Consider the following 72089-nt stretch of genomic DNA (forward strand, 5'->3'; position numbering starts at 1 on the left):
CGTACAGGCATATGTTATTTGAGAAGATTGATAGAATTTGTTTTTCACAGTAGTACAGTAAGATTTGATTTGGGATGAACTTTAAGATTAACCTAATACTCATCGAGCTAGGAAGCTTTGAGGAAATAGTCAGAACGAACTGACTTTCAAGGATGAAAGTGGAATTTGTTTATAATGAGGGAAAATTTATTAGTATACCTCGCAAGAATGGTGAAACTATTATGGGAAGAGATGTAGCCCGAGAACTGAACCTTATTAGTTACATGACAACAACTCGAAATCTCACAATAGAAATGGGAAGGAATTCATCGCTAAAATACCAAAGGCGGTAAGATGGTTAGGACATCATCTGGGTTATTATTGACCGTCTCACCAAAACTGCTTACTTTCTAGCCATGAAAGAAATCGATACAATGGACAAACTTGCACAACAATACTTAAGGAAGATAGTATTCTGTCACTTCAGCAATTCAAAGCTATATTGAAAATCTCCCAAGAATCTCATTTTGATACTCATTCTTACGCAACTCTAAGTCCTATCTTATTACGAGAAATCTTTATTCGGTGATAACCACAACATCATCCTTCTTACCTCGATATCCATCATACCAGTTCGAAATTTTCCTAAAATCAATGAGTGGTTAACTCTCATCCTCATACTCCCCCATTTGTAACTCACTTATAAGCAACAACTTCACACTTAATCATTTTTAGTCAAAGGACTTATGCCCTACTAATAGTCGTCAATCATACATAAATTCAATGGTTTTTATTACCTCAAATATCACTCCAAATTTTCAAAAGTCTTTTACTCGGTTCTCATCAATCTCTTCCAACATGTATCCCCCGAAATATAAAAATTTTGTTTACCAAATTTTACACAAATTATTTTACTGTGCTATCCTCTCAAAGCTTTATAAGAAAAATAAACTTATTTTGTTCGTCATTCATACAAATTTTTGAAATCATACCAATTATATAAAAAAAAAATTATAAAGTAAATGATTACCTATTTTTGACAAGTACATACGAAACTTCACTTTCACTGTTACAAATCAAATCCTTTATTCAAAAGATATGATACTTTGAACGGTACGTGTTGTACATAACCCTAATCTACTAAGAACTTCATTCTTCTCTTACATTGTCACCATAAACAATTTCTATAAAATTTTCGTTGCTTATTATATAAAACTTTTCGTGTTATTCGTATCCAGGTCATCATAAAGGCTTTATAACCGTCGAAATCGAGAGATTCATGTATATGTGATAAAGTCACTGACTACCACGTCATGCAAGGCCTTCGGACATCCACATAAACCATTCAAAACTATTGCGTCACCCCATGGATTTATTTCACCACACCGGTTAGAACAATGCTCTTCCTTACATAACTCTAAGTCCTAACTCATTCCAAGAAACTCTCATTTAGTAACATTAACACCATCGGTATTCTGACTTCATTATTAGACGCGGCCTGTTTGGCCTTTTGCAAATTCAAGAAGCGATTAACTTCTCATCCTCGTGCTCTATCCTTCGTACCTCACTTTTTAGCAACGGCTTCGCACGAAAATATTTTTGGCCTAAAGACTTGTATCCTGATAATTACCAAAACTGCATTTATATCATTAGTTTTCATTACCTAGTAACTGGTCACCCAAGGATTTCAAGCTTTTTTCACTCAAATCTTTTCAACTCGTAACCTTTGAAATGCGAAAAACTATGTTTATATAAAAAAAAAATTTACACGTTGTTTATTTGTACTGTCCTCACAAGATTTACAGACAATGAAGGTACTAAAAACTTTTCGGTCACTTAAACGATTTATAAAATCATATATGTATAAATTTATACTTACTTATTTTGATACTAAGTTATATCTTCAAATTATTAAAAAAAAAAAAAACGCTCCTTTACCGAGCTATTCAACTTAAGTCAAATAGTTTTGAGCAAAATGGTACACGTTGTACCTACTTCTAAATTTACTAGGAACTTCGTCCGTTTATGTGGTCACAACAAACGTTTAAAGGTTTTGCTTTTCAAAACTCCCTCGGTGGATTTTATTAAAGGCTTCGTATTAGACTACACCATGTAAGGATCACACTTTCTCTCGCCCTCCGTTAGGAATGAAACCTACTATTAAGGTCTCTGTTAAAATTCTCGTGCCACTTTGGATGGCGGTTTTATAAAATTTGTTAGAAAATCTTTGCACCCACAAAAATGTTCCTTTAAAGTTAGACATGATAAAAACGCGAGCCGATAAATCAGTTTTCTGAGGTACACTCATTGGTCACCCTATCGTAGGAAAGGTACTAGGTGGATTACTGTTCTCAATACTTCACGGCGAATCACAACACCCTCATAAACTTCATCTCTATGAATAAGTATGTTGAGACACAAGAATCATTTTTGGAGGTTCTTTTCACACGGAGTAAGCCATTCGTTAGGACCAAGGGTTCACGTATCTCCTTATTCGCGCATCCCCTTAAGTACTCGGATAAATTCAAAACGAACCACTCGAAGAGTTCACTCTCGTTCAAGACCACGCCTTTCGTGCAACTTTCTTTTGGAAATGTAACATAAGAAACTTTGAGAGCCTATGAATCTTGCTACCCCTTGGGAGGGGACTGCTTAAGACATTTACGACACTCATGTGGATACTCTATATATTTCTTCCTTCATTGGTTGCAACTGTATGTTGCTCTAGTTAACGTTAACCCTAACTTCAACATGTAACTGAAAGGATGAGGTTACATTGCGGAACCGTGTTTTCATTTCATCCAAGGATAGGTTCACCTGTAGTATGGTAAACTAGGTAATGTCCCTCCTTGTTCGTTCAGACCGTCCTGAAGACACTATGAATAATTATGGCTTGCAAGTTCGGTTGGTCACTTTCAGCTAAAATTTCGATTCACTTACTCAAATGAGACGTTCTTAAATATTGAGTTCCTATGCCTATGGCCTTCTTTCGAAACCAAGGGATTGGTAAAATCCGTAGCTAGCGCTATCCATACATCAAATCGCATGGTTGTAATCACTATGTTTCCCATTCTACCTGTCAGCTTATATTACGACATACACGGTCAATGTTTTAGATGAGCTTAGGAACATTCATGATGCATTTCACGCATCCAGCTTACTGAAGATGCCTGTAAGGATAAACACACCACCTTTCCTTTTTGTGGATATACATTCAGATCACATACTCCTGTTAATCAGAAATAAAATCAATTTGTTGACCTCTTAGGACAAGAGGCTTAAGTAACGGCATATACCTATTCTCACTTTCATATGCCGAAGTACCTTTCAAGGTAGATAACTTACTCCTGAGCCTACGGGTCTCACATAACTATGATACGCTCCTTCTTGTGCGAATACGGTACCATTGTTGGTCACTCCTTAAAATTTCAGGACGAAATTTTCTTTAACAGGTGGGTAATGTAACGACCATGGATTTTCCAACATTTACTTATTAATAATTATTATTATTAATACGTGTGATTAAACGAATGTATGATATTACATTTACATGTTGCCATGATTGCCCGTACTTGACTTTCAAGTGCCCGAAACATCTTTGTGACACACGAAACTTCACGAATAATATTTATAGATATTATTTGCATTCATGATTAAGATTTATTAATCATTTTAATTAACTAAGGCTTTTAGTTAGTTACTTGGGCTTAATTGGTTTAACTTGTTATTATTGAAACTTGGGCTTGTTTAAAGCTAATGGACACTTGACTTTGGGCTTATGAGCCCACCCTACATTATTAATGGACCTTTTAGCCCATATCTTGAAAGTGTAAGTATCAAATTAAGATGGAACTAGTTAGTTGTTGCATTTGGAATATAGTTTACTCTTAATCCCCATGTAACCACCCCTTTTATCCACCTTTTCAAACTTTAACAAGCATGTAACCACTAAACACTCCCATTCTCCCTCCCATGGCTGCTGGCCGTCGGCCTTTAGGCCCTTAGATGGGTTCTTGGTTTTCATTTTTCATTACTTCTCATTTGTATTCACTTCACAAATCAAACACACACTTACCTCTCATATTCTTTCAACTTTTTTTTCTCTCTTCTTCTCTACTTTCTTGTAAGTATTATGAACAACCTTTTCTTCTTCTTTTCCTCTTGCAAAAACCGAATTCCAACATCATTTAATCATCATCATCTTTTGTTGTTTGTTACTTGATCTTGTTGTAGCTTACTTACTTATAGATACTTGTTACTTACTTTCATGATTACAAGAATAAACTTACTAGTTTGATTCTTCATCTTTATCTTGTTATAACAAGAACAACAAGAACATAATCTATCTAGTTATGTTATACTTTATTGTTTCAAAGGTTGTAAGTTCATAGTTGTTAAATTCATACTTGTAGTTCTTGAAGTAAACTTAAAGGTTACTTTACTTAAAGATCAAACCTTGGTTGAATCTTTAAAAGTATGAACAAACCATGAACCTTTTACTTGTTTATTTAGTGTTACTTGCACTTTAATTGTATGATTTTGGTTGTTGTTGGTCAAGTACTACAAGTTAGTCTTGATCTCATATCTCTTGGAACTAAAAGATAACTTAAAGGTTCAAGAACATGTAAATAAGTTTTCTTTAAAAATAACTTTGTATACTTATGCTTGATCTAGACTTTTGGGTCTTGGATCTTCAAGATCTAACTAGGAACTATGTTCTACATCTTAAGATCTTGATTAGTTAGTTTATTTTCAAGTTTAGAGTTCAATATTTCTATTATAGTTCATGTAAGTGTCAAACCTAAGACTTTGATGTAACTTTGGTTCATCAAACTACATGCAACTCTTAAGTGAGTTGTGCTTCATGTCTTAGACTTGCACTAGGGTTATGATGGTCATGACTCGGTTAAGATGATGTAGATACATCAATGAGTTGTACACTTGAAGCTATATGCATCAAGGATGAGAACCATGATGAACATCAAGCACCAAGACCACCGGAACTCACTTAAACTTACTGTTTCTGTCCAAAACCTACTGACCTGCTATTTCAGTAACAGACCAGTAGACCTGGGCTGTTCTAACCATGATTTTCAAATATATCATTTCGAGTAGATAACTTTTCATATAGGACTCGTCTTAATCCGAGTTACAGTTTAGGATTTATGGCCCTCCGATCGTCACTATGTCCTATAACGTTGTGCAGAAATTTCTGACCTACTCGCACTTAGACCGTCGCCACGGTCAAACCAAGACAAGTTTGCTTCTGTAAATTTTACCACACTTAAGGGACTCATAGACGGAGCCATGGCCACTGGTCTCACCTTAATTCAGTAAGGGTAGAGGCCGTGGTGACTGACTGAAGTCAGCCTTTGTTGTAAACTACTTTCATAAACGAAACTTACTTTACGCCTTTTGTTTGATGATGAATGATGATGACCCTTAAGAACTTATTTACATACTTTTAAACTTATTAAGACGATTTACTGACTTAGTACTATTTGCCTTAGGTTGAGGACCTTCGGACCGATTACTTGCACACCTTTCCGAACCGACTTTACGACTACATTATCATTGTGAGTTATAGCATTCCCTTTTTACTTTAACTTATTTTGGGAACTGAGAATACATGCGGATTTTATGTTTTACATACTAGGCACGAGTACTTAAACTTATATATGTGTGGGTTATATAACGGCAGAAACATTCCCTTTAGCTCGGTAACGTTTAATCATTGGTTTTTGAACCGTGAACGCGAATCTTAGATATGGATCCATAGGGTTTGACATCCCCACTCGGGCTAGTAGCGCTAGCATTTAACGAGTGTTTAATACTTCATAAACATACGCACTCGCCAAGTGTACTTTCAGGGGGTATTTTAAACGTTAAGTTAGTTACCAAGTGCCCACGGTTAAGCATATACTTTTACATACTTTTGAACGCTCATTGTAGCACTGAAATCTCGTGGCCTACTTACATTACTGTTATACTTAAACTATAGCTCACCAACCTTTGTGTTGACGTTTTTAAGCATGTATTTCTCAGGTGCTTAAGGTTGCTTCCGCTGTGTACTAGTCGTGCTGTAGAACCCGCTGCTTAGAGTTGTTATCGCATGACTACTTATCTTGCATTCAAACTTATTTTTCTTTTGAAACTATGTTATGTAACGAACTTTGGGGTCACGTACACTTATTTATTACTTCTACTTAGCGAAGCATGCTTTTGGATTGTAAAACATTTGACGTTAGTTATGACGTCACCTTTTATTAATGAATGCAAACTCTGTTTTGAAAACGCATATAGTACTTAACCTTGTAATGATCCTGTTGTTGATGGTCCGTACATGATGATTTAGTACGGGGCGTCACAATTTTTGGATATAGTTTCATGTTCATATGAAAAATCATTTTCCCAGAAGAACAACATTTAAATCAAAGTTTATCATAGATTTTAATTATCCAAACCAAAACAGCCCCAGGTTTCACTACGACGGCGTATATCCGATTTTATGGTGTTCATCGTGTTTCCAGGTTTTAAATCATTAAGTTAGCATATCATATAGATATAGAACATGTGTTTAGTTGATTTTAAAAGTCAAGTTAGAAGGATTAACTTTTGTTTGCGAACAAGTTTAGAATTAACTAAACTATGTTCTAGTGATTACAAGTTTAAACCTTCGAATAAGATAGCTTTATATGTATGAATCGAATGATGTTATGAACATCATTACTACCTCAAGTTTTCTGGATAAAACTACTAGAAATGAGAAAAATGGATCTAGCTTCAAAGGATCCTTGGATGGCTTGAAAGTTCTTGAAGCAGAATCATGACACGAAAACAAGTTCAAGTAAGATTATCACTCGAATTAAGATAGTTATAGTTATAGGAATTGAATCAAAGTTTGTATATGAGTATTACCTTGATTTAGAATGATATCTTACTATAAACAACAAGGATTTCTTGAGGTTGGATGATCACTTTACAAGATTGGAAGTGAGCTAGTAAACTTGAAAGTATTCTTGATTTTATGAAACTAGAACTTGTAGAATTTATGAAGAACACTTAGAACTTGAAGATGGAACTTGAGAGAGATCAATTAGATGAAGAAAATTGAAGAATGAAAGTGTTTGTAGGTGTTTTTGGTCGTTGGTATATGGATTAGATATAAAGGATATGTAATTTTGTTTTCATGTAAATAAGTCATGAATGATTACTCATATTTTTGTAATTTTATGAGATATTTCATGCTAGTTGCCAAATGATGGTTCTCACATGTGTTAGGTGACTCACATGGGCTGCTAAGAGCTAATCATTAGAGTGTATATACCAATAGTACATACATCTAAAAGCTGTGTATTGTACGAGTACGAATACGGGTGCATACGAGTAGAATTGTTGATGAAACTGAACGAGGATGTAATTGTAAGCATTTTTGTTAAGTAGAAGTATTTTGATAAGTGTCTTGAAGTCTTTCAAAAGTGTATGAATACATATTAAAAAACTACATGTATATACATTTTAACTGAGTCGTTAAGTCATCGTTAGTCGTTACATGTAAATGTTGTTTTGAAACCTTTAGGTTAACGATCTTGTTAAATGTTGTTAACCCATTGTTTATTATATCAAATTAGATGTTAAATTGTTACATTATCATGATATTATTATGTATAATATATCTTAGTATGATATATATACAGTTAAATGTCGTTACAACGATAATCGTTACATATATGTCTCGTTTCAAAATCATTAAGTTAGTAGTCTTATTTTTACATATGTAGTTCATTGTTAATACACTTAATGATATATTTACTTATCATTTAACATAATTAACCAAGTGTATCAATATCTTAATATGATTCATATGTACCTAGTAAGACGTTGTTATAACGATAATCATTATATATATCGTTTTCGAGTTTCTTAATTTAATAGTCTCATTTTTATGTATATAACTCATTGTTAAAATACCTAATGTGATACTTACTTATAATAAAATCATGTTAACTATATATATAACCATATATATGTCATCGTATAGTTTTTACAAGTTTTAACGTTCGTGAATCACCGGTCAACTTGGGTGGTCAATTGTCTATATGAAACCTATTTCAATTAATCAAGTCTTAACAAGTTTGATTGCTTAACATGTTGGAAACATTTAGTCATGTAAATATCAATCTCAATTAATATATATAAACATGAAAAAGTTCGGGTCACTACAATGAGGAAGTAATGGGGGATGGATTTGGCCGATTTTTGGGAGGGGTATATTAGGCATTTCACTTATTATTTTTTTTTAATTTTCGGCTAGGTTAACAAGGAGGGAGTTTTTGGGATTTTTCACTTTAAACCTTATACTTTAGATTAGCTTAATAAATCTCTAAATTTGTTTAATACTTAATTAAGTTATATACATTAAACTTTAATTTATTACCTTTTGTTCACGAAAGTTATTTAGCTTATCATTTCAGTATTTTATTAACTTGTTGTTTATTACACAAAGTTAATTATTACGTTTTAAAATTTTTAATACTTAACAATTATTAATTAAAGTTAAGTCGTTAAGTTTTAATTATATTGTTTGGGCATTTAATAATGAAAAAATATGGAATGGAAAAATGAGGGTCGTTATATTTAAAATGATTCAACATCTAAAAGTGTCAAACCACGGCCGATCATAAAATTGCAAAAGCACATTTTGATCAGAGCCTATGCGGTCGATCCACGGTCGACCGTAGGTTCGACCGCCTACAGGTTTGACATTATGTTGAGTTTTATCAAGTGTATTTTCGAAAAACTTGTGATAGGTTCACTCAAGGTGTCTTTCATTTGGTATCTTTAAAAAAATCACTTTTACTATATCACTACTTTTTGTCATTTTCTTGTTCAAAATAGTCATAAGCTAGTGATTCTAGTTTCAAATTATTATTACCCCTAAGTAACCTTTTGTTTGATTATATGGGTTTCGAGAATGCTTATTAAGATACTTAGAGTCTAATCTTAGATATTATGTCTATCACTTAAGGCTCTAAGATGTGTGACAACCTACATATTCTAGCATGTAAGATTAATTAATCCAGCATACATCAAGTAATCACCCATGTCATTTTTCATGCAAGGATTCAAGGCACAAGTAATTTCAATTATCACATATATTGCATTGACCTAAGTTTCATGGCAAGTTTCAATGTGCTTCTATTGTGTACACTATAGTTGTGATTTTGAACCAACCCCACATTTTTCTTTACATACTTTATTTTTCAAAAAATTAACTTAGTTTAAAAAAAATGTTTCTTTGTTCAAGCTTTTCTTTTCAATCATAGTTTTGTTAATTATCACAACATTTAGAATACACAATTATTAAATAGACTAGAAATAAGCGAACTTACCTCACCATGTGAATGGTGGTATTTTTCCTCAAAGTAATGGATGTAAGTTTGAGCGTTCGGGTTCGATCCTTGACTCCACATCACGCAAGTGTCTTGAAGTTGCTCCTCATATGTAAATTTTCATCGTGATTCAAGACTAACTCATGCAATATCTCTTTTGTGTTCTCCAAACAAGTAGAGTTTAGTTTCAAGATCTTTGACTCTGGTTTTTGCACAAAATGATTTTTTGGCTCAAGCAAAAATGTTTTTAGAGCAAAGATTAGAGCAACCGCTCTGATACCAATTGTAAGTAACTAGAAGGGGGGGTGAATAGTTACTTAGTGATTTCTTAAAACTTTTTCAAAATCTTTAACAATCAAAACATAAGTTTTAAGTGTGGAAGCGTTTGTGTTTGTTAATGTAAGTATGTAAAGAATGTAAGTGCATAAACACAAGGATTTATAGTGGTTCGAGTGGATGTTAACTAATCCACCTTAATCCACTCCCCAATTCTACGAATTGAGAGTTTTCTTCACTATGATACCCCAAACCCGGTGGAGTGTTCGGATACAACACTAGCTCCTCGATAAGCCGCTACTTATGAACCCTTACGTCCCTTTGAAGAATTCACAAACACCAAATGCTCTTACCACAAGATCCTAATGCTCTAACCTAGTGAAATCACAACTACCTTCTAGATCCCTTTAAGAATATAGCTCACAAGTAAACTTATAGCTAAGCTTACAATCACTCATAGTTCTTCAATAGGTCACACCAACTTAATTCCCAATGGAATTGATCAACTTTCTAGATCCCATTAAGGAAGTTGAATCATTAAGCAAGATGGTGTTTCCTATCATAAGAACTATCTAACTTCCTTGACCCCCTAAGGAAGTGTCTTACAAAGTAAACTTAAAGATACAAATGATAAGTACAAAGTTTACAATTCAATTCTACTTAGTATAAGTAGAATCTCTCTTTCTCTCTTATAATCTCTCCATTGATATGTGCTTGAGGCTTGGGAGATCAGTTGATATGACTTTGAAAGAATGTTGGAAAGAGGTGGTCTTCTAGTTTGGCAAAGAGGTGTATTTATATTCTAAGAAAAACTTGACAGACAAAACTGCGGTCGAAGCACAGTGGACCGTGCAGGTGACCGTACAACTTCTGTCAGCATTTCAACATATCCGTTGGAGCTCCTTTTTCTTTGAATTTTTGGCTTCTTTACCCAATATAGATCCTTCAAAATATGCTTAATACACCTAGAAGTTAACTCCATTACCCCTTTGATCTTGGACATATGCATGGAGGTTGACATGTGCTAGCTAAAGAGGAAAGTCCAATGCCCTTGACCATTGTCATTGATTTCCTAAAAAGGTAAATGTTGAAATCTTGTCCCTTGACAACCCACAAAGCTCCAAACATAATAACCCATGAATCTTACACTTTGTCAATACTTGGATGGAAGTATCATACTTTATTGGTTGCTTGCAACAAGTTAATTTTGACTAGTTTGATTATAATGAAGAATCCTTTAACTAGTTGCTTAATCATCCTTTGACAAACCACAAGCCTCCAAAACTTCACTAACCCATTTTAATAGCTTGTCATCTTCTTAATGGAAGTGTCTTGCTCTTTAGAACATACTTGCATCTTGATTGAACTAGTTTGATTCTAGTTGGAGCTTAAATGAACCTTGTTACAACCTTGACTAGCTTGAATTTAATTAAAACTTACATACATACAAATAGTACTTAAAAGCAATGGGAGAGCACCTCTTTATTTGGGACTTTGATGACCATTATTAGTATGTATTTAAATGACATTTTGTAACACTTGAAAAGTAAAACACTTTTGTGTTTAATCTTATTTGAGCTTTAAAATGTCATTAAGATGTCGTTAGGTGTGATTAGTAAAAATTAACATCTTTTGGTTCAAAACTCTTTTGAAATCAAAGAAGGCAACTATTATAAGTATGTTTAAAAAGGTTTTGTAAATTATAGATGCCTCAAAGTGGTCTAACTTAAAGTGGATGATTTTGGTAACAGAGAAAACTGCGGTCGAGCTGCGGTCGATCGTGAAGTCAGCCGTAGATTTACAGTTTTAGACAAAGGTGCAATCGTTGGTACAGGGCATCCACGGACAGACTTACGGTCGACCGTGGTGCAGCCTGATAAGGCTAAAAAGGAACATATATTTCATAGCAAAATCCCCCAAGAAAGACAAGATTTTAGTTGCAATTGTTCCATTTTCAAGTAATATTCGTTTATTTTAAATAAGTGCGAAGACAAAAGGCGAAAACGACGAATTGAAGACACAAAGGTCCAAAAAGCTCAAAAGTACAAGATACAATCAAAAAGGTTCAAATTATTGATGAAGAACGTCTAAAAATGACAAGAGTACAAGTTACAAAACGCAAAGTACAAGATATTAAATAGTACGCAAGGACGTTCGAAAATCCGGAACCGGGACATGAACCAACTTTCAGCGCTCGACGCAACGGTGTAAAAATTACGAGTCAACTATGCACAAGAATAAAATATAATATTTAAATAATTCATAATAAGAATAATATTAAATAATAAAAAGTTGTTAATTGAGCATAGTTCAGGGGTCGTAAATGAAAATTCAATTTCTAATTTCGCTATAAAAGGATGATTTACGATCAAAATTAGAAAGACTTTTTTTTTCGATCATTATCTTTTTCTTACTTTTCTATATCAAATATCAATATCTATATTTATAATTCTCTATCATAATGTTAATGTAATCAGATATAACAATAATCTTAATTTTAATTTTAAATTATGATAATAATAAGATTTATGATAGAGATCTTTTGAGTATGTAAGTCGAAATTCTGTCCGTGTAACGCTACGCTATTTTTAATCATTGTAAGTTATGTTCAACCTTTTTATATTAATGTCTCGTAGCTAAGTTATTATTATGCTTATTTAAAACGAAGTAATCATGATGTTGGGCTAATTACTAAAATTGGGTAATTGGGCTTTGTACCATAATTAAAGTTTGGGCAAAAGACCGACACTTGTGGAAATTGGACTATTGACTATTAATAGATGGGGGGTATTGTCTAATTGAGTGACAACTCATTGGAGTCTGTCGAACCTATCTTCAAATTAATTAACCTAATAATTAATAATGATTATGGTTGTCCTATTTAGTGATGTTCATATGGAATCTGTTATAATCATTTAATTAATCAATTGGGTTGGGTAATTGATTATTCATTCTGATCAAGTGGATGAATTAATATTCATAAACTAATTAAAACAGGGGTGAATTACATACAGTGATAACTGGTGTAATTGTTGACAGAAGTGATAACTGCGTCACAGTTTAAATCCTTAATCAGTTGGAATATTTGACTTCGGGTATAAGGGTAATTTGACGAGGATACTCGCACTTTATATTTATGACCGATGGACTATTATGGACAAAAACCAGATAGACGTATCAAATAAACCAGGACAAAGGACAATTAACCCATGGTAATAAATTAAAATCAACACGTCAAACATCATGATTACGGAAGTTTAAATAAGCATAATTCTTTTATTATATTTCTCATCGTATCTTTATTTACTGTCATTTTATTACTCGCAATTTTATTTACTGTCATTTTATTTATTGTCATTATTTTACGCACTTTAATTATCGTCATTTATCTTTACGCTTAAAATATAGAATCGACAAACCGGTCATTAAACGGTAAAACCCCCCTTTTATAATAATATTACTACTTATATAATTATATATATTTTGTATAAATATAGTTGTTAAAAATATAGTAAGTATCACCAGCTCCCTGTGGAACGAACCGGACTTACTAAAAACTACACTACTCTACGATTAGGTACACTGCCTATAGTGTTGTAGCAAGATTTAGGTATATCCCACTCTATAAATAATTAAAACTTGTGTCATATTTTGTAGTATTTTGTATTAAAAATAATACTATTTCGTACCCTCACGCTACATCATCACAGCCGCATAGCAATTTTATCAAGTTAATTATTTATGTATTGATCTTTTGCTAGAGATAGTGTAGGCTTATGAACTCATGTCGTCTTACGTATGATTAAGCACTTATCTCTTTTGTGTCATCATCAAAAAAATTGATTAACTTTTGAATATTATAATTGGATTCTCAACCAACAGATTGCATCTAATGTTTATAAATTAATCTCTGATTTTATATTTGAAATTTCAAAGATGATGTTTTTTAATTAATAGGCTGAAGCAAATAAAGCCTTCTTTCCAACTACAAACCTACAGCCATGTGATGGATACTTTGTAATCTTCGGTTTAGTACATTTTCAGATATTTAAGTTACTAACTCGTGTTTATTTGTGTTGTCATGGTTGAAGATTGTCTTCAAATATTATCATTCAATATAACCCGCGAAATCGCGGGTCTTTAACTAGTAATCAATTATTATTGGTACAAAACGTTTGATAGTAATCGTTATGACCGTCTAATGTGAGTATATTTAAATGATCTAATTTTAACAAAATTCATAAAATTTAACATATTATACAATATTATATGTTGCATTGATAAATAAATAGAGTATATGATTATATATTTATATGTATTTGTTTCCAACATAAAAAAAAATATTTTCATAACTTATATATACATTTGTACTTATTTTCTCATAATTTATTGTTCAGTATTACTTTTGAAATTTCTTAAATTAATTGTCTAATTTAAATAAAATTAAGAAGTTAAAGTTTATTTATACATTTCTTGATGTCGAATGTATGTAAGACAAAAAAAGCATGTACGATAAAATAAACTCAATAAGATTGAAATTAAAAATATGTATATGTACTAGTGAAATGACCCGTGAAACCACGAGTTTGTTTAAATGAAACAGTATAATGATATATTATAGATATTAAGTGAATGTAAATGCTAAAGTCATTTAGTTTAATGACCCGTGGGACCACAGATTTCGACTAAGAAACTTGTCGTTATTAACTTGGTAGAATAAATGAACTACATTCATTCTCCCACCACATTCCTCTAATTTTCATTACAACTACTATATTCCTTATCATAAATGATACTTATTTAACATTAAAAGAGGGATTGAAAATACCTGGTTCAACCTCGCAAAAATCATGATTATTTTTGAATTCTTCTATCATACTATATACTTACATTTTAAATAGTGTAACAACCCGACTTTTTCCGTTTACTATCGTTACTTGACCGTTAAGTATTTAACGACGTTTACTTAGACTTTGCGTATTTAACAGAATTAAATGCATATTTGATCCTAGTGGATTACTTGAATTAATATGTTATATTAATTTATGAACTTATTTCGGATAGCGAAATAACTAGAAAACGTTACGATTAAGTTAATCGCCTAGAAAGTTTTTCAGTTTACGGGACTCTGAAGAACGAGAAAATAATTATTTTTAATAATTATTACCTTTAAAAAAACATATTTAATTTATTATATATTTAATGAATTAAACTTGGTGGGATGCGTTTTAACGATCAGTTAACGTTCCGGGAACCCGTTACGGTTAACGGCAACTAGAAACGAACCACACTTAGCGTACTAGCAAGCCAAAGCATAATGTAATTTAATTTTAATAATTGTATTATATAATTATTATGTTTTAAACATATTTTCAATTTATTAGAATTTATATAGATTAAAAACGCGAGAAATTAACGTTTATCGATCCGGTTTGAATTTTCGATTAACGACACTTAGTGGGTACAATTAGGGAATTTATCTAGCAACATTGGTGAGCCCAATAACTCCCTTTTTACAGCCCTTGGTCAAAATTTACAAGGGGAGGGCCTCCTTTGATTTATTTTGGGCTAGTTGTTATTTGAGTCCTTGTAAATTAGGCCCTAACTTATCCCTAAACCTAATTTAATTACACAAAAGGCTTCTATTCTTCCCTCTTCCCAAAACCACGACCAAGATCAGCTCACAACACCCTCTACATGTCAACATCTTCATCCTCATCAATTACCTTCAAAAATTGCTTGTTTGCTTGAACCTTCAACACGAAAGTGCTTCCTTTGATCGTCCTCTACACGCTAGTACCAATTGATTTGTGTTGTAAGGTATAAACGCTAACCCTAATTTTATTAGATCAGTTTTTATGTCTAGTGCTCAATTACATGTGATTAGAGTTGTCGTTAGTCGTTAAATTGCTCGATTGTTGTCGTTGCAATGAATCACGAATTTGTCTATAAAAGGATCTGATCAAATTAGTTTATGTACTGACTTTGTATTATATCTAGATGGATAGATCTTAAAAATTAATAAGTTTGGACTTTGATTTCGCATGATTTCGTTACCGTATGCTCAAGATATGATTAATCGAAGTTTTCGTTAGGGTTTCGCATGATGTACGAATTTTCTGACTTATGTGCTTTGTGATTTGGCTAATGAAATGTGTACTACTGTAATCCTTGTGAAAAATCATGCATGTTGGACTTAAGATTTGCATCAAAAGCTTTTGTAATGCTTTCGTTATGTCAAAACGAAGATTCGTGTTGTTAAGTGAGCTAAATCTGTTTTCAAAGTTAAATAAAATTATGTAGAGTGAACTAGAAATTGATTGAAGCTTTGATCTTCTGGAATATGTTAGTTTATATGTTATTTGATGTATTTAATTTGTATGCTAACTTCTAAAAACGTGTTTTGCCATGAGATATAGGTTTGGTCAAATGACATGTCTGTTTGTTGATTGAAACTGAAGAGTCTGTAAAGATTTGATAATCTTTACAAATTGGCTAAATAGATGTATTTGATTATTTTATCACTAAAACTTTGGAGTGTTTTGTGTCATCTCCAATTAGCCATTTATAAAAAGCTATTTTCAATATTAAATGAGAAATTTTCTAAAACCGATGCGCATGCTGAAACTGATTTGGTAAACGGTAATTAGACCTCTTCTGATATCCTAGTTGTAGACATCGTATGAGGGCCGGGTTAGACTTTTTGGAATCAATTTTGAGTCTAGTTGTGATCTGTAGTTTCCCATATTTTCATGAATTATGTGCTAAGAGTTATACTCGTTGCTTTCTGTGATGCGCGTATTCTAAGGACATGCGATAAACTGCGAATGTGCAAATTGTGAACTATGAGCAGTAACATGTTATTTGACTTAGGTTTGACATGTTGACCATGATTGAATGACCTACTGAGATGTTTGACTTTAGTTGACCACTTTGATCCTGTTGACTTTTGAGTTGACTTTGGTTGACTTGCTTGGACTAGTTGACTTTTACATGCATATTGAGTCAGTCTGAGCACTAGGACTATGCGTACACTATGGGTTGACATAATGTGACCTATATGTATACTTAAGATGACCTATTTGACTAGGTTACGTTGTTCGGTCGTGATTGTTCGACTACTGTACGGTTTTACTAAGAGATTTCAGTGCTTTTGCTAAGGTGAGTCTACAGTCCATTTTTCAGCAACATTTTTGGGATGAGGTACATGCTACTTTTGAAATTATTTCTTAAACTGTTTTTACAACTGTTTTACATATTAGGCACGAGTAACTAAACGAATATACATATGAGTTCAGATCAAAAATCCCTTAGCTTGATTATATTAGTTACTTTATGTAAGTTCGACTTTTTAAAAAATATTTTTTTTAAGATTTTGTCTATAAAAAAAATGCTTTTTTTAGTTTTATTACCTTTAGATTTTTAGACTATATTCGCAACTTTTAGTATTAAGTTTAGTTTTGCCATAGTTATTTTTACTTCTAGAATTTTTAGGCTTTGCCGTAAAATCCCTTAAGTGTTTATTCCTTAGACTAAGTTTTAGGTGCTTTAGAATTTTACGACGCCGTATTTCGCACTACTTTCTTATTTTTATTTTTCGACGCCTATTTTTCGACCTTTTTATTTTTCAACATTTTTCGACGCGCAATCTATTTCTTCCTTATTTCTCGATACTCTAGTTTTTAGGACTTAGAATTTTCTATACTTCTTATCTAAATCTTAAAACGGAAAGAAAAATTATTTAAGCGGTTAAATTAATAGACGTTGACATTTTTCTGGTTCGTAGTAATAGTTGGATTTGTTAGTGGCTAGTTGTGGGCTTCCGATTTAAAGGGTCCTGGCTACCTGCTGCATCTTTTGGCTATTCGAAACGTGGGCAAAATCAGAAAAGTCTATTAATTGGACAACTTATATAAGTTTTTCTTATTATTTTTTTATAACTAATAGGATAATTCTGTGAATGCACCGAGCAAAACGTTCACCACCTTTCATACGTTCACCACCTGTAACTCGATCAAGACATCTAGCAAATATTGTCGCCGTTGATTTTTCTTTAGAATCGTCATCTAGTCGAACAAGAACTCCAACTCAAATTTCCGATAATCCATCTTTTGAACCCGACTTCACAATTAAGAACCCGGAGCATATTCAAGGACAATTCCAAGATCCTGAACCACTAATTATTCCTCCTGAGCCACAAACCATTAAATCAGAATCCTCTAGTGATTCGTATTCAACAAATTCAATTATGGAAGTAACGGAACCTCTAAGTATGGAAGATCGAATGAGAGCTACACGCACGGGCCAAGGTCACGCCATTATTAAACCAGAAGTTAATGCTCCAGATTATGAAATTAAAGGACAAATCCTACACATGGTAACTAACCAATGCCAATTCAGTGGTGCACCGAATGAAGATCCTAACGAACACCTTCGTACGTTTAAAAGAATTTGTACACTATTCAAAATCCGAGAAGTGGAAGATGAGCAGATCTATCTCATGTTGTTTCCCTGGACTTTAAAGGGAGAAGCCAAAGATTGGTTAGAATCGTTACCTGAAGGGGCGATTGATACATGGGATGTTTTAGTTGAGAAATTTCTTAAAAGATTCTTTCCGGCATCTAAAGCCGTGAGACTTCAAGGAGAAATTGTTACGTTCGCGCAAAAGTCAAATGAAACATTATATGAGGCGTGGACAAGATTCGGAAGGATGTTGAGAGGATGTCCTCAACACGGTTTAGACACTTATCAAATAGTACAAATATTCTACCAAGGTGTCAACGTTGCTACATGAAAAGACATCGACATAACAGCTGGTGGTTCCATTATGAAGAAAACCGCAACTGAAGCTTACAAAATTATTGATAACACAGCCTCCCACTCTCATGAGTGGCACCAAGAGAAAGATATATATCGTTCATCTAAAGCGGCTAGAGCCGATTCTAGCCATAACTTTGATTCCGTTTCCGCAAAAATAGATGCTTTCGAGAGACGAATGGAAAAGATGAATAATGATATTCACGCAATACGAATCAGTTGTGAGCAATGCGGTGGACCACACTTAATGAAAGACTGTCACATTGAACAAACGATGGAACAACGTGAGAATGTTGTCTACATGAACCAAAGGCTGGAAAATAGTTATCAGAATAATTATCAACCGCCAAGGCCAAACTTCAATCGAAATCAAAACATTCTTTACAATCCAAAAGGACCCGAAAATAACTGGTATAACCAACAAGGTCCGAATAACCAACCAACTCAAAACAACACTTTCAATCAACAAAGACCTAGCTTGTATAAACCACCACAACAAACCGAAGAGAAAAAGCCAAATCTAGAAGAAATGATGGTAAAGCTAGTTGAATCTCAAACACAATTTATTACATCTCAAACCCAAACGAACGAGAGGTTTGATCAGTCATTAAGAACTCAACAAGCTTCCATTTTGAATCTTGAAAAACACGTAGGTACTCTTGCTAGCATGATGAGTGAGAGGGAACAAGGAAAGCTACCGAGTAATACTGAAGTAAATCCTCGGAATGAGAATGTTAACATGGTGTCAACAAATTCTGAAAAACCAGCTCCAGAAGATGGGAAGGTTTTAGATGTGAGTAACAATGAAGAAGTTACACCAACACCACCACCCGAGTATGTAAAGCCAGTGGTGACACCATACAAACCACCCATCCCGTTTCCAAGAAAAGGAGTTGAGTATGAGCAAGTAATAAGTAATAAAGATTGTGATACTTCTGGAAAGAAGAAGAAGAAAAAGAATAAGAAAGTACAAGAAACAAAAGCCGTAGAAGTAAACCCGGTGAATACAGTTCCACCAAAACTTCCACCTAGGGTAGGTGATCCGGGTGAATTTATTGTTCCTTGTCTACTTAGTGATTGTGTCATGTATGATGCACTAGCAGATTTAGGTGCAAGTGTGAGTGTTATGCCTCTTTCCTTATATAAGAGATTAGGTGTAGGTGAGTTAACTCCAACGGATATGAGTGTTCGACTCTTTGATCAAACCATTAAGCACCCAGTTGGAATTGCTGACAACCTACCCGTTCAAGTAGGCAATTTAACCTTTCTAGTCGAATTTATTGTCATTGACATAGAAGAGGACCCAAACATTCCTCTAATTTTAGGTCGGCCATTCTTAGCGTCCACCAAGGCGTTATTTGATGTAGGAAATGGAAGAATGACACTTAAAAGTGGTGACAAATCGATCACCTTTATGATTCGAAAGTCTAAATCTCCACCAGCCAAAACCGTTGAACCAGTAAAAACAATTGGTAAGAACCATGTGCTTTTACCAACTCCAACGGTAATACTTAGCAATAATGAAACGCCTAAGTGTGGGGAAAATGAAGTAACACCTAATGATGACATGATAACAAAGAACCCCGTTGTTGATACGAAATTAAATGATCCCATTATTAATAGTTCAATGAAGAAACTTATTAAACGGATTCGCGATGCTAAAACCAAGGGGAACTTTAAGTTATGTAACCGGTTAGTATCCAATCTATCACCTAAAGAAAAGGAGAAACTAGTTGAAATTGTGGATATTACACAGGAATCCGACCAATGGCTTAAAGAAAAAGTCACGGATATGCAAGTTGATTATGGACCAAGAGAAATTGACGATGAAGTTAATCACAATTTCGACACCACAGCTACCTAAGTGTGGGGAGATTTAAATGTTCTAAAAAGAAAATGCTGTCTAGAGTTAATTGTTCTGTTCTCGTGTAGTTCCGAAAATGGAATCCGATTGGTCTTTTCCGCTAGCAGACACTAAAGAACTAGTTTTCTCCCTCCATTCTGAATTTTTGTTTTGTAGGTTTTTTATGAAATTAATATGCATTTTAATTTAAGTTTTTAAAAACAAAATTTACTTTAATTCATTAAGTTGAAAAAATGATTTCTAAAATTCGTCGTGAGTTGAAGACTAGGTCATTAAGCCGAAATTACTTTACCCGAGGGCGGGGCGACAAATTTTGTTATCATTATTTTTAATTTTATTGATTTAAAGTATGCCAAAAATATTATACTTTATAAATTTTTGAAAAGTGGGGTTATAAACCAAACTTCAAAAATATATATATATATATATGTTTGTATTTTATCTTATGTACAAAACAGGGTAAAACAACGCACTTTCAAAGACTGTCATTAAAGTTCAGCAAAAGGTACTAATTTTGACGACAAGACGCAAAACAACAAATATGATATAACAAATGAAGGAATGAACGATGAGGCGCCATCTATCATTCAACGAGCTTTGTAATTACAAACTCGGTATTTTTAATCACTTTTCTACGCTAATCACCCTCATGAATTTAAATTATAGTCTGATTTCATGCAAATGAGGGCATTGCATGATCTTAAGTGTGGGGAAGGGTTATAAATTCTCTCAGGTTTATACTTGGTTTATTTGCCAAATTTTGTGAAAATTTGAAAAATTTTCAATTAAATGAAGTCAAAATCATGTTTATACATATTTATGAACGGTGAAAACTAGGTGATAATACCGAAATTATCGGAAAGGACATAAATTGAGAAACAACCTAAAATGCTTGAATTCATTTAAAATGGAATAAAGGAGAATAAAAAGGCAAAGAAAGAAACTAAGTGTGGGGAGAATGTACCAAGTTATTCAATTAAAAACTATCTATCACATATTTTTGTACAAGATTATTGCAGGTACTTTTGTTTTGGATGATACTAATCAGTTTTACCCGATTTACTATAATACTTTTGAAAGAAAGATGGATCTACACGATGAATCAATTCCATCATTAAAAGGAAGTAAAGTCTTCCGAAAAAGAAACGCGCTTCTTGATTTAGGTCATGAAGTTGTCGTCCAGACCAGCTGTAGGTTGACGAAAAATCTAGAAAAGTCATCACTAAAATCAGCAGAAAATCCACGGACCTCAGCATCAAACAGGGTCGCCATGTGGTCAGATTTATCCTAACCATGAGAAGGATTTATCTCGTACAATGGGGGGGCACCGTGCAAATTAGCTTGATAAGACTAATGAATCAGATCCCCAGAAAAGGATAATCTCCTTAAAGATTAAAAATCAGCTTTTAAGACTGATAATACTCAATCCTAGAGATTGACCTTAAAGATTGAGAATTCAAACTCATGGAATTTGATGATATCTAAACTCGAGCATGAACGAGAAAATATTTTGATCAAAAATACAAACCGATTTGTTTTCTGAAAAACCATTTTCAATGCGTTCATTACCATTGAACGTAAAATCCTAAGAAATTCACCTGGAATTCATTAGGTCACCTGAACCAAATCGGGTGTCAACCGTAGGAACGGTGGTTGCATAGCATGGTCGGAGACAGGACCTTGTGCCAGACCGAAAAATTATAGGATGATCTTTACTATCGCTCCTACCAAGGATAGTTCTAGCATCCGACACGTTAAAAGACCATAATCATCTGCATGTCACGGGACATTGCCTTAACAGTTTCTTGTTCATCGCTTTCCTTTACAACCGGACGGTAGTTTACCGAAAGGTAATATACGGAACAAGTAAACTGGATGTGTGCTATTCGATACCGGGATAGCAGTGGATTACACGAACCTAAAAGTTTTAGCCAAAATATTGATCCACAAATATATTTTGCAACACCGATGATGGATCAAATCAGAAAACTTGTCTAGGGTAAAATCTAGCTTGAATTTTCAAAAGATCAAATGTTTTCATAAAGATCCAATTTCCTTAAAGGATCTAAATTTTTATAGTCATGTGGGACTGTAAACCGCCTTTCAAATGTGCACTTTGCTTTGGAAACCGAAAGTAAATCGGCTATTTGATTGCAAGTGTCGTTGTCCTAAACCCAAGGCAACTGTGGATGACACACCCACCTTTAACCATATCGTTACTATCATTGTTTATACCGCTCTATCAAAATCACTGATGTACAAAGTGTAAAGAATAAAGAAGTGATTCGTGTGATGTATTATATTATTTCAAGACTGTATTGCTTGAGGACAAGCAACGCTCAAGTGTGGGGATATTGATAAGGCTAAAAAGGAACATATATTTCATAGCAAAATCCCCCAAGAAAGACAAGATTTTAGTTGCAATTGTTCCATTTTCAAGTAATATTCGTTTATTTTAAATAAGTGCGAAGACAAAAGGCGAAAACGACGAATTGAAGACACAAAGGTCCAAAAAGCTCAAAAGTACAAGATACAATCAAAAAGGTTCAAATTATTGATGAAGAACGTCTAAAAATGACAAGAGTACAAGTTACAAAACGCAAAGTACAAGATATTAAATAGTACGCAAGGACGTTCGAAAATCCGGAACCGGGACATGAACCAACTTTCAGCGCTCGACGCAACGGTGTAAAAATTACGAGTCAACTATGCACAAGAATAAAATATAATATTTAAATAATTCATAATAAGAATAATATTAAATAATAAAAAGTTGTTAATTGAGCATAGTTCAGGGGTCGTAAATGAAAATTCAATTTCTAATTTCGCTATAAAAGGATGATTTACGATCAAAATTAGAAAGACTTTTTTTTTCGATCATTATCTTTTTCTTACTTTCCTATATCAAATATCAATATCTATATTTATAATTCTCTATCATAATGTTAATGTAATCAGATATAACAATAATCTTAATTTTAATTTTAAATTATGATAATAATAAGATTTATGATAGAGATCTTTTGAGTATGTAAGTCGAAATTCTGTCCGTGTAACGCTACGCTATTTTTAATCATTGTAAGTTATGTTCAACCTTTTTATATTAATGTCTCGTAGCTAAGTTATTATTATGCTTATTTAAAACGAAGTAATCATGATGTTGGGCTAATTACTAAAATTGGGTAATTGGGCTTTGTACCATAATTAAAGTTTGGGCAAAAGACCGACACTTGTGGAAATTGGACTATTGACTATTAATAGATGGGGGGTATTGTCTAATTGAGTGACAACTCATTGGAGTCTGTCGAACCTATCTTCAAATTAATTAACCTAATAATTAATAATGATTATGGTTGTCCTATTTAGTGATGTTCATATGGAATCTGTTATAATCATTTAATTAATCAATTGGGTTGGGTAATTGATTATTCATTCTGATCAAGTGGATGAATTAATATTCATAAACTAATTAAAACAGGGGTGAATTACATACAGTGATAACTGGTGTAATTGTTGACAGAAGTGATAACTGCGTCACAGTTTAAATCCTTAATCAGTTGGAATATTTGACTTCGGGTATAAGGGTAATTTGACGAGGATACTCGCACTTTATATTTATGACCGATGGACTATTATGGACAAAAACCAGATAGACGTATCAAATAAACCAGGACAAAGGACAATTAACCCATGGTAATAAATTAAAATCAACACGTCAAACATCATGATTACGGAAGTTTAAATAAGCATAATTCTTTTATTATATTTCTCATCGTATCTTTATTTACTGTCATTTTATTACTCGCAATTTTATTTACTGTCATTTTATTTATTGTCATTATTTTACGCACTTTAATTATCGTCATTTATCTTTACGCTTAAAATATAGAATCGACAAACCGGTCATTAAACGGTAAAACCCCCCTTTTATAATAATATTACTACTTATATAATTATATATATTTTGTATAAATATAGTTGTTAAAAATATAGTAAGTATCACCAGCTCCCTGTGGAACGAACCGGACTTACTAAAAACTACACTACTCTACGATTAGGTACACTGCCTATAGTGTTGTAGCAAGATTTAGGTATATCCCACTCTATAAATAATTAAAACTTGTGTCATATTTTGTAGTATTTTGTATTAAAAATAATACTATTTCGTACCCTCACGCTACATCATCACAGCCGCATAGCAATTTTATCAAGTTAATTATTTATGTATTGATCTTTTGCTAGAGATAGTGTAGGCTTATGAACTCATGTCGTCTTACGTATGATTAAGCACTTATCTCTTTTGTGTCATCATCAAAAAAATTGATTAACTTTTGAATATTATAATTGGATTCTCAACCAACAGATTGCATCTAATGTTTATAAATTAATCTCTGATTTTATATTTGAAATTTCAAAGATGATGTTTTTTAATTAATAGGCTGAAGCAAATAAAGCCTTCTTTCCAACTACAAACCTACAGCCATGTGATGGATACTTTGTAATCTTCGGTTTAGTACATTTTCAGATATTTAAGTTACTAACTCGTGTTTATTTGTGTTGTCATGGTTGAAGATTGTCTTCAAATATTATCATTCAATATAACCCGCGAAATCGCGGGTCTTTAACTAGTAATCAATTATTATTGGTACAAAACGTTTGATAGTAATCGTTATGACCGTCTAATGTGAGTATATTTAAATGATCTAATTTTAACAAAATTCATAAAATTTAACATATTATACAATATTATATGTTGCATTGATAAATAAATAGAGTATATGATTATATATTTATATGTATTTGTTTCCAACATAAAAAAAAATATTTTCATAACTTATATATACATTTGTACTTATTTTCTCATAATTTATTGTTCAGTATTACTTTTGAAATTTCTTAAATTAATTGTCTAATTTAAATAAAATTAAGAAGTTAAAGTTTATTTATACATTTCTTGATGTCGAATGTATGTAAGACAAAAAAAGCATGTACGATAAAATAAACTCAATAAGATTGAAATTAAAAATATGTATATGTACTAGTGAAATGACCCGTGAAACCACGAGTTTGTTTAAATGAAACAGTATAATGATATATTATAGATATTAAGTGAATGTAAATGCTAAAGTCATTTAGTTTAATGACCCGTGGGACCACAGATTTCGACTAAGAAACTTGTCGTTATTAACTTGGTAGAATAAATGAACTACATTCATTCTCCCACCACATTCCTCTAATTTTCATTACAACTACTATATTCCTTATCATAAATGATACTTATTTAACATTAAAAGAGGGATTGAAAATACCTGGTTCAACCTCGCAAAAATCATGATTATTTTTGAATTCTTCTATCATACTATATACTTACATTTTAAATAGTGTAACAACCCGACTTTTTCCGTTTACTATCGTTACTTGACCGTTAAGTATTTAACGACGTTTACTTAGACTTTGCGTATTTAACAGAATTAAATGCATATTTGATCCTAGTGGATTACTTGAATTAATATGTTATATTAATTTATGAACTTATTTCGGATAGCGAAATAACTAGAAAACGTTACGATTAAGTTAATCGCCTAGAAAGTTTTTCAGTTTACGGGACTCTGAAGAACGAGAAAATAATTATTTTTAATAATTATTACCTTTAAAAAAACATATTTAATTTATTATATATTTAATGAATTAAACTTGGTGGGATGCGTTTTAACGATCAGTTAACGTTCCGGGAACCCGTTACGGTTAACGGCAACTAGAAACGAACCACACTTAGCGTACTAGCAAGCCAAAGCATAATGTAATTTAATTTTAATAATTGTATTATATAATTATTATGTTTTAAACATATTTTCAATTTATTAGAATTTATATAGATTAAAAACGCGAGAAATTAACGTTTATCGATCCGGTTTGAATTTTCGATTAACGACACTTAGTGGGTACAATTAGGGAATTTATCTAGCAACATTGGTGAGCCCAATAACTCCCTTTTTACAGCCCTTGGTCAAAATTTACAAGGGGAGGGCCTCCTTTGATTTATTTTGGGCTAGTTGTTATTTGAGTCCTTGTAAATTAGGCCCTAACTTATCCCTAAACCTAATTTAATTACACAAAAGGCTTCTATTCTTCCCTCTTCCCAAAACCACGACCAAGATCAGCTCACAACACCCTCTACATGTCAACATCTTCATCCTCATCAATTACCTTCAAAAATTGCTTGTTTGCTTGAACCTTCAACACGAAAGTGCTTCCTTTGATCGTCCTCTACACGCTAGTACCAATTGATTTGTGTTGTAAGGTATAAACGCTAACCCTAATTTTATTAGATCAGTTTTTATGTCTAGTGCTCAATTACATGTGATTAGAGTTGTCGTTAGTCGTTAAATTGCTCGATTGTTGTCGTTGCAATGAATCACGAATTTGTTTGCTATGGATCTGATCAAATTAGTTTATGTACTGACTTTGTATTATATCTAGATGGATAGATCTTAAAAATTAATAAGTTTGGACTTTGATTTCGCATGATTTCGTTACCGTATGCTCAAGATATGATTAATCGAAGTTTTCGTTAGGGTTTCGCATGATGTACGAATTTTCTGACTTATGTGCTTTGTGATTTGGCTAATGAAATGTGTACTACTGTAATCCTTGTGAAAAATCATGCATGTTGGACTTAATATTTGCATCAAAAGCTTTTGTAATGCTTTCGTTATGTCAAAACGAAGATTCGTGTTGTTAAGTGAGCTAAATCTGTTTTCAAAGTTAAATAAAATTATGTAGAGTGAACTAGAAATTGATTGAAGCTTTGATCTTCTGGAATATGTTAGTTTATATGTTATTTGATGTATTTAATTTGTATGCTAACTTCTAAAAACGTGTTTTGCCATGAGATATAGGTTTGGTCAAATGACATGTCTGTTTGTTGATTGAAACTGAAGAGTCTGTAAAGATTTGATAATCTTTACAAATTGGCTAAATAGATGTATTTGATTATTTTATCACTAAAACTTTGGAGTGTTTTGTGTCATCTCCAATTAGCCATTTATAAAAAGCTATTTTCAATATTAAATGAGAAATTTTCTAAAACCGATGCGCATGCTGAAACTGATTTGGTAAACGGTAATTAGACCTCTTCTGATATCCTAGTTGTAGACATCGTATGAGGGCCGGGTTAGACTTTTTGGAATCAATTTTGAGTCTAGTTGTGATCTGTAGTTTCCCATATTTTCATGAATTATGTGCTAAGAGTTATACTCGTTGCTTTCTGTGATGCGCGTATTCTAAGGACATGCGATAAACTGCGAATGTGCAAATTGTGAACTATGAGCAGTAACATGTTATTTGACTTAGGTTTGACATGTTGACCATGATTGAATGACCTACTGAGATGTTTGACTTTAGTTGACCACTTTGATCCTGTTGACTTTTGAGTTGACTTTGGTTGACTTGCTTGGACTAGTTGACTTTTACATGCATATTGAGTCAGTCTGAGCACTAGGACTATGCGTACACTATGGGTTGACATAATGTGACCTATATGTATACTTAAGATGACCTATTTGACTAGGTTACGTTGTTCGGTCGTGATTGTTCGACTACTGTACGGTTTTACTAAGAGATTTCAGTGCTTTTGCTAAGGTGAGTCTACAGTCCATTTTTCAGCAACATTTTTGGGATGAGGTACATGCTACTTTTGAAATTATTTCTTAAACTGTTTTTACAACTGTTTTACATATTAGGCACGAGTAACTAAACGAATATACATATGAGTTCAGATCAAAAATCCCTTAGCTTGATTATATTAGTTACTTTATGTAAGTTCGACTTATAGGGACGGTACCGTTAAGTTTGACAAACCTCACCGCAACATAACTGGTGCTTATTTTGTTGTTACTTGTACACCTGATCAGTGTATGCTTAGAAAGGGTAAAAGGAAGACGCGTAGCGCTTTAGCTATTCGCAAATGTTAAAGCTTTATAATCAAGTGCTCATGATAAGTGTATATTTTTACGAAGCTTTTCAGAAATCTCGTTGCCTAACTTATGATGAATGTTACTTAAACTTGATGTTTACAAACTTGAAAGTAGACATGGTATACAAACAGATGAAACAAAAAGAACTTTTTTATGTCACTCACAGTTGAAACTTGACATCTTACAAACAGTTTATTACTTAGCATTTGCTATATGCAAATTTTTGAGATTAAACCTTAGTGGTTTATTCTGATAAATGATTTTGAGAACTGATTTTTGACAAACGATTTATGGAAACTGTTTTATGGAACATACGAGAACTATTTACTCAAACATGTAGATTCACTCAACTTTATGTTGATCCGTTTTGCATGTTTTATCTCAGGTATTAGTTGCTTCCGCTGTAGAACATTGCTGGTACGTAGAAGTCAAGCCAAGCATTGGGACCAGAGTTAATACGCCGTTAGTGGATTCTGACGGGGTATTACAAATAGTCACAATATGATATGACGTATGTTAGCGATTTTCAGATTCTTGTTGTTTAACAAACATACAATAATAAAACATTCAAGGTGTGATAAATTTCATCATCAAACAACGCATAAAAGAGAATAATTCTTTGAAAAATCATTAACAATGACTAGAAAGTTTGTACCTGTTTTTTGAAACAAAAGGTTATTGAATAATATGGTAATGATCGAGAAAAATAGTTGTAAAGTTTATACGTATTGAGAAAAAGAGTTGTGATAATATATGGTGGAGATGCTCCGAGATATATATTTATAAAATAATATTAAATATTAAATGATATTTTATTAATTATTTTTGCCTTCCAAATCGTCATTCATATATTATCGACATTTATTTGTTATTATTTTGTATCTTTTTCGATTAGAATTAATATTAATATAAAATAAAAATATCATTATTATGAAAATTAAACTGTAATTAGTGAAAGGATAACATAATCATTTTAGAGGTTTATATTTATTTTTATTTTGTATTTTTTAATTAGAATTAATATTAATTTAGTATAAAATAATGACATTAACATTATGAAAATTAAAGGGTAATAGAAAATTACGGAGTAATAATTTATTTAAGTTATTAAATAATTAGTTATTATAAATAAAAAAAATTTTAATTATAAAATACTTAGGATTAATGACATCATTTAAGTGATCTAGATTTTTTTCTTTTTCTTTTTGATTTTTTTCTTTGCAAAGTTATTAGTCTAATAATAATATCATCATTATAAGATTTTAATAGAAAATAAAGTTATTAGCCTAATAATAATATCATCATTATAAGATTTTAATAGAAAATATAGAAGATAGATAGATAGATATGTATGATATGTTAATTTTAATTAATTTTATTAACTTCAAAACGTTTTAATAAGACTTTAAGCTAAGTGCATTACTCGCATTGACTTTGTAGAAAGGGTATAAACGTCTTTGAAACTCCACGACGGTACCCGAAATAACGTCTCTCTTATTTGGGGTTTTAGGGTTTGCAACATCACTATAACATTCCTAAATCAAGCTTAGGGTTTAGCGACGAACACAAAATGGGGAGAGCTAAAAAGGGTCCAAAATTCGCAGTAATGAAGAAAGTAGTCTCACATAAAGCAATCAAACAGTAAATCATTCTACATCCTATCTCTTAATTTTACATCAACATTTACATCTCACCGCGTTATGTTAATTTTGTTTTATATATATTTTTGTCAGATATAAAGAAGAGGTTTTGAACCCGAATAAAAAGGATTTAACAAAAGAAAACCTCCCTAGAAACGTGTAAGTTTGCAATTCCATTGATTTACCAGACTGTTTCTGTATGATTGTATGTGTATCATTATTTGATTTGTGATTATTTGTGGTTTTCAGACCTTATGTATCATCTGCTCTGTTTTTTTCGTACAATACGGCGCTTGGACCGCCTTATCGAGTCTTGGTTGATACTAATTTCATCAATTTCTCAATCCAAAATAAAGTAAGTTTTGCTTGATACATAGTGCTTTTTATGCTTTTCACGCTATATGTCAAATTCAAAAGTTGCATATATCCTTACTTTTTTATCACTTGGAATCGGATTATTATGTTTATTTATTATATTTATTTTTTTTGTTTGATGCAGTTGGACTTGGAGAAGGGAATGATGGACTGCTTATACGCTACATGTAAGTTTACATTCAGTGTTTTATTTGTAGTTACCAGGAGTGTTTGTTAGTTGGATATTTCAGGTTTGGTCAATTAGGACATTTTAATGCAAAGCCAAAATAGAACTGAATAATTCAACCATTGAAACTGTATCATACTTGGATTAATGGTTATTCTTGTTTATGTATAGTCCAATCTTGATCATCACCTCATTCTTTAGATCGAGAATAACTGTACTTGTAGATCACTTATAACTTCTCTAGTACTATCATCACTTTAATTGCATTTCCCATAAGTATATTAGATCTAAAACATTGAACAATTGAACAATATATAGTGTAGGGATGTCATAATATGCATATATTAGGAACGGGAGGTATATCAGCCTACTTCAATCTTGATACATGTGTCATCTTCCTGCTAAAGTTTGGAGCAACCTTCTCTTTAAAAGAGGGGGAAAAAAATTTTGTTTGCGCATATAGCTTTCAATGTTTTACATTTAAAAAAAAAAAAAATTACTAGTTGTTAATTGTACGTAGAGGCATCAACTTCTTTTTGGCCCCGTCTCAGATGAATATTGCAGCAGTCTTCACCTAGCAGTAGTCTTCAACTAGGTGTTGTTTGTTTTTTAAGATGTTTTTTGTCAGAAAATATGCGGACCACGCCTTTAAAGAAGATGTGGCCTAAAGATATGTATGGTGCCAACGAAGCATTGCTTCAATGGCATCCCCTTCACGTTGTGTGTTGAGTTGGGGGTTAGGTCATGGGTTCGAGCCTTGCTCTGCCCATCCTATTAATTAATACGCCTGAAATATGGATATCCAGATTGACCCCAGGGGGTTTTCTCCCTGATCCATTCAGGATTCAAACCCGGTCCGCCTGCCCCTTGGGATGGTTAAAGGATTGGGTTCCTATAATGCGATTCGGATTTCCTCCTGAACGCGTGTGTGTGCGTGTGCAAATGATGAGTGTCGTTGAAATAAATGATACATTGATGCAAAGCTTGCCGTTGAAAAAAAAGATATGTATGTTGAATAGTGAAGACGGTTTGTTTTTATATCTGCAAAATAACTTAATCATGTCTGCAACACTTAGAAGCACATTTCTAAGTCTGCTTGTTTGCATACAGAATAAGACATTATTTATCTTTCGTCTTCCGAAAAACAAACAGTCTGCAGTAAGAACTAAGACATAAAACATAATAAGATCTACAGACTGAAAAACAAACAACACCAACAACAACAACAACAAAAAAAAAAAAACCCAATACCACATGAGTGGTGTATGGGGGAGGTGAGATGTAGGCAATCCTTCCCCTATCCGAGAAATAAAGACAAGTCATTTCTCCACCCAGAGTGAAACACTCTCAAGAGTAGAGAAAGTCATCCCTCTCTTTATTCGACGGATAAAGAGATGGCAATGACAACACCGTAGTCTCTATATTGAGCAAATATGGCAATGACATATTTCATGTATTTGTCGTTCAATGCGTAGTTTTACTAACATAACATTACGTGATGAATGTTTAAGATCTTTTCCCATTAGCGTCTATTACTAGGTACTACAACAAAGTTCATAAAATTTAACATATTATACAATGTCATATGTTGCATTGATAAATAAATAGAGTATATGGTTATATATTTATGTGTATTTGTTTCCGAAATACAAAAAAATATTTTCATAACTTATATATACATTTGACTTCTTTTCTCATAATTTTATTGTTCGGTATTACTTTTGAAATTTCTTAAATTAATTGTCTAATTTAAATAACATTAGGAAGTTAAAGTTTATTTATACATTTCTTGATGTTGAATGTATGACAAAAAAAGCATGTACGATAAAATAAACTCAATAAACTCAACCTTATTTGGATCTCATGTTGGTAACCCTTATGGTTGTTAGTTGATTTTAATTCTTAATTTCTTGAAAAGGTACTCCTTGTATTACGGACTGTGTGATGGCTGAACTTGAGAAGCTTGGTCAGAAATATCGTGTTGCTTTGAGGTAAGTTATCTTTTATTTAACCGAAACTATATGCTTTACTTCGTTAAGTAATTATGTAATTACCTCAATGATGTCATTATGATTTAGCTTGGTTTGTATTTCATGGAGCTGGAAAATACCATTTTTATGATGATATCAAAATAGAATTATAGATAGTTGAAAATATCTGAGCAGCATCTTTATTTATTTACATTATAATCTGATTTGTATTTACTTTATATCTTCTTTTTTTTTTTTTTTTTTTTTTATTTCTTAAACAGAATTGCCAAGGATCCTAGATTTGAACGCCTTCCGTGTACTCACAAAGGAACGTATGCCGATGACTGCATTGTTGAAAGAGTTACGCTGGTAAGTTAAGCTTTAAACTACTTCATTTAATTTCTGTTAACCGTTTCGTAGGGTCTATTGTCTCATTCTATTCTATAATGAAAACAGCACAAGTGTTATATGGTAGCAACTTGTGATAGAGATTTGAAGCGTAGGATTCGCAAGGTACAATTTCCTTTTTTAGCAAGCTTCATAATATTCTTTCCTTTTTTAACCTCATAATTATGATCCAACATTTTTTTGATTAATATATTTGGTATTCAGATACCTGGTGTGCCAATTATGTATATCACCCAACACAAATACTCTATCGAAAGATTGCCTGAAGCAACAATGGGTGGAGGTAGGCTACCGAACAATCACCATTTAGACTTCTTGCAAACAAATTTCAAACTCTCCTTTCTTTAATATGACAAATGACAATTATACACTCTTGTTCTCATTGCAGCTCCAAGAATATGACATGTTGAGGTGTTGTTGCATGTAATCAGTGATGAACTTTACCCTAGTTGAAGAATAGATCTTGTGGAAACCGTTTACTGCTACTATTACAACCGTGACCGTGTATTGTTCTTCAAGAATGTAATAACCATATTCTTGTTTTATTTACGGCTTGTTTCATAAACGCACAATGATTAGATGAAAATGGAGATATGAGGTTTTTGCATGTTGTCGATGTACTTCAACAACCAAATAGTGTTGAAGTTTGTCCATAAATGTCTTTTTGTTCAATTTTTTTTTTTTTGGCGAAAATATTAATATATATATATATATATATATATATATATATATATATATATATATATATATAGTAGACCCGAAGATCCGGTGGTACAACATTGAGCAGATCATGACGATCTGTAGTGAAAGTAATTGGTCACAAACGACCTAAAACACATTGACGCTCACTCTGTTCGTTCTAAACAATATGAACGACAACATTGACAGCAGAGCGAGCAAATTGAGAATACATAGAAAATAAAACCACCAATCCTAAGCCTACAAACATACACATAAACCCAATCCCGTATTTGACCCCGCATCTTCACCCCACAGAAACCGCAAACTCAAACCAATCACCGGGCAACCCAAAAACACCTAACCCGAGGCCTATTTACCGAAGTCAACTAAGTCAACAACGCTGGCAACAACATCAAGCCCAAAAAGACCCAACGACGGGAAAATGGAATGAATGAACCAAACTTGCGGCAACCGAACAGATCCAAAAGCAGAGTTAAACCATAAAGAAACCAGTCATCATCGCCAATTTTTTAAGGACATATACAAACCCCAAAACTCAAGTAGTCCAACAGTAGCCTTTAGCAGCCGCTAGCAACAAACGAAGCCGCCAGCTGCAACCAACCGCCATCGACGGCCGGACCACCGAGATCTGCCGGATTTCAACATAAAACACGATCCACCTAACCCCTGCCATATCTTCCCATCCCCACCCAAAATCGAAGCCCAACCTAGAGAGATGTAGAGTTCCAGGCGGAACTCGTCGCCTACAAACCAAACTTGGAAGTGAAACGGCAGTGGAAAAGGAGAAAAAAACGACAAGGCAAACCCAACTACCGGCCAGAATCGTCACCAAAAAACAACCCAAAACCCTAACAGTTCCCAGAATCCGAGTAGAAAACACCCGGATTCGTCGCCTGAAAACCAGAGAATGTAATTGTTCATATGATCCAATTACATTCCATATTAAACGTTATTGGAAGTGGCAAGATGGGCGGGTTTGATCGATATACATAATGAATTTGTCTAGTATGACTCTATTAACGATATCATTAATGCTCACTACGATAGCCTTAATCTTTACAAATATAGTTACGAGTACAAATTACAACACATTTAGTATACATTTAAGGTAATGTACTAACATCATCATCCAAGATTTAATATGCAATTTTACATACATACACAACAACAAATTTCTATATCTATCAATTATAAAAAGAACCCTATTTTCACAAAGAATTGACCCAATGAAAACTACTTCTTCTACCCAAAAAAATATATGCTATCTAACAACCTTTACTGCTTCTGCAGTAGATTTTAACTTATTTACCAACGTCTCGGTCTCATTATCAGGTGGCGGTTTAACATATTTCCCTATAACTTTCTGGTGCGTGCGGTTTTTAATCCTTTGGATTTTGTCTTTACTTTTTTGCTTTCGTTTCTCTTTTTGACGCCTCATTTGATTTTTTTCTTTCTCATATATTCCTTGCCAGAATACCTCACCGGTTGAAGGCCATAACCACCGTTGTTTACGGTGGTCCGAGTCGGCTTCTTCAGCAAGATCTTCATCCATGGCTTTTAACGTGTTGTAATTGAACCATTTGATCCACATTTTGCCTCTTCGGGTTTTGAAATTGTGGTGTTCTTGGATTGTTCCGGAAGTTGGGTCTATGTACACCATTCGTCTTGCACTGTGATATGCCCATACGTTTACGAGTAGCTCAAGAACACGTGAATAACAATGCTTGTCCTGTTACCATTTGACACCAAACCCCAAATGAATCAAACAAGTTCCATACATTAGTGCGTAAAATTATTATATCTCAATTATTACTCGATCTATTTCAAAGATGACCTAACAAGTTTTATACATGGTTGCAAACGGCGGTTGCGGCGGCCGATGGGGTGGTTTCATGACTAGCCCATTCCGACTCAAAGAAAAACGTATAATAAGTCAGGCAACGGTCAAAAGTTGGGTCAAAGTCAGTCAAAAGTTGACTTTTTCGCTGGCCTTTTTCTAGTGTAAACGAAAATCCCAAACCCATTTTGGTTGAGTGTAATCAGTTCAACCCATTTCCCATTTCCTTTTAGAATGGCTTTTTTACTGTTCAGCCCGTAAGAGATTAAACATCATCCGAGTTGGCTCATATTTGTAAACGGGTAGAAAATGCCACCTGCAATTTTGTGTAATAGCAATGCTTACCTTCGATAAACTTAGGTAACAGAGACCACTTTCGTGATGCTCATCGTAAACTTGTGCATCCAATGCGTCCACAAACATTCTACACATATTGATGACAACATTAATTTTAATTTATGTTTCTTTTTAAACCAATAAAAAACACAATAAAAAAATCATTCAAACCTTGAAAACATGACGAATTCTAGGAATGATTTGGTTGGCATAGACCAGCTATTCATAACGGACCATGAATCTCCATCCATAGGCATCGGAGGAAGTGAGGTTGAGTTGTCTTTCAAACCGTACATTTTCTTGAGTGTTTCGGAGAATGCAAACCTAGTACAAATCAAATAATTTGTCATTGTTGATGGTTATCTTTTTTACACGTATATAAATTAGTTACACAAGATTTTCTTGAGTTGTCAAATATTGGATACTATGAAACATTTTATTTTAAAACAACGAATGTAACAAGAATCGTAGAGCATTAATTACCTGCAATTACCAGCATTAATAGCATCACAAAATGTCCAAAAATCTTGTTGCATCGGGTTTCTTGGATCTTTATCCATTCGAACCCAAAAATATAGAGCATCACCGTGCCTGTGCGATTGAATGTCATCCAATAAAGCAGCCTCAGCAGTTTTTGACAAGGACGCCTGTGTTTATTCCAAAAATGTTTTAATTATTGTTTAATACAATAAAAGAATCAAAGTTCTCTCATATATAGCTTAAAAAAACAATCTTTTACCAAAATTGACCTTCAATATACCCAAAAAGTACAAACTTTTTGAACCCGAATCAATCAACATATAGATTAATTTAATTTACAGATTAAAAATGTACATGCCTTCTTAGCTGTAGCTCTCCACGATGAGAACCCTATCCAAGCGTTCTTGTGTACACGGTCAATACGATTAGCAATCGAGAAAAATGCTCCAAAATCACCAAGGACATCACGGTAATATGGTATGCTTAGAAGAGGAAGACGTGATGGTGCATCGATATCATCGGTTTTTGATCTACGGCCTTTAGTTGACTACAATATCATCAACAGAAACTAAGTTCAGTTTTAAACAAATGCACTATAAACATATTAAATCTTTTATTGACTCAATTTGTCTTGCAAATGTAGCCCAATCTTTCTCAAATTAAGTCTAATACTGTGTGAAAATGGCACAATAGTTGCTTGGCAAATAAAGCAAATGCTTAGACTTTACATTGGAGGTTGCAAAACAGGTGGGCTGGGTTAATTGGGTAACTAGTCAAAAAGAGTAAATTTAAGACCGGGTCAAAATGAATAACGTCGGGTTGAGACTTGAGACGACCCACATACGTCTTCTCATATTCTCTTCCATTGAATTTGACAAATAATTAATGTCTTAATAATGTTCAAGAAATGTATATATTACTACAATACTTATCTAAATAGGAAATGTTTAATATGTAATGAATATTTTTCTTAATGTTATTCATTTGACCCATTAAAGGACACGTAGAGCCCAAATTGCACCTTATATCATACATACAATGAATTGACTCACCAGTCCAAGACCACGATAAAGAGGACCATGGTGCAAAAATGGCCAAGCTCCTTGACCAAAGTAAGGTTCATAGATGCATAACGGTTGACCCGTTCTTTCAAGTTCACCATCATCCCTCTCATGCAAATCATTTCGATACCGATCGGCCCGCTTTGCACTTCGATATACATCGTCCCATGTTCCCCTTGGTTGCTCACTTCTGTCTCTCAACTACAAATAATTAAAACAAAGATTAAAAGGTCTAATATTAGTTTACAAAGAAATGATCTTATAATCCAATATGAATTTCAACTGTAGACATTCCAAAATATTTAAAACCAACGTAAGTAACCTATTTGAGGTGGAACATTCATAGGTTGGGCCTTGGAGACGGGTCAAAATGGATTTGGGTCAAATTACCTCACTATCTTCTCTTCTCTTTTTAGCTATTGCAGTTTGAATGCTTTTTTCTTCTTCCCAAATACTATACAAAAACGTGTCGTTCGTCTGAATAACTTGTGAACTCTCTTTTTGCGTACGGTCCCACCTACTTTCAACCTTGTGTAAGAAATTGTAAATCCTCAAAGTTCTATTTACATATTTACAATCTTCAATAGCTTCAAAATAATGCCATTGCCACTCGGTTTTGATATTCGAAGGTATTTCTGATACGGGCTTCGGTAACGCAACTTCGGACGGAAGTTTAAGAATGTTTTCGATTAATGAAGCGTAACCTTCAACCGATTCCAAAACCATCATGTTTTTTGCTGTGTGTTTTCCCATTGATGCTATGTTTCGAGTTAGAGATGATAATCTTCCTTTTGACACCAATTGTAGCATAATTTGTGTTAAAGTATTTATATTTTCTTTAGTAAATAGGTAGCCGTTGACCTTATCATCAACCTGGAATATGTTTTTAAAACATTAATTAGTATTAATATTCAAATTTATAAACCAAAATCAAATAATATGCTAGATACATTAAAGACTGCTATTTTAGAAGCTTACATATTTCTTGATTATTGATACATCAGGAGCTACTATTGGTTTCTCGAAGCACATTGCTTTTATAAGGATGTCGGGAAACGTTTGTTCTTCAAGAAACGACCCGTATATCACAACATCCGTGATGCTTAGAACATTGTACACATCATCATCCACGTCAGCATGACTTACAGAACCACTTGGGTAGTTCAAGTTTAAAGCAATTTCCTAAGAACGGTATGGACATCGAGTTAGTATGAACTATGAACCAGAAAGATTAACAATTTGAAACAAGAAATCAAGTCAATAAGATTAACAATTTTATCGTTCAAAAAAAATTATTTTCTTTGATGCTTAAAGGTTCTACTTTTTAAATTTTTCTGCAACTTATTTTAATATAGATTCTAGCAATTTTTTCTAACAATACACGATGGAAAAAGTTTATTTTTTTCACTGATAGAACCAGAAAGGTTCTAGCAATTTTTTCTCATTTTTACATTTCATTACAGATTCTACATCAAGTAAGACAGGTGTTCCATAAAGGTTCTAACTTTTTAATTCTGCAACTTATTTAATTATAGTTTTATATTCGCCATCATTCATCTGGTCCGTAAGATTCACTCACTATAATTAACAGTTTTTAATCATTTAAACAACAATCAAGAATTTATATCAATCAAATTTCCAATTTTAATGAGACTAAAGGAGTACCAAGAAAGTTAAAAGGAGTTTCGGGAAAATAATTATACCTCGAGAGCAGCACTATAATTACTCGTTAAGTCTTGACTTAAGATTATGATCTTAAGCTGAGGACTTGAACTATCATTAATATGAAACTCGGTTAAAAGTGGTGATAAAGCTTGTAAAACAAGTGCATGTTCCACCCATAATCCTTTATAAAGAAACTGACTTCCCGTTACAGCAATAACAAAATCACGAGCCCCGATGTTCATACGCAAACGAACATTTTGTTCATTAACAGTCACCGAATCATCTAATTTGCATGCCCTAGAAGGAGATCCAGGTATAACAAAGTAGTTTCCAGCATCAAATGCAGAATAATACATCTGAAAAAATGAATCAAATTTAATATACAACAATATATCAACCAAAATTATTTAAATTAGATAAATGTGTTGTAAAATACTATAATATATACCGGCAGAGCATGATTTGGGAAGACAACAACTGTAGCACGATTAAAGACCGATTTCCAATCATCGATTAGTTGAGTTTGTCCATTCGAGATGTAACTTTTGAAACGAGTAGCCAGAGTTTTTTCATGGACGGTCCATATAAGCGGTAAAGATTTAAAAGGTTCCTGTAACAGGCTGTAAAAACTAAATTTATTAAGTCAACGAAAATATTAAGCAGGTAAACTTAACAATGTAATTATTTGATCATTAAGAATGATATGATAAATTTTGGTAAACTTACCCTGAAATGGCATCTTTTGCTTCAAGAGAATTGACAAGTATGGCATCATAGCTGCAAAGATCACGTAAAACGTATAATAAATACATCAAATTACCATTAAACATCTTAAGCTAAATGCGCGAATTGAAAAGAAACATACTTTAGCCAGTCAATTATAATCTTTGTATCATCGTTAAGTTCCACAATATTGACCGAAATTCCGATATTTTTCCAAACAGCATGTACGGGCCCGTCTTCAAGAGAGTAAACCTGCACAAGATGTTATTAATGACCAATAAATATACAAAATCTCTAAGAATATTCATATAATCAGTTTACCTTTGAGCATTTTTTATTATGCACCAAAATCTCACATAATTAGACATTAACAAAGATAACTAAAGAATAAAACCACAAGTTTTGAACTTTAATTGCTAATTTCTAGTACTATTTTAATTGCTAATTGCTAGTACAACATACATAAGTGACAAATATCAGGGCATCTAATCTTATCTTATAAACACATCAATCTCCAACAATTATTCTTTATATTCTCAATCACATGCAATAGAAACTTCATAATAAAAAACTCAGAGTGAAATAAAAATTACCTCAATTTCATAGCCAATTGCTTTCAAAGCAGCTGCAACAGTGGTCATCAATAATTGCTGGGGATCGACCAACAGATCTGCAAAGACCTGCAAAAGGGAACTATTAATAATCAAAATCAAAATGAACATAAATTTAAATACAATTAAGAATATGATTTCCATAAAAAAAAAAAAGGAGTAAAATTTAACAATATTATTATAAAAAATATACTCACAAAGGCAAGCTGAGGTTTTCTATACCCAAATCTCACTCCTTTTCTTGAATCTCCAAAAGCCAAACTATTAACATCTTTGATGTCTTTATTGAATTTAAGCAAAAGTTTTGTAGGCTCAAACCTAACACCTTCACCAAAATCCAACCCACCAATTTCTTGAAAAAAATGTTTCAGCTCACCTTCAAAGTTATCATCTTTTTGTTTCAAGAAATCATTACTAACCTTTTCCAGAGTTGAATTTGGCAAAAACATTTGAAACACAAACATAAAGAATATGAAAACAGCTACTGCACAAATCCATTGCAAGTAATCTAACTTCTTTAAAACCATAAATCTTGCAAATTTTGATCTGGGTCTTTGACTAAATGAACCATTTCTTTCATTTCTTGATAAGGATTTGAGTAAAGGATCTCTTTTTATTGGCAACATTCCATTTTCAAGAGAACCCATTTACATTCCCACCAATAATAATATTAATTTCTATAATTGAATTCCCAAAAATCACATACCTAATCCAAATCAGGATAGTGGGACTAAACCCATTTATTGAAAAAATTTAAGAAAAAAACAGAACCAAAAAGGACTTCAATTTATAATTAAGATGTCTTGAAAAAAGGGTTAAGACAAAAATAAATAAAAAGGTTTGCTTTTTTGGCTAACAAATTGAGACTAAATCACTATCCAAAATGTAGTGATTAGTGAGTGATATATGAAGTAATAAGAATCTTGTTAGTAATCTTTTTTTTTTGTGTATTTTATAAAGAGACTCATTAAAGAAACCAGGGAGATGCTTGTGACTAGTGAGTTGTTTCTTTTTCAGTGATAAAAAAGAACCAAAAGAAAACAGCTCAGAAGCTTTTCCAAGAGATAGAGAGATAAACAATAAACATAAATAAACAATAAACAATAAACAATATAAACAATAAAAAAAATTAGTTTATTCTTTTTTCATTGTTTATCATTTTGTCCATACGCGGCTGCAATTTATCTCACGCCAACCATTGTTATTGTTATTGTTATTGTTATAAGTTCTAAATTTATATGCACTTTTGTTTTTTTTAATAATAATTTATTCATGTCTTAATCTTTATTATATATTATATATTATGTTATGTTATATGGTAAATATTCATTTGAATCCATAAATTAAGTTGAGATCAAAGGGACCAATGAGAGCGTGACATGTGGCGCGAAATCACATTTGATTAAAAAAATTCCAAAAAATATTTTCTTTAGAAAAAAAAAATTTATATTTTTTGTTTCGAAATCTTTTTTTTGAAATTTTTTTTTCTCAAATTTTTTTCTACAATCACATGTAATTTACCTGCATAATCACATGTGATTGAATTTGATATGCATAATCACATGTGATTGACATGCATAATCACATGTGATTGGATTTAACATGCATAATTACACGTGATTATAAAAAAAATTCGAAAAAAAAATTTTCAAAAAAAAATTGCGAAAAATTTCAAAAAAAAAAATTTTTAATTTTTTTTTTCGAATCACATGTAATTTTCGCGCCACATGTCGCGCTCTCATTGGTCCCTTGGATTTCAAGCAAATTAACGGATGCAAACTCTATGTTATATATATATATATATTATATTAATCAATTGATAGTAAAAGGTATTTTAGAACTTTCTACATAAGATATTATTTGTTTTTACCTCTACTTTTTTTTAAACAGTAACCTTATATACTAATTATGATGAGCTTTTACTGTTCACGGGAACAATATTGATATGTCACAGTTTTAAAAACAAGTTACAATTATTACTGCATAGATAAAAGGTTGGTACAACAGAAGGCGGAGCCCCGTAAAAACAATCCAAACCACAACTAAATTACATATCTAAAACGAAATAATTTACACGAAACATGCAGATCACATGCCGAGATCACATCTCACCTGCATTCCTTTACGACAAATACAAATTTGGGTTACATAGCCACACATTTCAATCGATTTTGATTCCTTTCGCTCTTCGCGAAATCCAATCAAATGTAGATACTTGAATCTCATTAAGCTCAACCGGAGCATTACAACATTGACCTCAAAACGCCACGTTGTTCCGATTCCTCCAAACTAAATACGCACTAACCTAAATAACCACTTGCCAAATACTAGAGTCCACGGATGACATGACTTGCGATCAATTACCTTGAAGTAGGTATTAATACTTTAAATTGAAAAAATTCGAAGATGCCACCATCTATAGACACGAGACCATACCTCTTGCGCATGATTTGCAAAAAATAAGCATTGTTCTACCGATTCTATGTCATCGTCGCATAGAAGGCATCAAACACTATGCAAAGTGATTCCTCTCTTATCCAATTAAGTCTTACATGAAGTCTCTTTTTAGAGCACGTCACATAAATATTTTAATCTTTTTTGGAATCAAAGAGTTGCGAATTGCTTCTTCTCCCCTGTTAGCAGCATCAGCGAACAAATCCTCCTCGATGATTGACGATAATTTCTTCACGGTGAATCTCCCATTTGAAGCTAAGTTCCAACTCAATGAATCTGATTCCCTGTGATCCAACGAAACTGAATCAATCAAGTTAGAGAACTGATGTAATTCGCCTAGGGAACGACCAGATGGTGTTCTGGACCATTCCCATACCGCATACGATACAACAACACCTCCAACTATAGCAGAATAATCACTTCCATCAGCTGCAATTCGATTATTAACAGTAGCATTAACCCTTGATTCTAATCTGAACAGCCTTGGAAAAGAGTCTGTAAGCATTTTCTTCCAATCCAATGGTCATTCCAAAAGGAGGTGGAACCACCATCAACAATAGTCTTCGAAAAGGATGCCTTGAAAGTCACTTGCAAATCCTCAATATGTTTTCCTGCACGAACAAACTTCTAAAGTCGGGGTATGAGGAGACCTACACTCTAACAATAGGTTACCATGAATTAATTTCACCCACAAATAATTGATTTCGGTTATAAACAACCGACACCATTAATCAATAAGAAAGATTTTTACTTTTTAACTCCTAATATTAAGACCTCCCGCCCCATAAGGCTACAATAACATTTTTTCCATTTGACCCATGACATTTTGAGACACGAAACACCCCCTAAAAAAAAGAACGTCTCACACTCTCAAGTATTTTGATTACACACCGCGGGGCACGGAAGAGCGAGAAATAATACAATGGGAGACTATTAAGAACCGATTTGATTAGGACTAATCTTCTACCAAAAGACATCGATCACATTTTCTAATCCGAGAGCCTCCTTTTAAAATTTTTAAATAACGGGTCGCCACGCACGTAAGTTATTCATTTTGTTACCAATATGAAGTCCAAAGTAAGTAAAGGGTAACCTTGCGGCTTGACATCTCATTCTTCGATCCAATGATTCAACTTCTGCAATGTTTGTTCCAATGTCGTACACAACTTTACTATGTGTTATTATGGTTTAAATAATGATGATAAGGGGTTGTTAACTTCATTTAAGTCCTTAATGAGTGTTATAACATGTTGATGTTGTTTGGCTAGTGATTTGAGCATTGATGAAGTAGGACTTATGTTGGTTGATAGTCTTCAAGAAAAGTGTTTAAACATCACTATCGCTCAAAAATTCTGTTACATTTGTCGTGGAATGAGGTTGACAAAGCGAGTCTAATAGGAGACTGGGTGGTTTTAAATTAATAATAGCGGACCTAAATCAACTACTCCTTTTTTCCTAAGGGTTAACAATATTGTGAAGTACATACTTTAGCAAACTAATTTTATCTTGGTATACGAGAAATAATGAGTAGTTTATGTTTTGGGTTTTCTAATTCTAATAAGACATATATAAGTAAATAAAGAAATTAAAATGATTTAAATGTCATTGGTAATTACGTAGGTTTGATGATCCTGGTTAGACGATATGCCCATGACCCTAGACGTCCATCGGCACAATATATACCGGTGTAGACGACTCTCTGTGCTCCGAGAACGGTTCTAGATATTGGAATATGTGTCATTGTCTATAAAGGATTCCCAGCATATACAAAAAGGTCTAGCCATTCTTAGCAAAACAAAGGCACTTGAATCATACTGATCCAAGAGACGTGATATGTTGTGATGAATTCTTTAACGAGTGGTTATTTATTGAGATAGTTAGGCTCTATTAAGAGAGTAACATTTAAACCATGGCCAAGTTAGATACTAGCTTCCTTGGACAAATGTGATTATGCTAACGTAACCATTCCTTTATGAATTAAACAGACAACTCTTTAAGTTTAAGTAAACAATCCCTGGGAATCACTTGATTAGAGTGAGACTCATTTTGTGTTTTGGCACTATGCAAATTGTGTATTAAAGAATCGTTTTCAAAGTTTAAGTGAGATCACGATGTGAATTGTAGTGATTTGCGTAGAAAAGTTACGACTTACTACAACCGTTGTGCCTCCAGTGCGTTTATACTAGGCATTCTACGAAAATTACTTAAAAATAACTGCATAATGTCAGACTTAATTTTGTACTTTGAAACCTTTATGTAAAGCTCCGTCAAAACTATTATGACGCAGTACGTAACAAAACGGTCCCAAAACATGGTTATTCCCTCTATATGAGAAGTTTTAACAAAAATTTGCTTTCATTATTCAAAAACGGTCCCAAAATATGGTTACGCCCTCCATATGAGCATATTTAAATACGATATTTTCATGGTTTAACATAACGATATTTCAAATCAACAAAGTAACGCATAAACAATGAACTCTATTATGTATGTGACATATAAAGTATGAAATTCCATAAAATAAATTTTAGGATTTGCGTATTCTTACAATTAAAAACTTAGAAATGAGAGATTAAGCGAAAAGGATGCATAATCGGGTGTGTGCTCTTGAATTTTAACAAGTATGGATAAACAATTAGATAAAAATATGAGATTTTGATGATGATTTGGTGTTGCAGATGGTTTACGGCCGCATCAAAAAGAAAGAGAGGAGAAAGATCGTGCTTGTGTTTTAATTAAATGGATTAGGGAACAAGTCGAAGACAGAAATTTCGGTAAGGATGGAAGTCAAAGAGACCGAAGATCAATCTTCAAAAAGTGCCTTGGGACTGGAATTAACTTTAACGGTCATAATATCCCCAAATAAAGAGGCTTGCCAAAAACACAATCAACATACAACAGAAAAGTCTGCAGAGAAATCGAAGGGTTCATCACATGGGACCCACCACTACCAATTTCCAGGTAACGTTCATGAATCACACCCTAAACAAATTCCAAGCTCAAATAATATTGTAAGTAACTAGAGGAGGGTGAATAGTTACTTAATACGATTTTTGAAACTTTTTCGATGATCAATACGATATGAACAATGATTGATCACATTAGTCAACTCAAACTATTGTGTGGTGTATTTATGTTTGTAATGATGCGGAAAGTAAAGTAAAGAACATAAACACAAGAATTTATAGTGGTTCTGGTAGATATTAACTAATCCACCTTAATCCACTCCCCGATTCACTAATCGGGATTTGTTGCATCACTAATCACTTTTCTCTAAATTCGGTGGAGATCCGATTTACAAGCCTTGTACTTCTTCTTAGACAACAAACCTAATCCTTCTATCCCTTTGAAGGATTACCTCCAACTTAGATCAACTTGTCTTCAACTTGGACAAGTATTAATCTCGAATGAGATTAATCAACTCCCTAGTTCCCTTTAAGGAAGATGATAGCCAAGCTAACATATGCCTCTAATTACAAAGTACAAAGACTCTCCCTTTTCTAGTGATGATAATCCTAAGACAATTCTAAGAATTATTACATCACTATGCAAACTTATAAAGATTAGAATTTGAAAGTAAGTTTACAATAACCCCTTTTATAATCTATGAGATTATAAAACTTCTCTTGCTTTAATCACAAACATATGTAGAAGTATTATGTTTTTGTAATTCTCTGATGATTTTGAGTTATAGCATGCAAGAGGTCCTAGTCTTCAAAGTTCTTCAAGTCTTGCTATTTATATGAAGAGATAAAGAAGTCAGCCTTGTATGCGGCTTGACTCACGATCGACCGTGCCCGACCACACGTGCTCCAGTCAAAAATATATATCCATTGTATAGCCGTTTGAATCAGTTTTGGACATCACTTCTTGGACACTTTATTTCATTTAACACCTACAAAAAGATACCCAACATCCTATACAAGTACTATATGCATTTAATGTCCATTTACCTTGGATGGATTGCTTTGATAGTGACTTATCATGTCTAAAGTGGAAAGTCTAACATTCTTGGATACAAGACATGATAATCATTTGGGGCAATCTCAGTTTTGTCATAATCCTTTATTTTTCATTAACACATTTGCTAAATTTCTATTGGTTGGTCAACATGTCATTGATGACACAAACCCACTTTAATCACAAAACATGCTAGTATTCAAATTTGAACTTGTTTGCAAGTAATTAAGTGTATTACTAATATCTTGACAAATTAAGCATGTTATAACAATTAAGCATGTTGCAAGACATCAAGTTAATCAAGTTAAAACTCACTCATAAACTTAATTTTAGACTTAACCAAACCTATGTGTGTTAATATTCCATTGTCTTTTAAGTTTACTAGATTATGACATTTTACAAATTATCCAAGTAACACATGCATATATTGAAGTAGTCCAAATACTAGTTCCAACTTGTAACAAATAGCAAGTCAAGTTTGATACATATGCATATTAGCTTACTACTTATCATTTAGCACTTAGTCAAATAGTCAAGCAATACACATGTACTAATAACAAGTAGTCAAGTAAAATTCATGTAATAACTAGCAAGAGATTATTAAAATAATCTTAGAATTAAGCATATAATAGCATTAAACTAAGACAAGTAAGTTTTACTTGTAAAGTAGCATTTGCAAGATTAATGTATAAGCATACATTAATTTCTAACACATGTACAAGGAAAGAGCAATTCTTGGTTGAGACTTGGTAACCATTCTAAGAATGTATAGATACATTTTAGATGTACATGTTTTCTTGTAACACTTATGTGTTATCCTTTATCTAGGCTTAATCGTAATTAAGGTGTCATTAGGCGTGATTAACCAAGATTAGTGTTCTAGTGACCAAAATCCTATGGGAATGAAGAAGGCAACTATCCTAAGTATGTTTGAACAGGTTTCATAAATTATAGATGCCCGAAAATGGTCAAACATTTTTCGATCAAAATCCAGACAGTGGGTTTCTGCGGTCAATCCACGGTCAGCCGTGGAGTCGACCGTGCATCCCTAATTTCACAAATCTGGGTGCATGTCTCCATCGTCTGACATGCGGTCGACCGTGGTTCAGCCCTATTCCCTGTTTTTCATTTTAAGTTTTCTTTAATTTTTGGTCTTTTGCTAGATCAAGTGTGGATTAGTGAACTTGATGATTTATGTCAAGATGTCTACCATCACCTTTAGCTATGTACATATGTCATCATCAAAACACTTATTGTCATGGGTTAAGGTTAGTATAGTCATTAAGCATAATCCCATGTTAACCCACATTCTCCCCCAACATTCTCCCCCTTTTTGATGATGACAAACACATAAGTGATGGTGGACATTTATCTTTAAATACATATAAGTGTTAACATCACTTATCCAACTTTCTTCCCCTTTTGACGAAGCAAAAAGGTTAGCTCCCCTGGAACTAAGCTCACCCTAAGACAAATGCTCTCACTTGAATCGTACATGGTGGAAAACAATAACAACCACAACTCATAATACACACAACATTTTATTTGCATTCAAGAAATACAAGAAATTCACTCATAAACCCTAAACACAAGCACAATATAATCATGCAAATGCTATTTCGGATGAGTTTGGTAGATATCTAAGAGTGGTGATTAGAGGAGTGATTTTCCCTGATGATGTCCTCAAGGTTGGTTATTCATTGACCCATTTTTAGTATGTTTTCATGAATTACACAATTTTGTCCTTGAGGTGAGAGAGAAGAAAAGTTAGGAGTGTTGTCTAGTGAAGGTTCATGGATTTGTTTGATTGAAGCTCTACATATTGGGTGTGAGGAGGCTTGAGTGGCATCGTGAAATGGAGATGTTATTCCGACATTTGTGAAGAGTTTGGCCAAATGAAGACCATAAGGAAGGGACATATGAGGATTTTGAGCTGCATTTCTCATTCTTGATGCCATAAAAAATGCAACATTTACTTTAAATGAGTTCAAAAGACACCATAGGAGAGTGATCTCATTTGCATCGAGTCTCCCACATTGTTCATCCTTTCCATAGACGTTTGAGGTGATGATCTGTTGCCAACGATCATACGTTGGAGCGAGAGGTCGACAGAGAAATCCATCCTCACTGAAGGAATCGTTTCTGAGTGTTCCAATACATAGTATTTCAAGAACACTATCTCTCTTTACCCATTCGGGAAATTCATTGAAGGTATTTGGATTAAGGAAGAATGTTCGTCCTTCATTGTAACACCCTGAATTTTAATACATCAGAAAGTGTCACCAGAAAAGTGTTCCTAGAAAGTGTCAGGAAAAATCTACATATACTTATGCATTTTCAGATTTTACATCAGAATCAGAATCTGTCAACCTCAGTCCCTGAACTTAGAAATACAAATCTGGTTGCCAGTAAAGCCGCGTCGCGGGCCATTTTAGACGCGTCGCGGCTAAGCCTTTGATCAGGTGTTTAGAGTGTTGAAAACGACTGACTTCGATTTTGCCTAAGAGCCGTGCCGCGGCTAATAGGTCCGCGCCGTGGCTAATAGGTCCGCGCCACGCCTCCTGCCCAGTCCAAATTTCTAACTCATTTTTTTAGAGTTTAATGAGGGGTATTATGGTAATTTCGCTTGGGGGTCAGTTTTAGGCCACAAATGGCAGATTGGGGACTCATTTCCCACAATCTTATCCTCTCATTTTCTTCATCCTCTCAAACCCTCTCATCTTTCTAGTGAGAGACTAGAGTGAGAAAGCTCAAATCAAGGAAGAAGAAGCTTGATTCGGGTGAAAGCTCAAGGTTTAAAGTTGTTCACCTCGTTCCTAGCTACGTTTTGGTGGTAGTGGTAAGTCTTGAATCCGAGTTTCAATTGTTTGATTGTCGTTCAATTTAGGGTTTTGAACTTGCATGTTCTTGAGAAAACCTATTTAGCTCTTTAATGGAAGTTTGGAGCTAGTAATTAGTATTGTTGACCCTTGTTGGTGGACTTTGGGTTGTTTGATGATTTAACCATGTTAAGACTTGCAATTTGGGTTTAATCACTAGGTTTAGTGGTTATGGAAGTATTGGAACCCATTTGGGTGTATTCGGAAGACTGATTTTGAAATGGGTCAAAATTAGGGTTTTGGGTCAAATTGAAGAAGACAAGTATTTTATACTTGTGTTTTGGTTTAATTGGTATTATAGGACCATTTTCACTAGTTTTAAGTGATTATTGGTTAGTTTGGGCATTGGTTGTGCTTGAAAGTGCAATTGGGTCAAAATTACACTAACTGTCAATTTGGGTTAGTTTGTAATCCACCCTAATTGTGTTGTGTGTTATGTGATAAATGGAATAGGTACATTCCATTGATGAGTTACGGATTTGGCTTTGCATTCATCAAGGCGACAAGGTGAGTGTAAATATATTATATGCGTATGTATGCATATGATGGGTGCGGGTGGGGTAGAGTGATCATTGGCGTTCGGGTTCACTTTACATGTGCGTGGAATGATGGACTCTATGCGTTTTGAGTCCGTGTGGCACGTTTGTGCATTTTGGGGTTACCACCCTTGGGGTAGTGAATCTCGTGAGATTAGGATTCACATTGATAAGTAGGTCATCCCCGTAGATGTGATGAGGTGAGGTGGGTAGTGATTCTCGTGTAGTTCAGCTTCACTAGTGAATCTCGTGTAGTTCGAATTCACAATGTTGCGTGTAGTTCGGACGTTCCCATTGTTGTTTTTGCGGCCTAGGGTAGTGATTCTCGTGTAGTTCAGCTTCACTAGTGAATCTCGTGTAGTTCGAATTCACAATGTCGCGTGTAGTTCGGACATCCCTATTGTCATGGAGAGGAAGGTAGTGAACCGCGTGTGATTTCGGATTCACTTAGGCACGTGTAGTCCGGTCAACCTTCATGTGTTTGAGGTTAAGGGGTTAACCTCGGGATTTTGGGTAGACGTGTATATATATATATATATATATATATATATATATATATATATATATATATATATATATATATATATATTGTTGTGTTTTAGCTAATCTTGTGGATTTGGCATGGTGGTACGTAATGTATAGCTTTGCTAGTTATACTTGGATGCGGTATGTGTTTAATACTTGCTATTTGGTGATACGTATTCATTTTATGCATATGTATGTATATAGTATGTTTATCCTCACTAAGCTTTATAGCTTACCCTCTCGCTGTTTACATTTTTTAAGATTCGCGGGGAAGAGGTGGCAATGGTAAGCGCGGGGATTAGTGGACTATTACGGGTTGCTTTAGAAGACTTGCTTTTAGATTGGACTTAGGATTGGGTAGTGCAATCCCAATCACCATGCTCGGCTTTATGTAGAACTTAAACGCTTTGGGTCGAAAGTGTCAATTGTGTTATGTTAAAACGGGTCATTGTGTTCCCAGGGTCCTCGTACCCGTATTGTGGATTTAAAGTAACTTAAAATATGTATGTATGTCATTGAACATGTTTTAGGATTAAATGATGTTTTGTGAGTGTTAAAAATTGGACTTATGTATTAAGTTGAAAACAGAATTCGAATGCAGCTTGAGCCGCGCCGCGGCCATAATAGGCGCGCCGTGGTTAACAGTGTAAAATGGTAACAAAATATTTTGAAGCTACTGACCATCATATCCCCATATGGGCCGCGTCGCAGCTGGGGATGGCGCCGTACCTGTGCGCTGACAAAGGTGGTCAGCCTTTTTAAAAAAATGGTGTCGTTTTTCATAAACGGGTTTGAGTCATTTCATTCATTCGGAACATGCATGATGTTTCCAAATTCCTCAAGTGTCAAAGAATAGCTTTTTCCATAAATTGAAAATGACAACTTTCCATCAATGTGTGAGAATTGGAAGTTGTTGTAGAATTCTTTGATGTGAAGATGGTATAGTGGTCCTCTTAGATGGAGAAAGGCATCCAACTTGATTTTTGATAATTTGTTAAGTGAGTAGCTAGATAGGTGATGGGTAAGCACTTCTCTTCCCTCTATAATGGACCACATTTCTTGGGGTTAGATGGTGATGGATTTCTTGATGATTGATTCTTATAGAGAGTTGTGGATGAGAATGATGAAGAGTACCTAACTTTGATGCCTTTTCATTTATTGCATCTCAGTACTTTTCATTTGACACTTTATTGTGCTCTAAGGTGTTGTCAAATCAATGTTTTAATAGCAAGACAAAGAGCTTCCAGACTGTTCACGGTTCAGCATGCGGTCGACCGTAGGCTCAACCGTGTTCATTCTGTGTTTGGATTGTGTGATCATTTTAGTGTTTACCACAAACATAGACCTATCACTTATTTTAAACGGATAATTGAGCGTTTCCTAAAAAACATAGTAGTCACATATTACACAAGTTCATAAGACAAAGACTTCACAAGTCTTGCAAATCACTCATCTTAATTAAACGTTCTAAACTCTCCTGCAAGAGAATGCCTTTGCCATGCCTTTGATGGCCTTCAGAATTTTAGAGTCTTTCTTCCTTAGCTTCACCTCCTTCTCAAACATTTTGTTCACTTTAGTACTCTGGTTTGAGTTCACGAAATCTTCATAACTTCTCTCCATACTTTCTTCCTCGCTTTCAGAAGAGATTGCATTCACACCTGACGCTTCACCAGGATCATATTTTTCGATGTTCTCTGAGTCACTGTCGGAGCTTGCATGTCTCTTGCGAGATGTTCCGGATGAATGACTACTTTTGACAAGAGTGAGTTTGTTGAGTGGTTCAGGCGATGGGCTATGAGAGAGATGATGAGTAATCTTTAGATGATTGAATAACATGCTGAGATGAAGACCGTAGGGAAGTCATCTGGTAGTTTCGATGAGTACCTTATTCATTCTTGAAGCCATAAGAAAAGCTACATTGATGAGTTGACCAAATTCGACAGCCCACATGTTGAAAATTTGCGTGGCATGAACATTAGCATGATTTCCTCTACAGTAGATGTTGTGATCTATTATTTTGTTCCATATGTTGTATCTGGGTAATAGATCCCTTGCCATCAAATCATGAGTAAGAATTTCTAAGTGGTCAGTGTTGGGGTTGCAGAAGTGATTTAGAAAGTCAGTTGTTTGAATGTATTTGGGTAGATTTTGCATCTTGTGTTTCCTACTGTAGAAGCAGTGTCCTTCAGTAGTAACATTCAACATTGTACCGAACTCCTTCAAGGTGAGTTTGTGCCAGCGATTCGCTAGATCGAATTTTACCATACCATTTTCAAAACTGTAGTTGGCATAGAATTCTTTCACAAGCTCTGGATAGACCAATCCATCAAAGAAGAGAAATACTGTTAGTGACAGATGAGAGAATTTATCTACAGTATCAGGAAAAGCTTTGCAATTTACTACTATTCCTTCTATGATTTTCCTTTTGCTGATCCATTTCTTGTTGTAGGCAATTTTTGCCTTTGCATTTGTAGGCGGATCATAGATCCATTGTTCTCTTGATTCGGCATCTCTAGTTCTTGCCATTTCCTATACAAAAACACTTTAATTTAAATCAAAGTGAACATATAAATGACACAATTGTGTTACAATGTTTTGCAAACTTTTAGCTAATCATGAGTACACCAGTGTTCATGTGTTAGCTTTTCTTCACATTTTTACCCTCTTTTGGTAAGAATGTGTTTGTAATTATATGAATATATGTTCTCACATTATTCATACAAAACAATGATTTTCAAACTTAGTTATCATCAATATTTAATGTTTTGATGTTAACATTCTTCACATTCTCGCCCTCTTTTGGTGACAATGCGCTTGCACTTTTGATTATTAATGGTTTTCATAATGTTCACATGAATTTGTGTTTTGCAAGTTCTAGTTTCATTACTTATCAATTGCAAACATGATTTTTCATCAACACGAGTGTTTTGATGTTATCAATTTCTACATTATTACTTTTTCATTAGTGACTGATAACGCCAAAATCATACATGTTTATTGTCATTATTCCGATCCGATTTAATATCAATTTGTATGTAATTGTTGTACGTATGTATTGTAATTCATGTATATTTGTAAAAGTTCTTTGTGATTGAATAAATGAAGACCAACAGCGAAAACAGAGTTAAAACGAAGATTGAACGCGTAAAACAGCCCGAAACTACTAAAACAGGTCCAAATGCAGCGCATCTACCTCAGATGCGGCACATCTCTGCACCAAATAACTCCCGATAGTTTCAGATGCGGAGCATTAGGATTTTTGGAGCAAAACAGCACCAGATGCGGCGCATCTGAGAGGGATGCGGCGCATCCAAGCCAGATGCGGCACATCTGATCCCCTGCCGACAGTTCTGAGTGCAGAATCTAGCTGGAATCTACTGAACGTGAAGAGATGCTGCGCATCCCAAAGAGATGCGGCGCATCTGGTCACTTTCTGGCCAAAATACCTAACTTTTGAGCCTATTTAATGGAGCCTTTGGTTACATACTTGATACACTTTCACTACTACGTTCTCCCTCAGTTCTAGTACGATTTTCAAGGCTCAAGGAAGGCTACAAGGCAATCTCCACTCTTTCAACATCAAGATTAAGCTAGGGTTATTCATCGCAATTGGTGTTATTGTTCTATATCTTTTAAACATGAATTCGAGTTGTATTTACTGTTTCATTAGTTCTATTATGATTATGTTTGGCTAAAAACCTTGTGTGTTTGCTTCAATGTAAGATTTATGGCTTGGGATTGTTCTATACTTTGATGTTATGCTAGTTATATATATGTTTGATTGATTAAATTATCTAGTTCAATCGTAAGAACCATTGTTATGCTTGCTTAGTTCATTACTTCAATTATATAGATTGCAAACCTATTAATGTGAGTTAACTAGGAAAACAATCTATACTTCAATACACCTACTAATCTAGACGATTAGATGCATAAACTTAAGTGATTTTGTTATGTGTTTAATTCGATAATTGAATAAGTTCCAAAGCAACATAGTTATGAAATTACCTCAAGTGATTTTTGTAATTTAGGTTTCACGTGAGTTTAACCGGGTTAGATCTAGTTAGTTAATCAATCTAAATCACCATGTTCTTTCAAAAGATCCATTGTTGTAATCATCCTTGTATCCTAGTTCAATTATGTAAGTTATGACTTGGTTTATGTGAGTTTATCAAAGACCATAGCTTATACTTCAACACCTAGTGATCTAGCCACCTATATGTGAGTATAGGATGTTAATTGAACGATATTTAGGATATACAATCATGTAGTTTACTTAGAGTGATCTTAGTAAACTAGGTTTTATGTGAATTCAACCACGAAAGAATCTTGTTGATTAAACATAGCTCTTAAGTTTATAGAAATTGTGAAATTGATATAAACTGCTCTATTGTAACTATCACATAATAGTTTTAATTATAAAAGAATAATCCCTGTCATTTATCAAGCATAGAAGTAAACACCGCATTCTCATTCTTGTTATTCATTATATTTATTTACTGTTTCGTTAAACGAAAATACAACGTCAAACACAAACCCCCCTTTAGAATAATTAATCGTTGTAAAATCCTTAAAACAAACTTCTCCCTGTGGATCGAAATGGTCAATTTACTTGCTAGTTACTGCATGATCGGATTTTAGTTGCCTGTATTATGTGTTAATTATTAAGCATATTGTCTACATTTTAAAGGTTTTGTCTTGACACATCAACTTTTTGGTGTCGCTGCTGGGAAAGCGGTTTTGTTAAAACATTTTAATAAACTTTGAATTATTCGATCCTTTTGTAGGAATTCAATTCCTAGAAAAGTTACTTTTATTGTAAGCTTGTGTTTTTGTAATTGGTTTGTTTGTGGTGTTGTGATTGCATGATAGGTATTAATGCATGAATCTATGTTCTTCCAACTCTAATTTAATTCCTTCATATCCTGAACCTGAAAGAGAACTTCACGAACGCTTAAGAGCTCAAGAAGTAGAGTCTCTCGCTGAAGGTTTAGAATCACTTTCATTGGATTCTAACTTTGAACCAGTTATTCAACCAATCATAGAGCCAGTTATTAAATAAGAAGAAGAGATGGCTGCTACAAATCAAACGATGGATGCATTAATGAAGGCAACAAGAACAGGTCAAGGCCACGCAATTATTCAACCCACGATGACTGATGGTTTTGAAATAAAGGGTAAATTTCTCCACATGGTGACTAATACATGCCAATTCGGTGGAGCCCCAAATGAGGATGCTAACGAGCATCTTCGTAAGTTTGTAAGCATTTGCAAGCTTTTCAAAATCAAAGATGTCACCGATGATGTCGCATGTTTAAAAATCTTTCCATGGTCATTAAAGGACGATGCAAGAGATTGGCTAGACTCATTACCAGAAGGTTATATTGAAGATTGGAATGATATGATGGACAAATTTTTGTCAGAGTTCTTCCCTGCTTCAAAAGCAGCAAAGTTGCAAAGTGATATAAATAACTTCAAGCAAAAGTCTAATGAGACTCTTTATGAAGCTTGGACCCGATTCAATAAAATGCTTAGGGTATGTCCTCAACACAGGTTGAATACATTCCAAAAGGTCAAAATATTCTATAAAGGAGTCAATGTGGCTACTCGAAAAGATATAGATGTTGCAGCAGGAGGTTCAATCATGAAGAAAACGCCAGAAGAAGCTCACACAATCATTGCCGATATAGCAGCACATTCTCATAATTGGCATTAAGAAATGGAGTTCTCTAGATCATCAACGGTTGCTAATGTCGAAAGCAACGATGAAATCGCTGCATTTAAAAGTTCAATTGGCAAATCAAGCAAGGCAAATTGAGAAGATAACCAAAGAAATGCATGCTATCAGGGTAGGGTGTGAATTGTGCCAAGGTCCCCATCTCACTAGAGATTGTGATCAAACAACGATGGAAGAGCAAGCAAATTTCTTAGGTTACTTGCGTAAAGGTGAAATGAATTTTGACGACTTTCTGGCAGTTGAAGCAATGAACCGGAAATATCCTCCTATCAACAGTTATCAAATAGGAGGACCTTCAGGTTCAAACAACAACAATTACCAAGGAGGAAATTCAGGTTACCAAAATAACCGGAATTTCCCAAATCATAATCAAAGAAATGCACCACCGGGTTACAATCACCTAAACAATCGTAATCAACCTCCACAAAATTACCAAAATAATTTCCAACACAATCAACCACAACCACAACCACAAACACATGTACAACCACAACCCGAGAAGAAATCCGGTTTAGAAGATCTTTTGAGAGATTTTATGGTTAAGCACGAGCAAACTGCGGAACTTCAAACTCAGCAAATTTGAAATCAACAAGCTACGATTCAGAATTTAGAAAGGGATGTTGGAAGGATCTCACAGTTACTAGCAGAGAGACTACCTGGTGCTCTCCCCTCAAATAATCAAGTGAATCCCAGTAACAATCAAATAAGGAATGAGCATGTAAATGCTATAAGTACTAGAAGTGGTTTAACCACTAACCCGGAGACCCTTAAGTCCCCAGAAGTTCCTTTGTCTCCTTCTGTTTTGCAGGTACCTGTTGATGTAGATGAGCATGTTGAAAAAGAACAAGAGAAAGATGATCCACCAGAGGTCATATCGAAGAAAAGTGAAGAACCACCAGTGAAGGTGTACAAGGCACCTATTCCATACCCAAAAGCATTGAAGAAAGACAGACTCGCGAGCTAATATCAGAAATTTGTGGATATGATCAAGCAAATCAGCATTAACATGCCACTCGCGGAGGTTCTTAAGGGTATGCCCCATTACAGGAAGTTTTTGAAAGATCTCATATCCTCGAAGGGTAAATACCACAAAGTTTCTGCCACATTCCTCCATGAGGAGTGTTCGGCCATCTTGAAAAAGTAAAATGTACCTCCAAAATTAGGAGATCCGGGTAGTTTTATCATACCATGTATGATGGGTGATTCGGTAGTGTACGATGTACTAGCCGACCTAGGTGCAAGTGTTAACCTAATGCCTTACTCGTTATATTTAAAACTTGACTTAGGAGACTTGAAACCAACCCGGATGGGTATTCGATTAGCAAACCAATCATTTGATACTCCCATAGGTATACCGAGGATATTCTTGTAAAAGTTGGCTCACTTATCTTTCCCGTCAACTTTGTTATTCTAGAAATGCAAGAGGACACAAAAGTTCCTATCATTTTAGGACGTCCTTTCCTTAACACCGCAGATGCTATCATAAATGTCCAAAAAGAATAATTAAGTCTAGGTGTGGGAAACGATAGAATAATTTGTCACATTGACAAGGCCATGAAACGACCCACTTCCACCGATGACTCTTATTTTCAAATTGATGTTATAAATCTTTGTGTTGAGGATGAAATGCAGGAGCTACTTGAAATTGATACCTCAGGGTTTGCCCCGATAAGTGAAAGTGAATACTTCAATATTGATGAAGATTTTGATGAATTGATGAAGGTGATCACGGATGATGAGACCATAGAAGAAGGAATTCCCAAGGAAGAGGAATCATTTGAAGATATCGAAAATAAAGATAGATTCCGTATAAAGAATTCCTTGGAAGAACCACCCGTACTAGAGCTTAAGGAGCTACCCAAACATTTGGAGTATGCTTATCTCGAAGGTACATCTCAATTACCAGTAATTATTGCTTCACATCTTTCCGGTAACGAGAAGGAAAGGTTAATATCTGTTTTAAAAACCCATAAATAGGCTATAGCCTGGAAAACGACCGACATTCTAGGGATAAACCTGTCTTATTGTACACATAAAATTCTCCTTGAGAATGACTTCAAACCAGTAGTACAAAGACAATGAAGGCTAAATCCCAACATGAAAGAGGTTGTTAAAAAAGAGGTAGTCAAGCTCCTTGACGCCGTGTTAATCTACCCCATCTCCGATAGTCCTTGGGTTAGTCCAGTACAAGTAGTACCCAAAAAGGGGGGTACAACCGTTATTGTAAATGAAAAGGACGAACTCGTTCCAACTAGAACGGTTATCGGCTGGAGAGTCTGTATTGATTACAGACGTCTCAGTGATGCCACTAGAAAGGATCATTTCCCGTTGCCTTTTATTGATCAAATGATTGAACGATTAGCGGGGAAAGAATACTATTGCTTTCTAGATGGTTTCTCCGGTTACTTCCAAATTCCAATTGATCCCAATGACCAAGAAAAGACCACATTCACTTGTCCTTTCGGGACCTTTGCCTATCGCCGCATGCCATTTGGTTTATGCAATGCACCCGGAACCTTTCAAAGGTGCATGATGGCAATTTTTGATGATATGGTAGAGGATTGTATGGAAGTCTTAATGGATGACTTTTCAGTGTTTGGAGACTCCTTTGAATCGTGTCTTTTTAACCTTGAACGTATGCTTATCCGATGTGAGAAAGCAAATTTGGTCCTGAATTAGGAAAAATGCCACTTCATGGTGAAGGAGGGCATTGTACTTGGTCACAAGATATCTCGTGCGGGAATAGAGGTAGATAAAGCTAAAATTGAAGTTATCTCTAATCTACCTATACCGACGAATGTCAAGGCCATTAGAAGCTTTCTTGGTCACGCGGGATTCTACAGACGATTTATCAAAGATTTTTCTAAAATCGCCCGCCCAATGACCAAACTTCTTGAAAAGGATGCTCCATTTGACTTTGATTCTAATTGCAAGAACGCATTCTCCATTCTAAAGTCAAAACTCACACAAGTTCCCATTATCGTATCTCCGGATTGGAGTATGCCATTTGAGCTAATGTTTGACGCGAGCGACTATGCCTTAGGTGCTGTTTTAGGACAACGTCCCGATAATCATTTTCGCCCAATTTATTGTGCGAGCAAAACTCTAACGGGAGCTCAAATTAATTATACCACCACGGAAAAGGAGCTCCTGGTGGTTGTTTATGCGTTTGATAAATTTCGGTCATATTTGGTGTTGTCCAAAACCATTGTTTACATGGACCATTCGGCCCTTAGGTACTTATTCTCGAAACTAGATGCAAAGCATCATCTCATACGTTGGGTTCTTTTACTTCAAGAGTTTGACATTGAGATACGTGACAAGAAAGGAGCCGAGAATCTAGCCGCCGACCATTTATCCCGACTTGAAAACCCCTAATTAGATAAACTCGATGATACAATCATCAAGGACACATTTCCTGACGAATCTCTAATGAGGGTTGACAAGGAATCTGAAATCCCATGGTTTGCCCATTTTGCAAACTATCTTGCTTCAGGCATTCTTCAAAAAGGACTTTCTTATCAACAAAAGAAGAAATTCTTTGCGGATTTGAAGTCCTATTTCTGGGAACACCCCGACCTATTTCGTGTTGGTGCGGATCAAGTGATTCGCCGTTGTGTGTACGAAAAAGAGGCTCAACAAATTCTTGAGCATTACCATCAAGGGCCCACCGGTGGTTATTTCGGACCAAACCACACCGCAAGAAAAATCCTTGACTCGGGCTTTTATTGGCCCACGATCTTTAAAGATGCCCATAATTTCGTTCGGACTTGTAATGCATGCCAACAAACGGGTAACATCACGAAAAAGGATGAGATGCCTCAAACCGGCATCCAAGTTTGTGAAATCTTTGATATTTGGGGAATCAATTTCATGGGACCATTTCCAAGTTCCCATAAGTGCAAGTACATCCTAGTAGCTGTTGACTATGTATCTAAGTGGGCTGAAGCGAAAGCTTTACCTACGAATGATGCTAGGGTGGTTGTGAACTTCTTGAAAAATCTCTTCGCGCGCTTTGGAATCCCAAAAGCGCTCATATCCGATCGAGGAACACATTTTGCCAACAACCTTCTTGAAAAGGTGTTGAAGAAGTATGGCGTGACTCATCGTTTCTCTACTCCGTACCACCCACAAACGAGTGGTCAAGTGGAGAACACGAATCGTGCCTTAAAACGTATACTTGAGAAGACGGTTGATAACAACCCTAAGATTTGACAACATAAGTTATATGATGCGTTGTGGGCCTTTAGGACTGCTTTTAAAACACCAATCGGTACCACACCATTTAGACTTGTATATGGTAAAGCGTGCCATCTTCCGGTTGAAGTGGAACATAGAGCATACTGGGCATTGAAGCTTTGTAATTTAGACATGGAAAAGGCTGGTGAAAACCGATTCATGCAAATGCATGAATTGGAAGAGTTAAGGTTAGAAGAGTACGAGAATTCGAGCTCGTATAAAGAGAAAATGAAAAAGTGGCATGATGCCCGATTGAAAGAAGTGAAAGAGTTTAAAACCGGTGATAATATTTTGGTTTTTAACTCATGGTTTAAATTTTCTCCCAGAAAGTTGAAGTCCCGATGGACGGGACCTTATTTGGTGAAACAAGCATTTCCATCGGGATATGTTGAATTGTTTGGAAATGGGAACACTTTTAAAGTGAATGGTCATCGATTAAAACTCTATTTTGATGGAGTTAATACCACGGTTCAAGATGACATCACTTTCTCCCCCAAAGCTAATTAGCTTGGGAAGGAGTCGCGTGAACGACTCACTAATAAACTTCACAACGTGTACATAGTCTCATTCGTGCGTCTCGTTTCTTAGGATTGATTGTTTTTAAGTGATTTTTCGAGTTTTAGTACGAACCAAGTTGTTTAGGGACCTTCCGAAATGTTTAATACGCGAAAAAACATCAAAAACTGGTGCAACAGGGCCAGATGCGCCGCATCTGTAAGGGATGCGCCGCATCTGAAGACAAGAAAAATCCTGACAGTTTTAAATGCGCCGAGATTGGGTCATGCGCCGCTTTTTGGCCAAGAGATGCGCCGCATCTACTTCAGATGCGCCGCATCTGTGTCTGATTGTTGGAGTATGCCTATTTTTTTGCACAAATACTGGAGTTTATCAATTGTATTCATTTTTTCACCTACAACTCTGACTTTCATCTCATTTTTTCTCAAGGATTCCATCTCCAAACACTAAATCAACCGATTAAACCCATCTTTGAGCATCTAATCCGTCTATCAACATGAGAAAGGTAAGATTAATCTTCATTTCTTCATGATTCTTGTGTTCTTCATTCTCAAATTCGGATTTAGCTTGTTCTAAGTGTGGGGATGTGTGAATCTTCATGTTTTTGGTCATTATATTCTTATATTGTTGTTACTAATCCTTATTCATGCTCGAATTTCATGATTAATTGTTTAAAAATTTACTTTACAAATTAGGGTTCTTCATGAATTTGGGGGTTTCGAAATTTTTGACCATTAATTGATTAAATTGAGATCTTTTGAAGTTTAATTACTAGCTTACACTAGCAATTTGCCTTGAACCCTTGTTGAAACACATGATTTTGAATAAATTAAGAATTAGGGTTCTTGAATTGGGGATTTTGACTTTTGTTGACTAGTGAGTGTTCTAAGTGGAATTAAAGCAATTCATTGATTATGCTAAACTCATATATGCCTTAACTTAGTGTTTGTTTGAATTGAAAAGTTTTATTTGCGGAAGTTAAGGATTGTATGCTTAGGCTTTTTGATGAAATTGTATACTTGAGTCGACTTTAGTGTCTAAATGTATGATAACCATTGATTGCATATTGTTTGACATGCTTATTGATGAATGCTAATGGTTCCATATACTTGTTTTGGTGAAACTAATTATGCTAGATATGATTGAACTTATGAAGTGATAAAGATTATGAGTCATACTAGTACATGTTTGTTAAAAATGAGATAAGTACATCCATGATAGAATTATGTTTGACATGAGAGTTTGTGTAATGCGTACGATATAATATGTTCTACATGGTTTTGGCTTGTGCAATATGAAAGATGTTTTGAATTTCGTTAACGCTAATCAACTTGGTTTTTTGTTTTGTTTGTTTGGTTTTGTTGTGTTTTTATGTAGACTAGAGCATCATCATCAAACCCAAAATCAAAGAAACAAAAAGGCCCGGCAATTAGAGATCCGGACACGAGTGACGAAGAAAATATTGTGGAAGAAGAAATGGATATTGACAACCAGCAATTAAATGTTCGTGGATTAACCACTCCCGATCCATGGATCAACGCGGTTTTGAGGCATCCGGAATATCATGAACGGATGAAGACACTTTTGCACAAATACGTATACCCGGGTAAATATATTGATTGGTCACCATTGGAAGAAGCCGGTGAATTGCAAACCTTTCGTAACCTTTTTCGGGTAACATATCAAGGCCATCGAATACATGCATGGGAAAACTTGTTCAAAATGGAAGAAAAAGTGTACCCACTCTTAACCAAGGAATTCATTGGTTCACTGAGAGTTGATTATTCTTCGCCAACATCAAACACCTTTATGAGATTTTGGCTTGGAGGACAAGACCGGACATTAACACTGCTACAATTTGTAAAGGCATTGGATATCTATGAAGGGTTGCCACAATCATTGATGCAAAATTACTTTAATCAGGCTATAGTCTATGTTTCCTCTTTTAATCATTCAGAAGCATGGGTGAACATGAGCAATAGCGCATATAGTGCAAGCAAGTAGACTTGTAGCAAGCTACGTACTTACGAGCATCGATGCGTCCAAAGATTCATTTCAAGTACCATAAACTGTCGAAAAGACAGTAGCAAAAAAGTTACCAACTTGGATATCTAGTACATTCACGTGATAATGGATCACACCCATGTTCATATTCCACGAATGATTCTCACTTTCCTTCTCGAAGAAAGGAAAAAGATTACACCAATTATGGGCGGCCATTTTGTAACCAGGATTGCCCAACATTTTCGTATCAATACAAGTGGGTTAGAGGAGAAACATATGATTGCCATTGATAGAGTAAGTTATGCAAGGGAAAACATTTTGATGAGGGGGTCGAACGGCCTTCTAACTAGGTATGTGGATCCCGAGTACAGGCAATCGCAACAAACACAATCGCAGCCAGATCCACAACCGCGACAATTTTCAGATTTGCGACTCCATAATGATCGAAACACTCAAAAGGTAATTGATAACTACGATATAGGTAACATGGAGATGCAACAGTACATTGATGTAGGGAATGATAGAACGTGGTACACTCAAGCGGGGCAGCAAAATCAGCTTAACTGGATACATGAACAGACCGTGTCATACGCTGCAGATCCCGCTAACTATACCCCCTCTCCTTGGCCTGCATACGAACCATGGGTTCGAATGGGTGATCCATATCCTGCGCCTTATCCTCCTCCTGCATACCCCCTAACCCGCCTATTGAAGACACTGCTGTCGTCCCTGCTAAAGCAACTTATCCGGGGTACAACCCTTCAATATTCCAGGACGATGACGCGGCAAACCAAAACGAAGGTGGAGCTGACCCAAGTAACTCTTTTTGGGGATTCTTCTGAAGTTGACGTGATTATTCGTGAAGTGTGTGAAAGGTTTGAATGATGTTGGTTTGTTTGAAAAAAAATTTAATTTCATGTTTGGTGTGTAATAACTTAATAGTATGTTGGACGTTTGTAATTTGAATAACTTTGTTAATTAGGTGTGGGGTTTTCGGTACACGGAGTAAAACCCCATTGTTTCTATGAAATGTTTGCTTTGTTTGAATTGATACAGGTGAACATTGTGCTATATGCTGCATTTTTTTTTACAAAGACTGGCAGTAAGTTCAGCACATACTTGATTGGTGATTGTTTTGTGGTTGCAAGAAGTGGATGATGTTCTTATGCTGGCATTCAGTTCAGCGCCATCATCCCGTGAACTTCGGTTTTAGACCTTGAAAGTAATAAACTCTCTTACACTCTTTAACCCTCTCGAATTTAAATTTTCTGATTTCATGTAATGAGGGCGATACATGAACTCAAGTGTGGGGGGGGGGGGGAGTTATAAATTATTTCGGGTTTTTGATTTTGGTTAAAAAGGCTTAAAATGGTGAAATTTTTTTAACTTTTATCTTCATAAATTCAAATTTTGTTTAAAATTTGTAGATTTTAAAACTAGGTGTATACACCGAAATTATTATCACAAAACAAATTAAGAAACAACCAAATGATTGAATTTATTTTGTTAAAAATCATAAAACTAGTAGTCATATAAAAGATATAATCATCATGCTATACCACATTCTGAATGAAAAGAATCATCAAGTAATTTGTTGTCCTAACAATCTAATCCAATGCTCATCTATGTAATGATTGTGAAGGAAGTCAAGTCTTTCAATATGACACACTTGCTAACTTATGCTAGAAGATGTAGTCCAGAACAGCTGTAGGTTGACGAAAAATCTTGAAAAGTCATCTCTATCATCGGCTGGAAATCCACCTCACCTCAGCATCAAACAGGGTTTTTGGTGGTCAGACGTATCCTAACCATGAGATGGATCTGTCTCGTACAATGGGGGGGGCACATTGCAAATTAGATTTTAAGACTAATGAATCTAATCCCCAGATGGATGATCTCCATAAAGATCAACTGCATCTATGTTGACTGCGGCCAACATACATATGCCATAACAAATTGAGGTGTGCAAACTCATGGTTCACCGATGATATTTGGACATGATATAGTTTCTTCTAAAAAACTTATGCTATTTTATGAACTATATTGTGTAAAACCATTTTGAGGACATCCGGTTTCAAGTTCCATGATACTTCAATCATGGGGGCGAGTAGCTTGCTAAGCGCCGACTGAGGCTTCGGTTTTCAGTTACCCTCAACCGGACTTTGAGGTTAAAACCGGAAAACTTGTTAGTGTAAAAACTAACATGTCTAATTTTTAAAATATAAAAGGTTTTTCGCAAAGGTCCTAATTTCCCTAAGGATCCAAATTTTTAAGAAATGTGGACTTTAAAACCCACCTTTCGACTTTGGTGTGATTTCATTTCGTGTATGTACTCAAAGTATGTGTATTACATTGTGAAATAATTAAAAGCGTGTGTACTCCAAAGGTGTGTGTATACTCAAAACGCGTGAGTTTGATTCGTGTGTGAAATAAAAAGTGTGAGTGTGTATATATTGTGATCCGAGTGTGTGTTCCATATAGCGTGAGTTATTGTGTTCCAAAATAACTTGTGTGTCTTGTGTACTATATCGAGTGAGTGTGATTCCCATTTTTTTTTTTGTTCTCAATTAAATGCGTGTGTTCAAAATAGTAAAATTCGATTTCTTGTAAGTCTTGCTTGAGGACAAGCAAGGTTTAAGTGTGGGGATTTTGATAACGCCAAAATCATACATGTTTATTGTCGTTATTCCGATCCGATTTAATATCAATTTGTATGTAATTGTTGTACGTATGTATTGTAATTCATGTATATTTGTAAAAGTTCTTTGTGATTGAATAAATGAAGACCAACAGCGAAAACAGAGTTAAAACGAAGATTGAATGCGTAAAACAGCCCAAAACTACTAAAACAGGTCCAAATGCGGTGCATCTACCTCAGATGCGGCGCATCTCTGCACCAAATAACTCCCGACATTTTCAGATGCGGAGCATTAGGATTTCTGGACCAAAACAGCACCAGATGCAGCGCATCTGAGAGGGATGCGGCGCATCTAAGAGGGATGCGGCGCATCTGATCCCCTGCTGACAGTTTTGAGTGCAGAATCTTGCTGGAATCTACTGAATGTAAAGAGATGCGGTGCATCCCAAAGAGATGCGGCGCATCTGGTCACTTTCTGGCCAAAATACCTAACTTTTGAGCCTATTTAATGGAGCCTTTGGTTACATACTTGATACACTTTCACTACTACGTTCTCCCTCAGTTCTAGTATGATTTTTAAGGCTCAAGGAAGGCTACAAGGCAATCTCCACTCTTTCAACATCAAGATTAAGCTAGGGTTATTCATCGCAATTGGTGTTATTGTTCTATATCTTTTAAACATGAATTCGAGTTGTATTTACTATTTCATTAGTTCTACTATGATTATGTTTGGCTAAAAACCTTGTGTGTTTGCTTCAATGTAAGATTTATGGCTTGGGATTGTTCTATACTTTGATGTTATGCTAGTTATATATATGTTTGATTGATTAAATTATCTAGTTCAACCGTAAGAACCATTGTTATGTTTGCTTAGTTCATTACTTTAATTATATAGATTGCAAACCTATTAATGTGAGTTAACTAGGAAAACAATCTATACTTCAATACACCTAGTAATCTAGACGATTAGATGCATAAACTTAAGTGATTTTGTTATGTGTTTAATTCGGTAATTGAATAAGTTTCAAAGCAACATAGTTATGAAATTACCTCAAATGATTGTTGTAATTTAGGTTTTACGTGAGTTTAACCGGGTTGGATCTAGTTAGTTAATCAATCTAAATCACCATGTTCTTTCAAAAGATCCATTGTTGTAATCATCCTTGTATCCTAGTTCAATTATGTAAGTTATGACTTGGTTTATGTGAGTTTATCAAAGACCATAGCTTATACTTCAACACCTAGTGATCTAGCCACCTATATGTGAGTATAGGATGTTAATTGAACGATATTTAGGATATACAATCATGTAGTTTACTTAGAGTGATCTTAGTAAACTAGGTTTTATGTGAATTCAACCACGAAAGAATCTTGTTGATTAAACATAGCTCTTAAGTTTATAGAAATTGTGAAATTGATATAAACTGCTCTATTGTAACTATCACATAACGGTTTTAATTATAAAAGAATAATCACTGTCATTTATCAAGCATAGAAGTAAACTCCGCATTCTCATTCTTGTTATTCATTATATTTATTTACTGTTTTGTTAAACGAAAATACAACGTCAAACACAAACCTCCCCCCCCCCTTTAGAATAATTAATCGTTGTAAAATCCTTAAAACAAACTTCTCCCTGTGGATCGAACTGGTCAATTTACTTGCTAGTTACTGCATGATCGGGTTTTAGTTGCCTGTATTATGTGTTAATTATTAAGCATATTGTCTACATTTTAAAGGTTACGTCTTGACACATCAGTGACAATGTGTTTGAATCATGTGAACAATTAACTTATGAAAACCTAATCTAGTTGTATGATGAACTCTAGAATTCAAGGTCTTAAATTGATGCAATATTAATCAAGATTTCACATATTTTTGAGGTTTTCATGAGCACAATCGATTATTAGTATCAATTTGAGTGGGAATTCTGAATTAAGGTTTCTTCAAGTAATGTTTGAAGAATTCATCATACTAACACAATATAATTAGGAGAATTCATAGATTAATCTTACCGAGATTGAAGATTAGAGATGAGGAGGAGTAGATTCATTGGTGTGCGGTCGGAGATCTTGAGCCTTGGAGGAGAGGGAAGTAAAACGATGTTTGAATGAAAATATAAAATGAGTCAAGAACAAGGTTTAAACACCCATCAGTACCTGTGGGGTCGAACTACGGTCGACCGTGTGGTGGACCGTGCTGATTTTCTGCGGTCTGCCGTGGGTTAACCGTGCAGCACGAAATAGTGATTTCTCATCCGTTTCTTCATATCGAGCGCGTTTTGGCGATTTTTTTCGATTTCAAATAATACTTGAGGACAAGTTTTCTTTGCTTAACATTGTATGATCACATCCAACCGATGTTTCATCATCAATGACATGTATGTATGCATGTATACATATTTATATATATATAGTTACACATATATTTTACAAATAAGGCACATTGTCCTACAACTAGCATGCAATCCATTCAAGTAAGCATATATTCCTAAGTTAAGCATAATCTTACTGAGAAATCCTTTTAACTATTTAGAGAATGTGTAATTTTGAAATTGTAGCACATTGACTTAAAACATATTAAGTTTTAAATGCGCAATCATCTTTTCTTAGTTTTGTTAATGATTCTCATTTATCCTAAGATTACCCAACCCTTGACTTATTCCTCCTATAGACTTACTAGATTTGTTTACCCTTTCTAGGTTTTCAACTGTCTTGATAATTGACCTTGGACTTAGAGTACATTACTTGTGTTTACTAGAGTTGTGACTAGTTTTCAAAACAATTTTGTCTTTAAAACCACTTTTGTCATTTAAAGATCTTTTCAAGCAATTGTTTTCTTATCAATTTATCTTTGAAACAAGTGGCCAGGCTGACAACGGAGAGGCAGGATCCTTTTGGTTCCAATATAATTGGAGACTGTTTGGAAAATCCAACAACCAAGTCCGTGTATAATTGTATTTCTTAGACACCACTCAAGAATCTTAGATATCTTGACAGAATCAACGATTACCTTAACAAACAGAAAATTCGATCCCCGGCAACAACGCCAATAACTTACTCCTACTTATGATATGACTAAAACGGACGGTTTTATTTGTGCGGTGTCGTTAGGTCGCAAAACGTCAGAATCAGTTACCAAAATAGAGTAGTGGTTTTATTATTTATATTTAGCTGGATTTCCTAGATATAGTCACCTACTTGTCATCTTTTTAACGAGTAAGTGGTATATATAACTCAGATTCGTATTTTTGTATGTTTGCTCAGTAACGTGGGACAAAAGTGCCTATATAGTTAACCCTAGTGACAAGTGGTGATATGTTAAGATTAACTAAAGGTAATATAAACTATAAAGATAAAATGGATAGGTATGAAGAATAGAATTCTGATGGGGAGCTTATCAGAAGAGTTTAACTTCCTAGAATAAACACTAAACCTCAATCAACTAGGCTATGAACCTAACTGATTTTTCGCTGAGAGTTTAGGCCTTGAAGATTCTGGCTAAGACGGATATCCCTACTCCCAACGTTAACCTTAGAAGGTTTAAACGACCTTGTGGATTGAATCCTAGGTACATGAATAAACTGGTATATCCCTGAAGGAAAGTCTCAGCTTTTCTTAATCCTAGTTGGTCTAACTATAGTAATATTCCACCGCTTAATACTAAGCTATGCCTTAACATTAACAGATGTGCAATCTTATGTATCATAAGGTACTGCTAATTGGATTAGAGGTCTCTCCTTTGTGATCACTTACTCAACCCTAGATCATCTTACAATATCTCAAGAACATTGCTTCTGACACGAATCATGCTTCTGAGCAAGCAAGTGTTTACTGAACTCTATGTTGCCTACTCTAATCACAACCTAAATGGACTGCTCTTCTTTGACGAATAAATGGTTATTCGTACGTAGGTACTATATCCCTATTGCGACGTTAAGCACACATAACTACTTACCTTGTTCCCTAGGGTTGATCAAGTCCTAATACCAAGTTATAGCCACGCGAATAAGCGAAAAGGGTGATCTGTAAATTAGACTTCTAAACTGTCAAGGTTTCAGCATAACAATAGCATAAGTTTCAGATAAGGTGTTCAATACATAATATACATTTGCAACGGATAGATAAACATGCAAGATGAAAGCAACTTAAGGTAACAAGATAACTTTATTAAATTAAGGAAAGCGTTCACCGTTTACAAAAGAGATCCAGACCATTACAAGTGCTGACATCTTCTAGACCGCTCCTATTACAATCTTCGGTGTTTGCCTCCGGGTATTTAATTTCTCTCTCGGAGGTGAGAAGGCCTTGAAAGCTCTAGTGAGAGAAAGTGTATTGTAGTGAGAGAGTGAGGAGAGGTGTGTTGAAAATGGATGACAAAAATCCTTTAAATAGAAATGAAAATTGCCTGCAAACGGCTGGCAGGTAGTTTGGCAGGTCGTTTGCAAGGCCTATTTGGTCAGGCCACCCGTTTGTGATGCCCGTTTGTCTGGGCCATGTGGCAGCCCGTTTGACAAGCCGTTTGGCCTGCCTGTTTCCTGGATCGTAACTTGATTTCTTATCGTTCATTGTTTTCGCTCTAGAATCTTCGTTTTAGCTCCAATTCTTTTGATTCTTTTTGCATTGTCTTTGTAATTACGTAATCTATGAATTTAACCGAAAAAGCGATTATTTTACCAACAAAGTTTGGAACTTTATGTTTTTGGGACTTAATATCGGGGGTAAAAACGTGACTTTCTAGCCGATATCAAATATCTCATACTTAGACTTTGCTTGTCCTCAAGCAAACTTTCGAGCTTTTAGCACCAAAGATTTTTATTCATAGTGATCAACTGATCTTTGTTTCACAAGACGTAGGAGCGAAAACTTAGTTTTATTCTTTTTGTTATTCCCGAAACTTTTTCCGCAAGCATGAGAGGAGGTTACATAACTGAGGCTAACTCACTCGGGTCACTCAATTCACTAAAGTGTTTCGAGTGTCCTATAGTTCTAAGAAATGAAATCGTTCTTAGCCAGTCATGTTTGCATTCTTCGTCTAGGCTTGATCAAGACTCAAATCTCCATCATTTATTTGAGAGAATTTTCAGTTATAGATTCAGCTTATATCGTGAAGAGATGGTGATTTTGGAGGTTTTGGGGGTGTAAAGGGGTTGATAGATAGGAGTTCTTTTAAAGATCGATTTGGTGATCCTTTCAGCTTTATGTCGGGAATTTCAGGACGAGCATCCTTTTTTTTAGCAAATCTTTTGCTTTTCTCTTCGAGGTCTCCTTTTATTGGTGGTCTCTTTGATATTTGGCATGGATGCTCGCATTTTCCAAATGCGGTTCATAGAAGATCTTCTGGAAGTGATGATTTCGTCGGGATTTATTTCTTTACGAAGTGAATGAAACGAATAGGTTATGATAGATGGATTTGTGCTGGCTTGGAGTGAAAATGGAAATGAAGGTATTTGATGGGGGTGTTTTTCCTTCACGAATAGCCGAGGTTTCTACCTTAGTAATTCTCATCAAGAGGTGTGATTCCGAAATGTAGATCAAGAGCAAGTTCTGATTCAGAGATTCTAACATCGGTGCACTCAATGGAAATATAGTGAAGCGCTAAAAATGAGTGCTTGTTAGGCCTTATTTGGGGTGCCTCACATCAATTATAATGGGTCATAATGCGCCTTTCATTATGTAATGCTCTTTTAGAAAATTTGGTTTAGTGTTCGCAAAAAGTTTTGACCTTGTTTTACTCTTTTGTCTATTTTGTAACTAAAACTTTTTGATGATTTATAGAATTTTGTAATCCTATGTGTTTTATAGCTCTAAAAGTTTTAAATTTTGTGGAAAATTTAGTTTTGTAAACACTTGAGGATTTTACGATAATCATTATGTGCAATATTTGCTATCCCACACTTTAAAATAAGATTATCCTCAATGTTAAGGATACGGCGTATCCCACACTTATTTTTTGAAAAAGACATTTTGTTATTAAAAGTTGATGTTGATGGGGTTGCTAATCCCACACTTAGTGTTTAAAGTGGTCTAGTATATTGCGTATATTCTATTGAAAAAGTGTTGAAGACGTAGTACTCCCCTATGGTTACAAGGCGTGTAATGGATGGTTTGCCGATTATGATTTCTTCTAATCTCGTGCTGGCGCCATTCTCGCTCAGTGCGTCCTTGCCCCAAGTTGTGCTCCCATCTTGTATGGTCTCGATCGTCATTTGTTTGTGATGTTTTATTCATGCAATTTATTCTACCAATTATCATATAAGCTAAAACATAAAAGTTGTTATGCCCAAGATTGGGCGTACAGACATAATGTAATAATGTATCATA

The 72089-nt window shown here is 34.4% G+C and overlaps 2 protein-coding genes across 2 annotated transcripts; one reads left to right on the top strand and one right to left on the bottom strand.

The window, feature by feature from the left end:
• Positions 1-29806: 29806 nt before the first annotated feature.
• Positions 29807-33510, top strand: LOC139897157 (uncharacterized). The gene is made up of 9 exons (XM_071879815.1): positions 29807-29945; positions 30038-30103; positions 30194-30299; positions 30444-30486; positions 32404-32476; positions 32737-32824; positions 32912-32968; positions 33068-33146; positions 33252-33510. The coding sequence occupies exons 1-9, from the start codon at positions 29875-29877 to the stop codon at positions 33263-33265; spliced, it is 597 nt and encodes a 198-aa protein (XP_071735916.1). The 5' UTR covers positions 29807-29874; the 3' UTR covers positions 33266-33510.
• Positions 33511-34617: 1107 nt separating this feature from the next.
• Positions 34618-41087, bottom strand: LOC139897158 (uncharacterized). The gene is made up of 14 exons (XM_071879816.1): positions 40476-41087; positions 40261-40347; positions 39810-39919; positions 39671-39721; positions 39393-39564; positions 38983-39300; positions 38258-38461; positions 37670-38152; positions 37271-37480; positions 36577-36765; positions 36222-36385; positions 35910-36062; positions 35748-35826; positions 34618-35294 (listed from the first exon to the last, which is right to left on the bottom strand). The coding sequence occupies exons 1-14, from the start codon at positions 40923-40925 to the stop codon at positions 34827-34829; spliced, it is 3138 nt and encodes a 1045-aa protein (XP_071735917.1). The 5' UTR covers positions 40926-41087; the 3' UTR covers positions 34618-34826.
• Between the last annotated feature and the right edge of the window lie 31002 nt (positions 41088-72089).

The sequence above is a fragment of the Rutidosis leptorrhynchoides genome, chromosome 3 (assembly GCF_046630445.1).
Source record: "Rutidosis leptorrhynchoides isolate AG116_Rl617_1_P2 chromosome 3, CSIRO_AGI_Rlap_v1, whole genome shotgun sequence".
In the NCBI taxonomy this organism is placed as follows: domain Eukaryota; kingdom Viridiplantae; phylum Streptophyta; class Magnoliopsida; order Asterales; family Asteraceae; genus Rutidosis; species Rutidosis leptorrhynchoides.

Bases quoted from the DNA above. Each gene is read 5' to 3' on its own strand.
- LOC139897157 (XM_071879815.1), top strand. From the start codon at position 29,875: ATGGGGAGAGCTAAAAAGGGTCCAAAATTCGCAGTAATGAAGAAAGTA. The intron at 29,946-30,037 runs GTAAATCATTCT...TATTTTTGTCAG, and splicing joins TCACATAAAGCAATCAAACA to ATATAAAGAAGAGGTTTTGA. The intron at 30,104-30,193 runs GTAAGTTTGCAA...TGTGGTTTTCAG, and splicing joins GAAAACCTCCCTAGAAACGT to ACCTTATGTATCATCTGCTC.
- LOC139897158 (XM_071879816.1), bottom strand. From the start codon at position 40,925: ATGGGTTCTCTTGAAAATGGAATGTTGCCAATAAAAAGAGATCCTTTA. The intron at 38,462-38,982 runs GTATAATTATTT...TACCGTTCTTAG, and splicing joins ATTATAGTGCTGCTCTCGAG to GAAATTGCTTTAAACTTGAA. The intron at 38,153-38,257 runs GTAAGCTTCTAA...AACATATTCCAG, and splicing joins TATCAATAATCAAGAAATAT to GTTGATGATAAGGTCAACGG.